General features: G+C 34.4%; 3 protein-coding genes across 3 annotated transcripts in view; 1 reads left to right on the top strand and 2 right to left on the bottom strand.

Moving 5' to 3' along the window:
• LOC102804963 (inositol hexakisphosphate and diphosphoinositol-pentakisphosphate kinase 2-like) overlaps window positions 1-11,666 on the bottom strand; it is a 62,988-nt gene extending 51,322 nt beyond the window's left edge. The window contains exons 1-7 of the mRNA XM_085495148.1: window positions 11,561-11,666; window positions 9,051-9,207; window positions 5,167-5,501; window positions 3,964-4,049; window positions 3,198-3,352; window positions 1,462-1,563; window positions 553-714 (exon numbers count right to left, since the gene is read on the bottom strand). Coding sequence (XP_085351274.1) covers window positions 553-714; window positions 1,462-1,563; window positions 3,198-3,352; window positions 3,964-4,049; window positions 5,167-5,501; window positions 9,051-9,116 — 906 coding nt within the window. The 5' untranslated portion in view covers window positions 9,117-9,207; window positions 11,561-11,666. The remainder of the gene's footprint in view (window positions 1-552; window positions 715-1,461; window positions 1,564-3,197; window positions 3,353-3,963; window positions 4,050-5,166; window positions 5,502-9,050; window positions 9,208-11,560) is intronic.
• Window positions 11,667-17,192: 5,526 nt separating this feature from the next.
• LOC144350687 (uncharacterized) lies at window positions 17,193-23,941 on the top strand. The gene is made up of 2 exons (XM_085495143.1): window positions 17,193-17,307; window positions 19,630-23,941. Exon 2 carries the CDS (start codon window positions 19,826-19,828, stop codon window positions 22,214-22,216), a length of 2,391 nt encoding a protein of 796 aa, XP_085351269.1. The 5' UTR covers window positions 17,193-17,307; window positions 19,630-19,825; the 3' UTR covers window positions 22,217-23,941.
• Window positions 23,942-24,579: 638 nt separating this feature from the next.
• LOC100374726 (inositol hexakisphosphate and diphosphoinositol-pentakisphosphate kinase 2-like) lies at window positions 24,580-67,378 on the bottom strand. Its single transcript, XM_078008787.2, has 22 exons — window positions 67,239-67,378; window positions 64,394-64,518; window positions 57,665-58,011; window positions 56,724-56,809; window positions 56,107-56,261; window positions 55,108-55,209; window positions 51,329-51,490; window positions 50,256-50,377; window positions 49,244-49,342; window positions 42,257-42,343; window positions 41,623-41,698; window positions 39,912-40,110; window positions 39,422-39,547; window positions 39,151-39,272; window positions 38,021-38,133; window positions 36,955-37,021; window positions 35,975-36,116; window positions 34,892-35,115; window positions 34,097-34,342; window positions 31,826-32,047; window positions 29,416-29,632; window positions 24,580-25,773 (listed from the first exon to the last, which is right to left on the bottom strand). Exons 2-22 carry the CDS (start codon window positions 64,502-64,504, stop codon window positions 25,652-25,654), a joined length of 3,147 nt encoding a protein of 1,048 aa, XP_077864913.2. The 5' UTR covers window positions 64,505-64,518; window positions 67,239-67,378; the 3' UTR covers window positions 24,580-25,651.
• Window positions 67,379-72,089: the final 4,711 nt, after the last annotated feature.

The raw sequence follows: 72,089 nt of genomic DNA, 5'->3' as shown, positions 1-72,089 counted from the left end.
TAATAAAATCTAGCAAATATAACTTTTTTCCTATATTTCACATTCAACTCATCAAAAATCAGTGAAAATAAATTCCATACTAAACATTCAAAAAGCCTTTTCAGCTAAAATTAATTCCAGCTAAAATAAAGTATTTTACAGTATGTGAATGCAGGCAAATCAAAGAATTTAACAAAACAAAACTAAATACATTTTTTTAATATAGTATGGCTCCTAAGTCTATACAACTTTGACGCAAAATCTTTTCAAAATCAGTCACACCCAATCAAAATCAATATCATTACAAGTGAAAACAACAGCCAAAAACTTTCAGAAAACTGTACTTTGAACTAGTTGCTGAACTTCCCACAAACAGTGTAAACAAGATTACCCTTACATGTGCAACATACATGTATATATAAATGTTGTTGTTCAGGGTTACCTCAAGTGCTGTTTTCTCAACTTTTGTTTCATGCAGCTAGCACAGAGCCTATAAAAATACATGCAACATGTCTGAGCAACATAGAAGTTTCTGTGGCATAGCACTGCCCCCGAGAATTAAAGCTTACTTACACTAAATGCAAGAGATACTTTTCTTGCAATCAACTTTTCTAGATTGGTAAGTATAACTGGATAGCGTACTTCTTTTCCTTCACTGTCTCTTTCAACTTTACCATCTAATGCTGGTGATTTCCTGGCTTCAGCATGGGCATAGTCTGGACCCACTGTGTAAACCTGTGTCCAATTAATATATACTTGAGAACTATTTCATGCACTACATTTCATAAAGCAATGAATGTGTTATCATGTAAAATAGATATAATTTACAATGCCTTAGCACATAAATGCTGTCCATATAGAATCCCACAACAATTACCGTTGTTTTTCACCCTACAGCAATTTCCCTGCATGCTAATCTGATAATGAGTTTTACAATTCAAGCATTTTGTGCCAAACTGTAGTGACATAAAACTTGTACATGTAGTATTCAAAATATATATCTGCAAATGAACATTTTAAAGTATTTCAAATCAATTCTACGGGATCTTTCTTTCAAGTAAATCGGTCGTGATTGAGAGAAAGGCACAGAGGCTCATGGGTAATGGACTTTACTAAATTTTAGGGCTTCTCTAGTCAATGGAAATTTCTTCTTAAGATTCTTGAAGAAAAAATGTTTTATAAATTTCTGTGAAAAAAAAAATAGAATATCGCATCTGTTTCATGTATGTTGCTGGTTTGGAGCTAATGTCATATGTTTCATAGGAATTACTGCGAAAGGCAACACAGTTAGCACAGACACAACAAACAAGGCGTGCATACTTGGAGTATGTGTATGACAAACTATTCTGTCCTTGGTTGTATCAACCCATTGTTGAAGTGCTGTTGTTACTCATGCAACGATGGATTTTCTATAGTAATAGGGCATTGGCTGGAAACAAAACAAAACAAAATTTCAATTTTTTATAAGAAATCTAATCTCACCTTTACATCTGTGCCATCTGTTGGCATAAACTCTTCATAAATATAAGAACCTTTCTTTCTTACTTTACTCTCTGGTGAATATACACTACTACGACTACCAATCTGAAAATTAAACAAATTTCAAATTAATGCAATAACATCCCATATTTTCCCAGTAAAAGGAATTATTGGTAGTGTTTCACAGTAGTAATAGACAAACGACTGATATAGCAAGTTACTCAGCTCTGCTTTGTGATATACTCATGTTTGTTTAATTACTATAATATTCACATGGTTGTACTGTCTAATTGGCAGTTTACATGTCTGAGAAATCATGCATATTCAGTGAATCTCTGATCTGTGGCCAATAACAGCCATCTGGGGGATGATACAATGTACTTTAAAATACTTTATTTTCGCTTGGAACTAATTTTCGCTATAAGAATGATTTAGTGAAAATAAAATCCAGCAAATATACTTTTTTTCCTATATATTACATTCAACTCATCAAAAATCAGTGAAAATAAATTCCATACAAAACACCAAAAAAGTATTTTCAGCGAAAATTAATTCCAGCTAAAATAAAGTATTTCACAGTAATTCATGATATCAGCCTCACATAGGGGCAATAACTGTATTATTTTTCTACTGCCTGGGTGGGTTTAAGAATCTTCAACTTCTTTACACTTTAATTTTCAATTCAATTTGAGATGCTTGTGTGCTTTTCAAGTTTTTACATTTGCTACGTTCACACGACAGCATTTTATCGGAGCCCAACGGCTCGAGCCAGCAAAAATGATCGTGTGAACGCGTTCTGCTCGAGCCAAGTTCGGCTCCACTAAACCCTCGGGGTTGAACTCCGATAGGGTTGAGTCCTGACATGGCTCCGATCGTGTAAACGCATCGGGCCCAACTATAGGAGCCGATATCACGCCCTCAATCGTCTTCTTCGAGTAAACTCTCATTTCAATTATGGCGGAGACAACATCTTTCATAATTTCACGCAATTTCCGGCTTGAATAAGAGGTACGCGTCCTAATATATAGTAACGAATTATTGCGATAGATTGATAGCTCAACGGGAAACAAAAAATGGCGTACGAAATTATGCGACAAAAACTTGAAAGAACGACTGAATGGAAAATTTTTAACAAAAGATAAAAATCGTAGAAGCGATCGCGGTACGGTGATGTGTTCCTGGTAGGTTTAGATTCTTCCATAGTTTCTCTTTGATAGATAGAGAGAATCTGTGATTCTTCCTAGTAGTTTAGATATCACTACAGTTGAATAGTTACAAAATGGTAATTTTGCATGATAATAACTTGAGCGAATAGGCTGTATTAAACGCATTTTAGCTGCCGTGTTTCCTGTTTATTCGAGATACTAGTACCTAAATCATAACACCAGTCATTGTCTTTTCTACCTCCATGCTCAGGCTTTTTTTTCTCCTAGCTCAACAACATCATGCCATGTAAAGAAAAAACACAAGCACGACACTAAAATTGTTTCCAGTCACTAATTATTCAAGGGCACTGTTCCGTTCGACTCTGATCGAACTGAATCGAACTCTGGCAGATCTCGGCTCTCGTTCGGCTCCCGATCGTATGAACGCATTGGAGATAATCTCCTGTTAATCCGTGGGAGGAGAAGTAGTTCGGCTCTGATAGAATGCTGCCGTGTGAACATAGCAATTGTCATCTAGGGGAGCATGATACTTATAGGATAATCCAGCCAACAATAAATGAAATGGTTACTTACTTTTCTAAATAAACGTTGACTACCTCCACCTGCTGATATAGGATAGTAAATGTAAATATTATGATCTTCGGCGGAAACAGGTTTCTCAACAAATGGTTTGTGGAATATCTGTCCATTAACTTCAACAGAATCGTCTGTCTCTATTAATTCACACTCTGTGAAATACAAATTTAAGACAAAAATGAATGGGTTTCATTCACAACTTCCCATCTATAAAAGTATGATTTATCAATGTTTGTTTTTTGCTTTGAATAACCTTAATGCGAGAGGGTCGTCACCTGCGCACATGCGGGAATTAAGTTCCAAGTGACTATAACAACACACGCTAAAAACGCAAAGGTTCATGGGTAGGCGCTTGTTTGTAAACAATGACACACTATGGCCATCTGACGCATGCGCAGGTGACGACTCCCCCACTTTAACTAATGCCAAAAACAACGACTTGAACTTGAAGCTATGTGTTCTGGTGGGTTCCCGGGGTCTGTTATTATTAGTGCAGGAATGCTGGTGTGGGTGGATCCCTGCTTATGCAATCATTGATATGAAATGAATAATACAAAATTTAATATCATAATAGTACAAATGCAAGATACAATTCAGGGCTTATTAATTATTCATGAGTTTTATTTTCATTATTTTGCTGATCAGTTAAATTTGCTAAATTAAAACTCAGTGAATTTAAAACCTAGTAAATATCCCTACAGTAAACACTAATATTATAACTAGTGAATATTTCTACTGTTAAATGGGAGCAGCATGTACTTACCATTAGGATTGTTTGAATCTCTATCCAAAACAGCATATGTAGGTAACCCAATTCCTTCTTCTTTGAGCACCCTATACACATACCTCCTACATGTAACAAAAAGCAAGTTACTGTACATGCAATCACGCAATCATTTCTAGTTGGTTTAGTGTAATATCTGGATTTTTGAACAGTCCTTTATGTATACCGTACTCATTACTGTCATCTGCAGCTAAGTTCAACTACTTGTAGTCAAAATAGTTCCAGTGTGCATTTCCAGATACTGTAAAATGACTTTCAGGCATATTCAGTGGGTTTTAAATTCACGGTTTTATCATTTAGATAATGTGTTCCATGCTAAATTTTACATATTCACTGGGTTTTAATTTAGCACATTTTCCATTCAGCGAAATAAGCAAAATTAAAACTCAGTGAATAATTAACCCCTTTTCAGTATATCAGAATATTGCTGAATATGAAATATAAAATAGCACAGTGTTTACAAAAAATGTGGATGACAAAACAAACAAACTGCATCCCTTGGGAAGTTTTAGTTACTGTTAACATTCTTTAAGTCAACACCCCACCTTTTTTGTGGGTCTAGCAAACCTGGCAAGAAAGCAGTTGCTGTTAGTCCTAAATAGTCTCATCTTTCTAATCCAAACTCAACAACAGTCATCCCAGGACAGCACACAAAGTGTGAATAGAAAATATAATTAACAAAAAGGACATTAGGTTTCTTTCTGTCAAATGACATCTGCATATTATGCAAAGATATTAGTTTATGATACTTGCAGTTACATCAACATCGGACATCCAGACCCTAACCTGTGACACTGAGGGTACATGCAAGGAATACAAAGCGTTTGATTTTTCACAATCATTGCATTACATGTATTCCTCCTTTTAGCTACCGGTACATGTATTTCCAGGGATTCATTTTCTTTAATTTTTGAATAAGACTTGCAAACAAGTCTATGACGCCTTCGACAACTACCCCTGATAACAATTATAATACAAATCAAGGAATCTTCCAAAAAGAAATAAATTCAAAATAGAAAATTGCACAACAATGCTTGATTGAGTATGACACCTGTTACAAGTGAAAAAAAGGATTTTCGCATTTGTTTCACAAGAGACTGTTGACATTTTCCTAGCCAATTTGCAACATATCAGTATATCTGTTTAAGACAAACAAAAACTAATAAAACAAACAATTCTTACCTATCTAATAAATCAAACTGCTTATGAAGATCATTTATAACAAAAGGTTTCCTGAGTTCAGCATATTGTACAGCTTTTTGTAAAGGAAATCCCTGTGAGAAAAATGATACTAAGCAGTCACACAAAGGCCAGTCTTCCACTGCTTTGTTCAGTATAACATCTTCACTGAAAATATTAGTTACAATGTACTCAAAGCGTTCAAGACGAAGTAATATTTCCTTCATTGGCTTGGACATTGATTTTTTAGACATGGCACAAATTCCAACAATAATCGTTTTTCGACCTTCATCTTCCATTCTTTGTTTCTTAGACTTTTGAGGAGAATCCACCATGTCCTGTGATAAGAGACAACTCAGTTATTTGTGTATTCAGGTAGTGTGGAAATGTAGAATTGTGTTCTTTATCAAATGAGTGGTTTAGTCAGACTCTTGTATAGACTAGTGTCAACAATGACTTCATGATCATGGAATTACAACACAAAAAAGGTGGAATTATTCATTTCCATTTGGAGAGACCAGAGCATTTTGACTTTGATAATACAGAATGTTACAAGGCAACAAGATTGACCACAAGACAACCATGTTGTCTGCAGTGGCATTTACGACAGTTAGGTCCATTTCTATCTCAAATTACAAATCCATGTAACCAAAGAGTGGTTATGGATACGCTCAACTCATATCTTCATGAAAACTGAGACGCTCGGTCACCACGCTCAACTACCACATAGAGACTCATTTACATACATGTAAATGATAAAAAAAAATATATATAACAAAGACACATTGTTTTGGTTTGTCATTAAACGTAAAAGTAACTGCAAAGCACATGAATGGTAGTTGTGAACGGCAAGTTAAATATAAACTTCTGCTCCAATGTATGAACAGAAGGCAGGTTTAGCCCACTGATAAAGATTATTTACAAAACGCTCAAACATTTGACACCTGTGAACAAGACTATAGTCAATTATTTTCAGAGCCGAATCCTGAATATAGGATTTTTTGTAATCTATTATAAACAGTTTGCTCATTCATGTACATTATGCCTTGGGACTGCCTAAAGTAGCCGCTATACATGTAAGCAGATGGTCTTTATATTTTATATTAAAGCGAACCTAAATGCGACCTTAATTTATAGTTGTGTATATTCTAAACTGTATTCGAAATAATATTGCAGTGGTTTAATTTTGTTTTAATTATAACTGTAGCTTGGATAGGCATTTGAAGTGCTTGCCATGGAGGCCATTCATGGAGGGGAATAATTAACGAACGAACATATTTATAATCCGGGTACTTTTCAAAGCTATGACGTTTTAGTATCTGATCGCATTCGTATACGCCATTGTACATAGCCGTTCATGCTGCCAAGCATTGTGTACTATTAGTATAAACTCAACTTTTATATGCACAATGTGCTTTTTAAAACTTGGGTTAGAGCAATATGCGTTTGAACCACAGTATTCTGAGAGTGAAAGCCCAATTGCGTTAAAGTACCGTACTTCCCCGTTCGTAAGCCCCTCCCGAGTATGAAGCCCATCCCTATGTTTTTACTTGGTATTTATCGAGTTGAGGGCATTCACGATTATAAGCCCAGAGTGTTTTTACTGGGCGTCGACGATATTCTTTAAAATATGCGTGTAAAAGGTGTGTTTCATTTCATAATAATCGTGATTGGCATGTTAGTTTGGTTCATGCTTTTAGTTTTATGAGAAAACTCGCATTAATTTCAGGTTCAGAGTGCATGGCGAACGTACACAACGTGATTCGCATCGTTTCTATTCTGTCATTTACTCAGGATGAACATCGATGTTGCAATTCTGGAGTAATCCATATTTCTTTGAGTAGTAGCCTTCGAAAAGCCAAAAATGTAATCGTTAAGTCGTGTACCTGGTTATTGGGCATGGTTTACTTTGAGACTATCATGAAAAGCCTAGGGTTAGAACGATGAGACATGTTGGCGACCGAGAAAGGTGTTTAAATTCTTCCTCCACACTCAGTTTACCCACGGTTACTATTAACAGTCGTTTATATTTCGGAAATTGCGAATCGCCAGTTTTTTGGGGAAAAAAATCATCGTTTTTTCGTTGCAATCAGTGCTACAGATCGCATTTTAACATTGCGGTAATTCACTTCCGCATTGCGCTAAAAAATCATTGTCAATAATCGGAAAATTTCATCATTACGACACATCATTTTGATTGGTTAATGAAAGACATGACCTGTTATGTCAAAGGAAGTTGTTCCAGGTCAAATCATGCTGAAAAACCTAATGGTGGAAAATTGTTTTGCGTTGAGAGTTTGCGTACGATCGAAAACAAACCAAAACGAAGATAATGATAAATGCCTTCGTCCACTGTTTCCTCACAGACCCTACCCATTATTTCACCGTAAATTCAGACGGTATGTAAATCGTATTGTAATAAAATGTGTGTGTTTTTTATGAACATGTTTGTTTCTTCATTGTAAGTATCGTTCAAATCAATGACGCATTTTTTTTCAAAAATAAGTATTATTTTCCAGAGCCCGGCGTGGTGAACGAATATTTTTTTTGGATAATTTTTCGTTGTTTGCAAGATGGCTACAGTGTTTAACCCCAAAACAAAATCATTTTTTCTGAGTTGGTCCACGAGTAAAAGCTCATCCCTTACTTTTCCTTTACGTGTTCATGCCTCCGGGCTTATGATCAGGGAAGTACGGTATACTGTGACGATTCAGATCAGTCCAGTGTGAGTGATGAGAGTATATCGTCGACGATGCCCCTTGTTCGGATGAAAGTTTTATTTCAAATTACACGGAAGTCTGTGAACAATCTGCTTGGTGTTCCTGTGACACTTGTCCCATGATTTGCCAGTGCAGCCCCCGTGAATACATGGACGAAAATGTTTCCACCACCACACTACGAACTCAAGATTGCATACTCCAGCATCCATACTTTGAATAATTTGCACGCCGCACAGTGCAGTACTGGAAATAGCATTTATTAGACAGTTAGACAAAAAACAAAACAAAATGCCTGTCTCGATCAATCGCACATCCATAATGTTTGTATGTTGGTAGCTTGTAAATAACGTTAACGTAAAAGTCGAAACAACCTAGACTAGAAGTCAATTCACCAGTCCAGCCAGCTATGGCTCCCTAAGTTGCTTATATTTAATCAGATACTATTTCGTCATCATGCTTTGTTACCTTACTTGTTTATACCTCATGAGGGCGTTTTTTTATGACAAGATGGCGCAAACGGAAGTCCTTCGCAGGTTTATGGTTTCTCATATTTAAATCATCATAACTCTGAAGATAATCATTTTTTTAAATTTTGTTTTTCAAATTTATAATCAATATACATAACTTGATAAATACAAACACCAAAATAGGCTCTATTTAGTTCCCCTTTAATGTAATCAATAAGACAGACTTGGCTTTGTAACCATAGACACACACCTGTTAATTACGTAAGCGTATAAGGTACTAATATGAGGATATTACGAGGATACTATCTGAGTGCATACTTTGAGGTGTTCTCGTAATAACATTATTATTATACATCTTTTCATTCCAAGGATACATTGCGGGAATGCCGAAATTCAAAATGTTTAGAACAGAAACTTCTTTGTGTTGAGTCCGGTCAAACCCTGGTGGCAGCCATGTTTGTTTTTATTATTAGAGGACGCTTACGTGCGTAATCATTCCATATTTGGAATTCACATTTCCTTATATGGTAGGATGAAAATACCCTGTAAAATACAGCAAAATTACGGCACGCTGTAACTTATGGCGTAACGATGACAGATGTATAATAATAGAAATTATAACAGTCCATACAAGAGTGCATAAAGAGTCAGTTATTTGTGAATATGTGCCAGGCTGAATCACAATAAAATAAAGACAAACCTTATTAAAGGAGGCTGGTGCCATCTCATCTCCCACATAAAACATAGGAGGGGGAGATTCCGACATTGTAATGCTACATGTACCGGGGTAAGTCTAACTGTGAGTTCTTTTGCATCAGAAACAGCTACTTAATCTTCATGACATTTAATTTTCACTCCTGTAAATAAAATACATGCTTTAAAAATGTCATATATTTTGAAAAATGAAAAATACTGAAGTTAGGCTAACATGCACATGAAGCCGATACAACTATTACTAAGCAATAAACAGCATTGGCTGTTTTAGCATTTTACAAAAAGTATAATCGCAGGCTCAATTTTTTCTTGGAAGCTTGCTTGGCTACCAACAAATAAATGTGCCTTTTGCCATTTGCTCATGGATAATTCAACATAACCATGTAATAATAATGTTGTTAAACTGTAGTTATTACTGTGGGTTAGAACCCTATGCTCGGCCAACTTTTTCAATAGTTGAGTAAGAACTCTATCTCGTCATCAACTCCAGATGGTGCACCTTGCCTACAGCTGCACACAGTCCTAGCTATTGTATTAGCTAGGGTACAAGGTTTGATTAACAATAGCTGTTCACAAGATATGTACAGTTATGTAGCTTATACACACTGCATATGAATACAAGTGTTGTCAGTTTACAATTAGCATAAACACAATGCATTTACAGAAATCCAAGTAGTGGTTGAACAATGGGTAACGCAACCAAAAATGGTAGAAAGGCAATTCCCTTGACGGAGACACAGGGCTCTGACTTCACGAAAGTATCAAAGAAACCTGCCTAGGTGTCCTTAGAAAAATACAGATTTTCTCAATACTACTTCTACATGCCAAAACAATTTTATGAAATTATACCTTTAAAATGTACAAATTTTATGAAAATAACAATGTTGTTTACATATGTTATATAAATTGCATGGGAGCCTATATCAAACACGATGTGGTGCTTTGATTTGTACAATTATGATCAATGATGCAATCATGATTACAGTTTACAAGGACTTATAGAATGAGCGGCATGAGTGTATGAGATCTCACAACAATTACAAAATCTCATAAGAATTGCGGAAGTATCACAAAATTGTACATACATTTCTACATTGTAGAAATAATAATGCGAATGATTATGTGGAAAAACTGGTTCATGTTCATGTCAGATCGTCAGTGTCATTGCTTATTCACTAAGTGATACATGCATTTTGTGTTTACGCATTAATGGAGAGATAATCTCTCATAATTTTATATTAGTTAGTAATTTAGAGATTTTGTATTATTTAGTAATTTAGTGATTGTGTTTTTGTTTTGTTTTTATATATATTTTTTTACTTGTACTTTGTACCGGGGATTGTGTAAGAGTCAATAAGTAAATAAACATGTTCATGCAATCAAACTTTTTCAAACGTCCACTGTATTCTGTGATGCTATTATTTAAAAAAAATACATTTGATACATATGGAATTGGGATTGCTTTCGGACGCTCATGAAGTGAAAGAGCTTCTTGTGAGATCTTCATTGCATAACATTGTACTTTGATATGAAAAACGCATATCTTATGATAAACCATTGTGTGTATTATTACAAAACTATCAAATGCTCAAATAAAAAAATCTGGTCAACACTTTAATGTAAAAGGCAACACAATATTCTAAAGACAAGTGTAACATAATATGTACAGCGTAAGGAGTGCAGAAACAGCTCAGAGGATCACTCTCTGGTACCCTGAATTTACAAATACTGGAGTCCAAACTGCATTGTGATGATTAATAATTAATAGTAGTTAACGCTAGCTAAGCTGACATTGAAACAAAAATAGCACTACACCACCGTGCACATTGCTGGGCTTGAATTTCAGAGTTGGGAGAAACCCAAATTCCAGGGCCAAAATTTGTAAAATGGCTTTAGCACACAGGAACAATATAAGGAATATCAAAAGGCACCAAGACAAACTCATGCCTCCGTGACGTTCAAGCCCTGGCAGCCATTGAATTGGTCGGTTAAAGTGCTGACCCTCTATCGATAGATGGAGACTGTGGTAAAGTTTCGTTTTACCATATTAGTTGTATTTTTTTTTATAATTTGCCCACAAGGAATTACTAAAGTGAGTCAAAACGATTTCCAGTGATATACGGTAAAGCTACTGCACACCCACAGTGACGTACTTCCCGTGAAGTTCGAACTCGATCCGGGATTCAACACTTAATTATTAGGGTTACACTCGGACGACAGACGACCGACAATGTGTGCTTATATCACCGTGTCTGACTAATACATATACCTGGATCCATACATAATCCCAGTGATAGAGGGAATGTGCTCCATGCTTAAATTACAGTATTTACATTCATCATGTCAAGGCTATGGACGGTATATAGAAATCAGCTGATCGACGACTTAGGTCTGGCGCCCACACAAATTTGTGTTTTTTTGTAAATTTTCGTCAAAAATAAACAACAAAATAAAACAGAGCATAATGGCATTCAAATATCAACCGTGGAAACATACCCGTGTAACAGACGATCACATTATGTTGTCAGTAACGGAATCAGAACTCACTACATATATAACAGCCATATTTGTTGATGATAAAGTCTCGCGATTTCTCGCCTGTCTGCTCAGTGTTAGATTCGTAGCTTGTGACACAGTACTTATGGGACAAGGTATGAGTCGAGGTCACAAGTAGCATGTCGTCACGTGGGTTGATAATCCTAAAAACGTTTACTGAAAAACGTGCCTTATATTACCACTTTCGTGAAAATAATTGTAAACAGAGTTAACCGGGAGTTCTGGGGAATTTTGAGAAAACAAAGAGTGTTGTAACTAAACAAATATATCTGATATATTGTAACACGAACGAATTTGTTTAATGGATTTACATAATTGCAAGAATATGAATAAAAACAATAATTATAATAATAATAATTTTATTAACACTTACACATTCCCCGGAGGGATTGGCAATGGTTACAAAAGTTTAAAAAGGAATAAAAGGTTACAAAACAGAAAATAGATAATAAAAAAAACAAAAAAAAAACAATCTAAGCTAATACATTACAGATAATAGCTAGTATAAAATTATGATACTACGATAGATAGAAAACAAAATGCAAAACTCAAATAGTGAGAGAAGGTTGTCACTGGGGTTGCTGTCTTATTTCAAAACACTTCTTTAGGTACCTTGCTACGGGGAGTGTTAGGCCACTGTTGTTTAGCAAGGCTATGAATTGAGTCTTTAGCGGCAAATTTTTAAAGTTTTGGATTTTGGTTTTTGCTATTTCGAATAGGACATTTCTTTCGGGGGTATACATTAATGTCTTTTACATGACATCATGAGGTGATACTCATCTTCTACTTCATTTTTATCACAAAGGTTGCATAATCTATTAGCAAGGGGTATTCTTTTGTGTCTGCCAGTCTCAATTTTCAAGTTATGGTCACTGAGGCGGAATTTAGTTAAATTTTCGCGCATATCAATGTTTTTCAGGGTAGCAAGGTATGTTTCGAAAGCAAAATTGTTTTTTAATTCTCTGTATGTTCTTAATTTATTTTTTTCATTTTGTTTTGATCGATTGTCATTATGTAATTCACTTTTCCAAGTTGATATGAATGATGTTTGTATATTTTTGTTGATTTGTCCTAATTGCCTTGCAGTTAGAGTTTCATCGCTGTCGATCAGGTAAGAATGGTTGATGTTATTTAAAAGGGAATCTATATTGGTGTACCATTTACTATTAATTTCTTTATTTTCTTGGAAAGCTAGTTTTAGTAATGGATTTGACGAGTTCTTTATACGATTAAAATATTTTATCATTTGTTTTTTGATAAAAGTCTCCAAGGGGTAACGTCCAAGTTCGCCGTATAAACCCATTGTTGTAGTGTTTTTGGATGTACCCAAAAGAAAACGAAGATAATTTATATGTACATCTTCAATTGGTGATTTTAGTGAAATTTCATCTCCCCATACATCACTACCATATGTGAGAATTGGTCTGATTAGTTTATCAAACAGAGAGAGTGACAGTGGTATACTTAGATTTTTGCCTGTTTTTCCCTTTAAGGAAAATAAGGCCTTTAAAGCTTTTCTTTTTATGCTTTTTAGGCCTTCCTTGAATTTTCCATTAGCGCTTACTATTAATCCTAGGTAATTGGTTGATTTTACAGTAATTAACTCACAACCTTCAAAGAAGAAAATATCATTCTCTAGAAGTCTGTTTGATCTGTTAAAGATCATAGTTTTTGTCTTTTCCGTGTTAACAGTTAGATGCCATTTTTTAGTGTATATCGATAAATTATCAAGGCAAGTTTGTAATCCTGTTTTTGATTCAGAAAGTATTACAAGATCGTCAGCATACATTATACAGTTAATAGGTGTGTTTTGTAGTTTGGGTGGGTCACATCTAGGTTTATTAAGGACATCAGGTAAATCGTTTATGAAGATGTTGAATAGGGTTGGGCTTAAATTACAGCCCTGTTTTAATCCCACCCTTGAAGTGAAGTGTTCAGTTAATCCTTCTTTGCTCTTAACTTTATATTTTACCTTACTATAAATATTTTTTATAATTTTATAGATTTTACCCGATATTCCAAGTTTTAACAATTTAATATACAACCCCTGATGCCAGACACTGTCGAAGGCCTTTTTTAGGTCAACAAAGCACGCATATATTTTATTTGTATTTTTACTATTATTTTTTTGTATTTTAATATTTTCTTTGTTATTGGCAGTGCTGCTATTATAAAGATATTTGTTAATAATTGTCTTAAGAATGAAGATATTGTCTGTTGTGCGGCGATCTTTTCGGAATCCGAATTGCTTGTTTGAAAGTATGTTCTTTTTTTCTAAGAATGTGGTTAGTCTAATGTTTAGAATGCTTGTAAATAATTTGCCAAGGCAACTAGAAATGGCAATGCCTCTATAGTTAGATGGGTTAGATTTGGAGCCGGATTTGTGGATTGGTATAAAAAAACTGAGGTTCCAAGAATCTGGAAAGTGGTTTGAATTAAAAATTATATTAAAAAGCTTATGTATGGCTTTCAGTAAGTTGGCTTGGCTGTGTTTTAGCATTTCATTGCAAATTTTATCTTGACTCGAAGCTTCATTATTTTTCAATAGGTTAATTCCTTTTAAAATTTCATCTTTTAGAATTGGACCGTTCAAGTCAGAATTAAGAGCCATGTGTTCTTCTTTGTTCTTTAATTCAGTAGTTAAATCGTCACTGTGGGATGTGGAATTTGCATTAAATAACTTTTTAAAATATGATAGCCATTCAACTGGTTTTATATTGTTATTACACTCATTGTGCGATTCTTCATTATTCATTTCACGCAATGTTTTCCAGAATTCAGAAGGGTTTTCTTTTGAGGTTTCAAGTTGGCTTAGTAGTAGAGCTTTTTTTTGTTTTTTCTTCTCTTTGATGGTTTTTCTTGTTTGGAAGAAACGACCACGTATATTTGGGTTTTGGGGAAATTTTTCCAGCAAATTTGAAAGGCTTCTCAGCTCTTTTCTGATGGACCAACAATCTTGATCAAACCAATTTTTCTTTTTTTTCTTTATTTTGGGGGTGATTTTTTTTAGACTTCTGTCGGCAATGGAGGTGATTAAATTTTCAAAGTCAATAATTGCCTTGTCTGTATTATTGTCACTATAGGATCTGTTAAGATAATATTCGATATCACTGTTATGTAATAGCTGTGATGTTTCAAAATGATGTTTTGCTTGGTTATCCCATATATATTTAGATGGCAGGGGGTCTAATATATTTGTTTTTGGTGTTTTATTTATTTTGAGAAGACTATCTTTTATTGCGTGTATGGACAATGCTATTAAACAATGGTCTGAGATTAATGAGAGACCATGTACTTTAAAGTAATTAATTTTATCAAATAATGGTTTAGAAGTAATAGCAAAGTCAATGGCACTGCTACCTCTTGGTGTGTGGCATGTGTATTTACCTATTGAATCACCCACACTTCTACCGTTTAAAATGATTAGGTTGCAGTCAATGCATAATTGAATTAAAACAATGATAGTCAAGTTTATGTGAACAAGCCCACTGCCCCTCACTTTCGTTTTAAACGGGTAGCCCATCATGACCTCTAACGTGATTTCAAAGATAGGTTTATTACACATATGCAAGCGACCCAGGGTCAACTTTAGATTTGTTCTCAATTAAAGGGTGGTGGTCATCTCGCCGCGCCCTGTTCGATATGGGACTCATAGCGACGTATACAACGCGTGTGAAATACATTGTTTATTTACATGAAAATCGAACACGCGCTGAGTGACATCCACTGCCCTTCAACATTAAATCTCGGTGGGCGATGTGCCATGGTTATTAAATCACCGAAAGGTGTTATGTGGTCATATGACACATACTAGTAAAATAAAACTCATGTATCATGCTGACGATCTTGTAATACTTTCTGAAACAAAATCAGGATTACAATCTTGCCTTGATAATGTATCAATATACACTAAAAGATGGCATCTAACTGTTAACACGGAAAAGACAAAAACTATGATCTTTAACAGATCAAACAGACTTCTAGAGAATGATATTTTCTTCTTTGAAGGTTGTGAGTTAATTACTGTAAAATCAACCAATTACCTAGGATTAATAGTAAGTGCTCATGGGAAATTCAAGGAAGGCCTAAAAGGCACTCTCTCTGTTTGATAAACTAATCAGACTAATTCTATATGGTAATGATCAGTGTATGGGGAGATGAAATTACACTAAAATCACCAATTGAAGATGTACATATAAATGATCTTCGTTTTCGTTTGGGTACATCCAAAAACACTACAACAATGTGTTTATACGGTGAGCTTAGACGTTACCCATTGGAGACTTTTATCGAAAAACAAATGATAAAATATTTTAATCGTGTAAAGAACTCGTCAAATCCATTATTAAAACTAGCTTTCCAAGAAAATAAAGAAATTAATAGTAAATGGTACACGAATATAGATTCCCTTTTGAATAACATTAACCAGTCTAACCTGGTCGACAGCAATTGGGACAAATTAACAAAAATACACAAACATCACTCATATCAACTTGGAAAAGTGAATTACACAACGACAATCGATCAAAACAAAATGAAAAAAAAAAATTAAGAACATACAGAGAATTAAAAAACAATTTAGCTTTTGAAACCTACCTTGTTACCCTGCAAAATATTGAGATGCGCGAAAATCAAGTTAAGTAAATTCCGCCTCAGTGACCATAACTTGAGAATTGAGACTGGCAGACACAAAGGAATGCCCCTTGCTAATAGATTATGCAACCTTTGTGATCAAAACGAAGTGGAAGATGAGTATCACCCAATGATAACATTCCAAAGATATACCCCGAAAGAAATGTCAGCAACCCCAGTGACAATCTTCTTTCACAGTTTAAGTTTTGCATTTTGTTTTCTATCTATCTATTGTAGTATTATAATTTAATCTTAATATTTTGTATTCTCTGTAATGTATTAGCTTAGTTTGTTTTATTTTATCTATTTACTTTTTTCAAGTTGTAACCTTGTATTCCTTCTTAAACTTTTGTAACCATTGCCAATCCCTCCGGGGAATGTGTAAGTGTTAATAAAAAACACAAAATTAATATTTACTAAACACATTATAATCAAAGCAATATAGCATAACGAAAACTAATTTAAAAACAAAATAAACTTAAAAGGAATGAAATAAATCACAATAAACTATATTGAGCATTTTTTAAAGCATCTTCAATGTAAAAAAAAAAATTGATTTGATTTCTGTTTTTGTGAAATTTAGTATGCAGGATTTAGGATATAACGAAATAATATTGTAAGTGGAGAGAAATCAGATGATAAAATTCGAACTACATGATTGACAAAAATAAAATGCGAATTTCGGCTCAACCCACGGAACGAGTCTGTCTTTGAACACAATTGTTTAGGGCGATACCATTTTCTAATTGTATCTGTAATTGGAACACAACAATGTGACTATACCACAAAACACCCAAAGAGATTACAAAATGACAGTGGCACGGCTAATAAAGTTTTCGCACTCTCCCCTTTATCAAATGATATCCAAAGTAAAAAAAAAACATGTTTAAATCGTCCCTTCTATCTCATACCCATAATCCCACAACCAAATGGTACGGTACAACATAACAAAATGGCCGTCTGCGTACGCGGGTTTGTGCTTGCTATTTCGTCCACTGAAGAACGAAAAATATAGTTAACTGGCGCCACCACGCCGTGGTTACGAACTATTGTTGGTAAGTCCTTCGTAGAATATCAGTTGTTTATACATGTACATCTGCAAATTACAATATTTATACGTGAAGTCTGTAGTCTACTGTTTAGTTTGTGACATTGCGGGTAGCCGATAACCATGTATTTTGATTATATTTCCCATTATACCATGATAAGACCTGATTTCATCTCTGAAAACCAATGTCTGTGTTCCAACGAAAAAACGACTAGGATATAGTATTTCGAAGGGCGTTTAGTATGGATTTAGTATTAAAATCAATGACATATGTATATACATGTATACTAGTACATGTATCCCATTTGAAGTCACGCGATTTGCGAGATTATCGCAAGAATAAACGCATAAGTCTAGAAATACCAGGGGGGGGGTGTCGCATGTGAGGGCGCTGTTCAAAAAGACTGCAGTCGGAGCTGGTCATTTCTGAATACTGTAGAATACTTTATTTTCGCTTGGAATTTATTTTCGCTATTTTCGCTGAAGGGATGATTCCGTGAAAATAAAATCCAGTGAATATACTTTTTTCCTATATTTCACATTAAACTCATTAAAAATCAGTGAAAATAAATTCCAAGCAAAACGCCCAAAAAGCCTTTTCAGCGAAAATTAATTCCAACGAAAATAAAGTATTCCACAGTAGATCTTTGTTCTGATAACTTCCGGTGTACGCGCATAGCATCGATCGGCGTTCTGAATGTATGATGAATATGTTGGCCAAATGTGGCTTCCCCTCTTCTCTGGAGTCTTCCCACTCGGCGAACTGCGGAGATTTTTAGACTTTTGACCCCCTTTTTTTACCGGTGTCATCGGTGTTGATAACATGATGTTTGTCAACATCGTCAGGGGGAAATTGACAGTCGGCCGGGCCGAATCGCTTCACTACTCGAAATTGCCTAAACACGCATCACTATATTGGCTAAAAACTACTATAAACAGACTACAAAACTATTGCTAAACTACATAACTAATTTTGAAAGTATCAGCAACGTCTACATTATGATCAAAACAGTAGCACGAGTTAATGTTTACATCGCCATATTTAAAGAGGTCTGACACGACCTACACCGGAAGACCACAATATGACCTCGGGTAAACAACTAACCACGTACTTTCTCGCGTGCATTCAGCACCGAATAAATAAAAATGCATACTAATTAGGCAACTTTGCCATGGCAAAAAAGTATGAAAACGGCTTGAGCAATCTTGAGCAATATTGCCAATAGTACGGTACAGTGCCCATCTACAATATATGAGAAATTTGTTCATTGCAACACCGCCGTAAACGAGAAAAGTGCCGAGTCTCGCCACGATGCCCGCCATAGTCGGCAATTATTCGTACCGGAAAAAGTGAGTTATCAAACACAGACCTGCATATTTTTTACATTTGCAACATTTATTGAGCATTTAAAATAAAACAGAACACGTTTTTGCCAGTATTAACAACTTTAAATACCGAAATTCGTGGGTTTTTTTTACCTGATGAATTATTCATGTATGTTAATGACGTCGGAAAAAGACCAATCACGTCATGTGACACCCCCCTGAGAAATACTGAATCTTGCACTGAATCTTGGTTAGTTTTTGCCTTTTTTAGTGTCTTTGCATACATGTATTATTCACAAAGTGCGTTTTTTGCTTTTGTGAATAAAGTGATGTCTCATTTCTGTATTCACAATCTAACCTTTGCAAGTGTTCATTGGGTTCCTCAATCCTAGTTTTGTGATACTCTCAAATTATTAATTATCGGTAGCCTGGAATCCAGTCATTCATTAGTTATCTCCATGACTTCAGTGCCATGGTATTACCATGGGAACTCGTATGCACAAACTGATCTGTACTTAATATCCGCTTTACAACCCTCCATACCAATTCACTAGTATAGCTATTATTCATAGATTAGTCTCACATTTCTTGAGAATCTCAATCAAGTGATTTTTTTGGCGCAAATAAAAACAAATTACCTGAGTTGATTTGGAAGGGCTGAGGTGAAAATATACTAAATGAACACAGACCAATTCATTCTAGCCTCCAGTATCAACTGTTTATATATAGTCCAATTTAGTGAGATATCATTTGTGTATATTTTTGTAATTGTCATACATTGTAGGCATGTCTGATAAAAAAATCTTGATGCACAGATCTATACTAGCTTGCGTTCTGCTAGAAGTGTGACATTGTCCAAATGTTTTTGTTAACCGAAACACAATCATGTAATTGTATATTGAATAAAAACAGCAATTCCTATGCAACATGGGCACAATGCAACAAAGTTAGTCCTCCTATTACAATTTCACTCACATGTGTACTTATGTTTTGTCTTTTTCAGGCACATCCAGCAACTGAATCTCCCAGCATCCAACTCATTCATCAAGTCTTCAGTATTCTGTAATGTATTGTAGCCTGAAAACAAGCTATCCATTATTCCATATTATCAACTGTACAGTCAGTAGCAAATTGACTGAAAATATTACATTATAGATTCCAAGCAGCTGAGGTTCTAAATGCATATTTAGTGTTGTAATATGGCAACTAACAATCAAGAGCACCAGTCGATCACATCTCTTACTTGCAAGTTGTGTAACAATGAATTTGGCACAAAATATGAGCTGAATAAACACATGGCGGGACATATTGTGCGATGGCAGATCTCGCGTTTAGGTACAACACAGGACAAAAGTTACTCTATGGATTACACGCAACCTGATGAAAGCAAAAGCACTCAATCTGATAAAAGAAAAATCATACGAGCTGATGAACACAATGACACACAACCTGTTGGATTAGATAGTGCAGAGTACAAACAACCTTTAAATGAAAGCCAAAAGGAAGTTCTTCCACAATGCGAAGTATGTCAGAGATTTTTCAAAACTAAACATGCGTTGAATATTCACATGCACACTGCCCACAAATATAAATCCAATATGGTTACTAATAACAAGGACATTTCAGTACTAAATACAAGTGGAACCAACCTACCACCTGAAGAGCCTGTCATTAAAAAGATGGTGGTTAAAAAGACTGAAGGAAGTGAACAAAAATGCCAGGCACAATTTGAGAATTGCTGGCTTAGCTATGAATGTAAAATTTGTGAGTCTACGTTCCCATCAAAGGAATACTTTGATTTTCATATGCTAAAGCACACTGGGGGTTTGTCGCGTTGTAGCCAGTGTGTACGTGTATTTACGTCCAAGGACGCCCTTGACCATCACATCACTTCAAGCCACCGAGTACATTTTTTCCGATGCTTAAAATGCAACGAACTAACCTTGATATGTAGTATGTTGCAGCATATCAATCAACATAGAGTGGAATTGTGCACAGGGAAACAGCAACCTGTTGTTGCCGAGTGTGCCGGAATGCAGCAACCTGTCATCGGAGTGTGTCCTGAGACGCAGAAACCTGTCATTAACACAAGGTGTGCATCTTTTCATGATGTCTGCACGCTTTGTGATGTGCAGTTCTACTCTCAAAGCAGGGCAGAAGAGCATTTCATGATCTACCACAATCCAAAGAAGGAACCATTTCCAAAGTGTCGCATTTGTAATAAGATGTTTTACGATGTTGTTAGTCTGAATTATCACTTGACTTCAGGCATGGGACTTAACTGTAAACATTGTAGTCGGTATTTTTGCTCTGATATTGGTTTTAAGGCACATTTGATGTCCTGTCCAAAAGCACAGGTTAACTGCATTGAGTTCGGTGACGGAAAGCTATCGGTAGATACTACTCTCCAGGGTATGAAAGCAGATACTACTTCCCATGTTAAAAAAAGCAATAAAAAGCATGGAAAATTTAATAGTTCAATTCGCAAATGTAGTCTTTGTAAGTGCAAGTTTAAATCTAGTATAGCACTGAAGTATCATGCCCTATCATGTAAATCTGTGATAGACACCAAATGTCAGTACTGTAACCGTCATTTAAAGTCTAACGTAGCACTTACACATCATATAAAATTGTGTAAAATTAGAATAGGCACAGTTGAATGTAAGCACTGCAGATGTCTCTTCAAACCAAGTCAAATCATGCGTCAACATGTGAACAATTGTAAACGAAAGGTTGCTTTGTCCAGTTACATCAAGAGATGCAAAACAAGGAACAGATGTAAATCTTGCAATAATGGATTTATGTCTGGTTTTCTGTTAAAAAGTCATGTGATATCATGCAATGCAACTATGATCGCTCAATCTGTGAAACGTGCAAGTCATAAACGCAAACGTGCAAGCAAGAAATCTGATCCTGCGTGCACCAATAAGCGGCCAGTTGTGGCTGTATACATATGTGTGAACTGTCAATGTAGTTTCACATCAAAATTTCTTCTGGATTCACATGTAGAATCCTGTAGTGTTGCTTACCGTTGTGAATGTCGATACAAACTTGAATCGGTAAACAGCTTACAAGAACATATGAAATGTCACGTGGATATAGAGTTTGCAGATTTTGAAATTTATAAATGTAGGTTTTGTTTTGAATCATTCTCAACAACTGTGGCTGTCCGTGATCATTTAGTTAGAAAACATAGTGTGAAAATGCCCATTTCTATTAAGGGTAGCAGCTGGAGACCTGAAAGCAAGCATATAGTTGAACAGAACCCTGACATGCCTTTGCAGAAACGCAGTGTCGCTCAGATGCAGAAGCCATGTCTGCATATGTGTGGTAAATGTGGAGATACTTTCAGTGAAAAGGTCTACCTTGAAATCCACATGGATGCACATAAAACGGAATACTACTGGATTCCTGAATTCACTGGACTGTATGCTGATGTCTACAGAGAACGTTTTGAATCTCATAAATGGAAGATTCAAAACAGAACAGAAGATATAATCAATGTGGATCCATATAAGAATTTGAAAATAATTTGTGATGATAATAACACAAGTTCTGCAGTTGGAATTTTCAGATTGAAATTTGTTTAGTTTGTGTGTTGTATGCTTACACTATAACACTTCATGAACAGTATCATTCATTGTGAACAATGGCACTGGTACTGTAAAACGTGTTGAAAAAGTGACATGCTATTTTATCGAATTGTGGTAAAATGACGAGTGAAATGTTGATTTAGTGAATCTCTCCTGTCTTTGTTGATTTCCTGTTTTCACAATATTTGTCTGTTCCCTACCAAAACAAATGCGCAGTTATCACCTCCATAAAAACAAAGAAAAACTGTCAAGTGTAATAATGAAGCGCTCCTGATCATTACGTTTTCTGTGTTTACAAAGTGTGTGTGTGTGGAGAAAAAGACGTATGGCTGCCATTTTGAATTTATAATGAAGTCATTAGCGACATCTTGAATTAGCAAATTAGTTCACTCGCTAAAAAGACATGTTTTGCAGTAAACTTTAACAGTTGTAGAGGTCTGAAGCTTTATGAAATGTGACAATTGCAGAAAAGAATAGAGGACTTAAATTAAATTAAAACGATGTAGAATAGGTTTATAATATACATACAAGAATAGGGGGTTATATAGTATCTACAGCTGATTTGATTTGGCCCGAGATTGGCCTTCAAAAGTGCTACATTCTGATACTTAAATGTGTCCGGCATCGTACCTCGGAGATGAACAGTTGGATTCCTCAATGTATTACCTGATTAGTTGAAAGTTTGCACACATGTACTATACTATGAGGTTATTACAAGGATACCGCAAAATATGCACTCAGACAGTACAGCAGGGTATCGACCAACGCACAGTGAAGCTCGATGTGACTGCGTACTGTCAGAGTGCATATTTGTGGTATCCTCTCATTATCCTTATTGTTATACATCTTTTCCTCTCAAGTATGCCGAAATCCAAAACGTTTAGAACAGATTTAGTGAACTTCAAACCATGGGGGCTGCCATGTTTGCTTTTATTATTAAATTATGTGCATAATCATTCCATATTCGGAATTGAGATTTCCTAATATATTAATATGCAAATACCCAGTGCAATACCACACAATTATGGCACGCTGTAACAAATGGCATTACAGTGACTTTTGTATAATAACGATAGGTATTAAATACCATAGATTGTGTTATTTTGTGATTTGATCAAATTGACTGCTTTTTTGTCAAATATTCTAATCTGTGAATGTGTCTGCAATCATTTTTCTAAACTGGGCTACATGTTCACGTCATTTATTTTCGAAAAAAAATATAGTCGACTGGCAATTGTTTTTTTTTCCTATGGTTACAGTTGTATGCATGAAACTTATTCTGTTTGTTCAATTTTGTCAGTCTATGCACTTTCAGTAATATTGTATTGACAAAGAGATGGTGCATGAAGTCCTTCGGTAGACGTGTATATCTGAACTAAATACTGTAATTGCTTACCGACACTGTTATTGCCAGAGAATGAAGTAAAAAAAATACCTGTCCAACATCTACCGGTATATTGAAATGCTAGATAGTAGTTGCTAAAATGTATCCATAAACTTGGTCTATTTTTTGTTGATTGTCTAATAGCTATTTAAATCAAAGTTGACAGTTTGTAGAAATTCAACTTAATTCTAAGAATATTTGTAAAGTTCTGTTTTTATGTTTTCTTGTGTGATAACAAGTTAAACTGATTCCATGCACACAAACCATACTTTTTTGCGCACATGTGTATACTTTAATGTAAAAAATTCATGAATAAAAATATTAATAAGTAGAAAAAATGGCTCTTGTAAATCTTATCAAAATTCTTGTAACTTACTATGGTGTTACATTATATGTTGATCTAAAAAGTCATAAATTTGAATGATCCATTCTATTGTGTAGAAACTTTCTGGTCAAACCCATCAATTCAGACCCCACTCTAAGTTGGCCGCTGTCTTCAACAGTTGAAGAATTTATTCAATTTCAATTTCAACCTTGGCTGTGTTTCAAAGTGCAAGTTAATTACTGTAGAGTACTTTATTTTCGCTATTTTCACTGAAAGGATGATTCCGTGAAAATAAATTTCAGCGAATATACTTTTCCCCTATATTTCACATTCAACTCATCAAAAATCAGTGAAAATAAATTCCATACAAAACGCCCAAAAAGCCTTTTCAGCGAAAATTATTTCCAGCGAAAATAAAATATTCCACAGTATTAAACAATTTACTCAAAAATAATGTAGATTTACTAATTTTGAAAACCATGTCAGAAATGCAAATGGCAACCACTGCAGACATGTTTCTTTTAGTAAAGCAAGTCAGTGGCTGAGGTTGATAATATCAAAGTGAATGCTCACTTTGCTTATCCAATACAGATGGGACAGCATTGGTGGGGACACTTACCAATCAATCAATCAATCAATCAAAACAATAAATTCATGTTTTATTTAAAACAGCTTTATTATCTACACCACAATTGAAAACATGATTTACATATTAACATATTAAAATTTAAATATTGTTTTTTAATTCTCATGATCTTTTTAATTTTATTCACAATAAGGCAAGTTAATATAGCAATCTGGTGTTCTTGGGAATTCTCAACTTTGTAATATACCAGTGTGCCCTCCAACCTTTTCACCAACAGTTCTTTCTTTTCATAACATCTGGTGCCATTTATTTACAATTAAATCACTAAAATCATGCATTTATTTGGATACTTTTTGATGTTACCAAACCTTTTTTTTTTAGAGAAAGTGAATAACATTTATTGATTGCGCCTATGATAAATATCACCATTTCTGATTACGTCATTCAGAATTCCCTTGCTTTAGTGATGTGTCAAAATGGCTTAAAGGGCACAATGTTCAGTTCTTTTTCACACACCCACATATTTGTGAGAACAAATGACATGTCACCTCCTGTGTATATTTGCTATAAAACTTCAAATTGATATTAATGGTATTTTAAGCATAGTTACTCACAGATTACACGATAGGTATAAGCACGCATAATTCAGCCTGAAAATAGTCAAATGGCAATGAAATTCAATACAATCTAGAAAATACACTTCACTGGAAAGGGGTACATGTAATTCCTAAAACTTGTATTAATGAAGAAGAGACTCAATTGTATCAGTTCCAAAAAGTATGTAAATTGTATGTTAATTCAGTGACCAAATATGGATGAGCATCTGACTGAATTGCAGTAGATCATTTGCCCAACATTGTGAGGGTACAAGCACCCATATTTGGGGCAGTAATATTTCTATCACAAGCCTCTCTGTCTATATATATATATATAAAGTTTAATCTCTAAAACATCCCCTGCCATCACTAGTTGACAGTTGAATTTTGGCGATGACTCAATTCTTGAACAATTCGCTACGTAGTAATGGTTCACACAAACCGCAACGAGCAATCTACGATTCACTAGACCTTAAAAAATCCTGCATGTTCCTGTTTTAAACCATGAATCACATTTGCAGAGAGTGAAGGCATGTGTTGTTTATTGGCTCGCACCATCCTCTTTCGCAGTGAGTTGGACAAGGAAATCTTCTACCTGTTTCAAGGATAGGGAATTGTGGAGGGTTTCCAGTGGATGAATGGAAGGCACCATGACATCCATTCCTAGGAGAGTCCAAAATATACAATTATAATAAAGATTTGTAAGATAAGGGTAAGAAATTTTCATAACCATGTATATGCAATGAAGATCTTATGAGAAGCAAACTTTGCGCTTTGCAAGTAACGGATTTCGTACATGTCAATCAAATGTAGTTCTAACCAATAGTGCTGCAGATCGAAATTAGCGACATTCATCGCAGCAAAAATGCAAAACAGACATATCGCACACTTTTCATAACCACAATATGTGGTGGTATACAAGATAAACAAGCAGCCTGTTGGCTGAGATAGCTCCGCTGTTAGCAATGCACATGGCAATTAAAGAACAGAAGATATCATTAGAAAATGAACAAATCTGAGAGAGGTCCACATGTAGTACCTATATGTATAATATATCAAAGCAATTGGACTTGCGGTTTTCAACAAGAAGTCGAAAATATCACTTTTTACCAAAAATGACAAAAATATTCACCAAAATTAGAGAATTGAAGATATCATCATGAAATGAACAAATCTGAGAGAGGTCTACCCAAGGTACATATACACCAAGTATCAAAGCATTCAGGCTTGTAGTTTTCAAGAAGAAGTCGAAAAAGTAAAACATTGACAAGGACGATGACGGAAAATCACTCATATGATAAGCTCCGCTCGACAAAGTCGACAGCGGAGCTAAAAAAAATGATTTCAAGAAAAGTGAACTCTCTTGCTTTGCAAGCATTTAAAAGTGATTCTATTTGGTACAAGACAATCAAATGTAGTTCTAACCAATAGCATCACAGAATGCAGATAAACACGAACCAGCATTTGATTGTTTTGAAATGTAGATTTATTCAGTGATTTTGTGATCATCTTGCAATTAGAGCAACTTCTTCAATTCGTATGAAATCTTCATCCCATATCATACCCCTTGCATACCCTCATCTTGTATATACTGTAAAACATGTCTTTTTAGCGATTTAGCGAGAAAACTGATTCGCTAATTCAAGATGTCGCTTATGACTTCAATATAAATTAAAAATGGCCACGGCAGTAATACTGCCAAGTATACAGTAATCTGGAACATAAAAATCTGGGGCGCTTCCTAATTACACTTGACAGTTTTCCTTTGTTTTTATTGAGGTGATAATTCCTAATTTTCGAGTTGCCAGTTTTCCTCGGAATTCCGCTAGAGGGCGCATCCAAAATACCCGGATGACGAGCCTGAGTGGGGTTGTTTGACGTTATCCTTGGGGGGCGGACATCCAGGCATTTTCAGAGCTTGGCAACCCTGGCGGTGAAAACAAAGGCTCAAAACTCGCAGAAAACAATACTTTGTGATGGTTGTTGAGACTCCTCTGAACAGTGTAACAAGATTAGCCCTACGTGTGTAACATATATAAATTTGGTTGTTCAGGATTACTTCAAAGTTGAGTTTGTGTTGTTTTCTCGAATTTTCACTGGCTCGATCGGCGTTCCACAGCAGCGCGAAAAGAGCCCATAGAAATACATGTACAGTGGTGCGCGTCTTAGCACAGGGAGTTGGACAAACTTATGTATTTTAATAAATTATTAAATAATAAATTGTTATATACTTTTTCTTTTACCCCCCCTTCCTGGTATCGATTTCAAGTAATCACTGATCCTTGTTCATACCACTCTTTCCTTTATCACAACTTTGTTACGCGCTAATGTTATATGCAAATTTTAACGCGCGATGTAGACACGACCTATTATAGTAAAATATCCCAAGGGTTGAAACGCGCCAGGATTGTGGCATCAAATCACGAATTCAAACCTTTTAGGATTTCTTCAGGATCGTGGTATAACTTGCAGCAATGTTCGTAAAGCTAAACTTTTTGAACTTGTTGAGTTTGCAAACGAGTTAAATGTTAGCCTTTTGGAGACCGACGATCGCGAAGAGTCAAACAGTCGTCGTCCTACTGTAAAACACGGCGAGTCGAGGATAACTTTGGTAGCTCCGTATAACGTAAAACCTTGGCAAAGAAACCTTCATACTTTGCCTTTGTTTGAAATTATAGCTGATATATTCTCATATTTGTTGCATCGAAGTGACTGGACAACAGCCAGACTGAAAGAATATCGACTTGATAATGGTTATTTATTGCATCATTTCCGTAAAACTTCATCATGTGCAGAATACAGAATTTATTTTCATTATGGCAGAGTGTATTCGGAAATGATCCATGAAGGAAAATCCTTACAAGCCATGGTTTATTATTAAATCAAACTCGAAAATAGTTTCTGGTGTTTGTAACTGTGTAGTGTATATTTGATTTAATATTTTATTCACCAGGCGATCAGCAGATGCAGTTAATATATAAATGGATGCACGTTTTTCCTTCCGTAGTAATTTTAATTTCAACTTCGCAACAAATGCCATCATAAGGATTATGAACAAGAAGAACAATGTGGGGATAGGCAACAAGCGACAAGCAACAAATTTTCCATCAAATCCGGCTCAATGTTATCGTTTGCGCTCGTCTCGGGAAGCTGACAGTCTTCGTTTTTCAATCTATGTATAACTGCGGTTGAAAGACGGCTGTCTCCAGTTATTGAATTCAAAAAATACTGGTACAGGATGGAAAATGCTGTGAAAAAACCTGAGAATATAGTTTGACGTCCACTCAGGGTCCGACGAAGCATTCGAATCCACTGGCGTCGAAGTGTTGATTTCTTGGACGAAAGAAATGTATGAAAAGTTACGCCATTCATGTCAGGATATTTCGCTGTTTTTTTTCTTTTTAAACGAACTCGAGGAATAGCCTGGGGCATTACAATACCAGTTAATCAGTTTGACCAATTCTTGCAAAACGTTTGTAAAAAAAAAAATAAGACTTCGGCAACAGTAACTACTAGTATATTGCTTGCAGCAGACGCCGCTCAAATTTCAACCCCACCACGAACGTTGAACGGGCTGTCATCCGGGTACTTTGGGAACGCCCTCTATCGAATTTCGTGAGAAAAATAGTAACTCGGAAATTAGGAATTGCACATTTGTTTTGGAATGTGACAGACAAGTATTGTGAAAACAAGAAATCAACAATGATAAGAGAGATTCGCTAAATCAACATTTCGCTATTACTACATTTTACCACAATTCGCTAAAATTGCATGTCCCTTTTTCAACATGTTTTACAGTACATAACTACCGGGGTATATAAATGCAAACACACACACACACACACATTATGATTTCTGTAGTTGACCTGTGTAGAGATTTACCTTTGAGTGTCATAACGTTTCTGGCCAAAATTTTATGTAACATTTGTTTTTGATAATTTTGAATCCAATGAACATAATTTCCTTATCGGCTACAGATCTTGATCAACATTTTGAAAAAAAATTGAATTTTTTTTTGTAAAAGACAAGATAGCTATCTTCAGCTGATGTCTCTCTGTGATATCTAGCAATATCTGTATCTGATGCCTGACTTTGTGTGTGTGTGTTTGAAAGAAAAATAAGTTTTTCATATTTTATGAATATTTTGTAACCTATCAAACTATAAAAAATAAAAAAACAAACAATATGCTCTGTTATAGCAAAATATCTGCTCATACAATGTAATTGCATATTCCCGAAAACTGGAAAGTGCATTCCTGATAGTAAGATTATATAGCAAGTAGGAAAATAAAAAAAAAGACTAACCAGTAAGTGCTGCTGTAATGTTTGCTGGTGCAGACAATAAACAGTGCTTCAATTTAGGAGGGGTTTCATGCTCTGCCACCATCTTGTCTGGTAAGGAATCAGCGCGCTGTGATCGGACTTCCCATGAATTATCAAGCTGTGACAGATTTTCTTCACTCCTTCTTTGTCTTGGCAATGGAGATATCACATCATTTAACGATTCAGTTATTTTTGGATTCTAATGGTAAAACATTGAATAATATAGTATCAGGGATTTTTTTTTAAACAAGGGATCAGGGGTGCACTGCCCTCATGCCATGGCCATGCGACCCCTTACCCTGGGGAGCAGATCCTCGATCTGACAACCATAAAATTCTGATTGACCAGGGATCACATGTGCCCACAATTTTCAACTGTGACCTGTCTGATAGTAATTTTGGCCCCAAAGAAGCCATAGAATGCTCCATCAAAATTATCAAAAACTCCACACCCTGGTAGGGAGAACCCTATCTCCCACACTTGGTGGCGCCGCTGTATTGCAGTGCTCCCTCTTGCAGTTATTTTCTAGAAAATGAGAGATGCTGATCAAAATTTAAGCAAGAAAAATACTACCAGTAAGTCAACTTTTAGGCGGGGAAAAATACTGACCAACATGGAGGTCGGAAAAATATTTATACTACACAATCTACTGTTAGTAGTGAACTTGAACTTCTTTTTTATAGTTCAATGGAGATATGCCAAGCTTCCAGAAAGAAATTGATCAAATGTGTATAACAGGGAATCAACCATGGAAATTCCCAAATTTTGTAGTTACAATTGTTGTTCTTATGTTTGATTTCACACCTAACATAGGATCTTTTATACTGTAAAATACTTTATTCTCGATTGTAATTAATTTTCGCTTACGGAATGATTCAGTGAAAATACTTTTTTCCCCAAAAAGTCTTTTCAGCGAAAATTAATTTCAGCTAAAATAAAGTAATTTACAGTACTACACAATATAATAACATCTGTAAAAGATGAAAGCAAGTCAAATTTACTAGACTGATAAATATATCGGTAATATATGTATAGAAAGTGCAAAGTAGACATTTTGAGGATACTATGCAAGACAACCAACTATTAAATAAGATAACTATCTTTATCTGGTTTTGTCATATTTAATTCAACGGAACATAGGGTTTCAGATGTATCCATTGAAGAGCCTTGTGATGTTGATACCTAAAATCAAAATTATAGTTAAACTGAGCATTTAAAGAATAATTTAACATTGTTTACTGTGATAACAGCTCATTTGAAACAGAACATTTTTATGTGGTTTTAATTTGGTGTTTACGAACTTAATGCAAAATTCGCTAAACTAAAAATCACGCAAATATTTTCTACTTCTACAGTAGACATAAGCAGTTTGAATAAAAGCCCATCATACAGTAGCAGTGAGGACATCTGCGATCGCGTCTATCGCTACTAGCCAGTAGTCGATCCGCCGGTGCCCAATTCACGATCATTATGTGCCAAAATTTCAACTGTCTGGCGCTTAATTGGGGTGTCAAATATGATGTTTTTGTGGCACTGGTGCCTAATTGAAGATGGCTGGCGCTTAACTGAAGACAAATACGGTAGACTTTCGCATGTTTAAGATGCAATATGGACATACATGATGAAACAACACAACTCTGTAATATGCACATGTGCACTGGTTGTTTCTGTACGTACAATAACAAACACTATATACTTGTATATTGATGGTTTCGATATCTCATCTAACGAATACCTATTTTTAGAAGATAATAAATCATAGTCAGATTTTATCTATAGTATGGAATATCAAACAACAATATTAAAAAATATATGTTTTCATTCATATTGCATCTTAAAACTGCCTGTGATGAACACACACCAGGTTCTTTCACAGATTCACTAATTTGGATCCAGATTTTGCAGTTAATGTGATTTCATCAATTCACGTGAGATCTCAAGCGATCTCAAGGGATGACGTCAAAAGATCGATGTCGGATAAAAAACTTATTTGCTTTAGTTTGGGGGTAGGGGTTTTGACCTCAAAAAGTTTCCATCCTACAAAAACGATTTTATTTTTTTTCCTATTTATAAGTCAAAAAAATCTCGGAGTATTTGTAGTTCGTTTTTTTCCATCCAATCATGAACAAAAATAACAGAAAATGAAAAAACACACATCCAAGATGAGAAAATGGTTTGGTCAGAGTGTAAATATGTGCGTCAAATGAGGTCAATTTCATGGCATGGACCTAGAGCATGTGCAGAACCCAGCAAAGTAGTTTGCGCATGCGTATATTCCCCTTCATTATTTCTTCATTATTCCCACCTGAAAAAAATAAAGGAATTAAGTTTTTTATCCTACATTGAACTTTTGATGTTGTCCTTAATCTTATAAATCATTGAAGAGACTTACACTGCTAGTAGTTGGCCTGTCCCCAGACCCGGATACAAAGCTATCATCATCTTCATAGAGCCCCTTAGCACCAGGACTGAAATGTAATTCCACGTGAAATCTCTCGTCCGATGCAGGGTCCTTATTTGGATCTTCATACAACATGATAACAATCTGAGCCATGTAGTTGAGTTCTTTGACTCCACCAAGGTACTCCACTGCACGTTTCCACTGCTCATCATTCTACATAGATAAAAAAGTTACATCCCGTTCATTATATAATTATACAAGTCTACAGACAAAATGAACTTCCTCACTATGAACTTTTATTTTCAAACACGCTGTCACCTTGGAAATATCATGTAATTGTTCCATATTTGGAATTTGTGTTAGCAATAAAACATCATGGAGAATATTGTTCACAAAATTATTTAAAGCGGGAGAGTCGCCATCTGTGCATGCATCAGATGGCCATAACGTGTCATTGTTTACTAATAAACGTCTACCCATGAGCCTTTACGTTTTATCACACGTTTTTATCGTTGATCGGGACTCAATTCTCGCGTGTGCGCAGGTGACGACCCTCCCGCTTTAAAGTCAGTGCATTTTATGCAACATTATATTCAAATACATTCGTCACCATATTTCTAGTGTGTCAAATTTTGAAGTACTGCTCAGGGTTTCTGCATACTATCGGTAATTTATAAAGAAATGAATTTATTGCTAAGATGATAAAAATAGGATCTTATTTTTGGAAATCCTGTGATATTCGATAAAAGTCATTATAATGAGCTGATTTGGTTTTTTTAGTATGTGTATGTAGATCCATTGTTTTGGAGAAATATTTAGTCTCCGGGCAACTCATTGTTAATTGAAAATTAAAAATTTGTTTTCCTCTAGAATATTTTCAGTTCAATCAGGATGAGCCCAACAATTCATCCATTTTTTGTTGTTGAAAAAATTGCTGTTGTAAAATTGTTCAGTAGCAAAAATTTGTTGTGACACCAATGTCAAGGTTACAAGATCTTACAGTAGAATGGACATAATCATAGAATGTGGTTAAATTCATGAAAATGATCAAATTATGACTATGTGCAAAGACGATAGTAAAATCCCATGTGACACCACAACAGTTCTAAATATGTCTGTCATGAGTTTACTTATTGTTTGTTCAAATTCAATACCTTAATGAATAATTGACCATTATATAATGTTCAGTGACATCATAATTCAAACGCTATTATTGTGCATGCTTTACACCAATTAGTACTGTAAAATCTGCATTAGAAGCCGCAGCTTCTATTAAGGATGTAGTAGACTTTGTTGGGCAAAACAGAAAAAGCTTGGTAAAAATGATAATCATGATTAATGACTACCGGTAACAATTTTCACATGTTATTGTAGCCCTTGCAACACTCTATTCAAAAATGTTGATAACACTAAAGTCAACGTTAATTACGTCCTGTGACTGCTAAATAAACAAAATCGATTGTTCTGATATTTTTACGAAAACAGTTAGCCAACACATTTTTATGACTACAACGTTCTCAAACATAATGTAAAATAGATAGTTTTTGAATTGTTGGGACAATGCAACAGAGGGGAGGTGGCCTCTATTAAAGGATCTACACATATAAAAAATGGTGAGTTTTGGGTTTTTGACTGTTCAAAAAAAGTGGGTACGATACAGATACCGATTTGATGGTGATAATTGAATCTATGAACTGTATAAAATTACTTCTTTTTAATATCAACTAATAGTTATGGACACTTGAAATAAAGTGACAACGGACCATATTTTCCCTTGTCATATGACCAGTGATTCACATATCCAATTTGATTGCATATAGAAATGCATGTTATTTTTCAGATCGGATTCAAAATGGCGAACTGGCAGCCATTTTGTTTAAATGAATAGACTTCTGGAGCCATATCTCTGACATGCTTTGACCGATTATGTTAAAATTTTACATATTCATTATACATCATGCTATAGATATATACATGTATTCAAAATGGCTGATTTTGTTTTAATTAATGCTGTTCCAGAGCAATATCTCTCAATATGGACAAGTACTCGTTTGATGATCAGATACAAATGTCAATCATTTTAATGTTAAACAGTCATCATAATCATATTCCTGACATGGTTATATTCCAGCTATATTACTATAAACAAAACTATATATCTCAAATTCGATAGCTAACAGGGACTGTGCCATGCATGGCTTGATTTCACACTTAATACAGGATCTCGCAGTGTCTCTTCAATACATATGTAAAGTTACTTACATCACAGAGTCCTCCATATCTAATGCAGTTTAGCAGTGAATGAATATGGCTCTCGCTAGTGAAATACAGTCTGGTTCTGACATGTCTACCTGGAGTGGCCACACCATCAGAATATTGAGGATTTAGTCGATTTACATTCTCTTCTTCAACATGGATTCTCTGCAGATCCCTGTAGAGTTTTTCCAGCAGTGGTAAACATATGCCATGTCCAATACCCAGCTTTTCTTCAGCAGATATTCCATATTCCTGAGATTACAGTAAAAAAAATTTAGCACCGAAAACAAAATAATTTACCATTTCATTTCGTATATGTATTCTGCATTCATTCCAAAATGTATCTCCACTCATTCAAATTTCCTTTATATGGGTGCTGACTGAACTACCAGTACTTTGTTAACATTGAATATATTATATTATAAAGTTGACATCCAATTAAAAAACTTCCTTTGTTCATGTTGAGCATAGAACAATGCATGATAGTAATAGAATTGCGTTACTGAACACAAACTTTTGCTCAGAGCAAAATAATTTTTGTTTTGGCTGTTATCTCTCATTAAACCATTACTACAAACGGGAAAAAATGTATAATAATAGGGCTGAGTATCCTGAGAATACTGAAAAAGAAGTCACTCAGGCTGTACTGGATTGCAATCTTTTCTACCTGTTGGTTGATAAATGTACTCAGTCTGACTTCATGCGTAACCTTGTATTCTTTGTACGCAAAATATGATACTACCATGAAAAGGATTCAAATTGGTGGCTATTTTGACGAAAAATGCTTATTGTACCACTCACCTGTGGAATTATAACATTAGCCAAATCCTGTGTCACTCTGAATAGCTCGTCCATGCCTTTAAGACGTAATGCCCGGTTATGAAGACAGTCATACTTTATGCAGTCGTATATGTCTGGTATTTTCGTAATGTCAAATAGTCCACTCTTTAATTTGAAATCTTTTTCCAGCTTGGCCCATCTTTTTAACATTAAATCTAACCCTTCTTTGTAATAAAGTTTAAAATCTGTAAGAAATAATTGGTAAATGATGAGTTTCAATACAGAGGTTGCCAGGGGCAATTCAGTTAATGCCAGAGACAATATAGAGGTTGCTAGAGACAATAAAGAACAGGAGACAATATATAATTTGTCAGAGCAACACATACCACACCTACAATCTCCCTAATTAACATTACACCACACACCTGATTATGTGATTGCAAAACAAAATTAGGAATGCATGTATCTGAAAATGCGTTTTCTATTTGCTATCAATTTTGAACATAATTGACCATTGCATACCGGAGAAATTAACATACGATCATACACAAATCTTATGATTTGATTTTTAATTTTATTTCATTGTTTTTTATGTTTTTGTTTGTTTGTTTCTTCTCATTTTGTTTTTATTACTACCCGGTATATACTGATAGAAAATGTGTACTGTAAAATATTTTATTTTAGCTGGAATTAATTTTCGCGGAAAAGACATTTTTGGTTCTTTTGTATGTTATTTATTTTCACTTATTTTTGAGAAGTTGAATGTACAATATAGGAATCATTCCTTCAGTGAAAATAGCGAAAATTAATTCCAAGCAAAAATAAAGTATTCTACAGTATTTCTAAAGATGCAATCAAGTTATTATTATTAGTAGTATTACGTGTGGTAAAACAAGAAGTACTGTAAAATCTGTATTAGAAGCTATGACTTCTATTAAAATGGTAGAATGCAACAGAGAAGATGCAGCTCTTTTTTTGTGCATCTATACATACGAGAAATGATGAAGTTTTGGTTCTCAATTGTTAAAAAAGAATAGGTGCAACTTATATTAGGGATGTGGCACTAATACAGATTTTATGGTAGATTCATATAATAATACGTACTTGAAAATTTACTATCCACAAGTTTACATTTAATCTGCTCAACCAGGTAGTTCACAAGCTTGGAGACTTTCTCACATTTCTCATATGGGTTAACAATCAGACCTAGGGAATCTAACTGCGCTTTTGGATTTGTCGGTGCTATCTATGAACGAATGATACAGCAATTTGAAAGTAAATGATAACATTTTGATAAATACTGTAAAATACTTTATTTTTATATTTATTTGTCGCTGAAAAGACTTTTTGGGTGTTTTGTATGGGATTTATTTTCACTGATTTTTGACAAGTTGAATGTAAAATATAGAAAAAAAAAAAATATTTACTAGATTTAATTTTTACTGAATCATCCCTTCAGCGAAAATAGCATAAATGAATTCCAAGTGAAAATAAAGTATTTTACAGTAACTGTTTATGACAACACCATGTGTGTATCATTGCTAATGCACTCCTTTCCCTCAAGGTTTGATAATTTGAGATAAATGGACAAATAATAGGATTTGAATAGGAAAGCAGCACAGACAATTTCTCAATATTCACAACAGCAGCCTTATAATCGGCCCATTGTCACATAATGAATAAAAATTTAAAATAAAGTTGCAACAAGGACACAGTAGTACCCTAGCAAAGCTGTGCGTAATACTGAAGTGATAGCAAATTTCAATCATTAATATCACTTGATTAATATCACCTAATACACAATTTTTTTCATTAAATGTAGTAGTTTAACCTTTTCACAACCTAACATTCTTCCCCAAATTTGTCTGCAATTTTCTCTTTATATTCTTCAATATTTCTGGATGAAATGAACCCTAATTTTGGAGCCAACAGACAAAATTTAAGTCAATTTTCAGTTTTTACTCAAAAAAATTTGGCTATCTTTGTCCCAATCTTCTGAAAGCAAGTTAAGACTATACAAACAAGACTATTTTGTGAATTTGTGATGAAAAGAGAGAATTAGTGGTGAAAATGTTAATAGTTACCTTTTGTATGTCTTCAGCTGTGAAGATTTTATTATCGTTCATTGACTCGTACAGTCTCTGTTTAACACTGAAAATATACAAAAGAAGACACATATATTTACAGTTTTTACAGTAGAATTTCAAAATGAAGTCTTGTTTAAAATGTTTAATATACTTCTAAAGATGGTTCACTATTAAAGTTACTAGTGAATTTATAAACATTGGTGTGATTGTTATCACAGAGGCGGCGGCAGCTTTTTTTGACTGTGGGGGCGGAGGATTTTAGGTGAATGTCAACAAATGAAGTGCCGAAGGACCTTTCTTGGGGGGGGGTATGCTTCCCGGGAGAAATTTTTAAATCTCGACCCTCTGAAACACTGTTTCCTGCATTTTGGGAGAAAATTCAAGTGCATAAGTTTTAGGGGCCTTTCGCGAAATTGCGGTGGATTTTAGTGACAAATATAGATGAGTGTTTCACCATATTTTATCGTGGGGGCGAGGCCCACACGACCTATTTGGCATGAGGGCGACTGCCCCCACTGCCCCCATGGCCACTGTATAAGTTTTGGAACATTGTAATTAAACGCACTCGCCAATAGAGTACACATCAATCTGGAGTTGAATAAAACCAAAGCATGCTGGTGTGTAATGTCTATTTCAGCAACACCAAACCTACAAGATTCATGTCAATAAATTCCCTAGTAACTTTAGTTGGTAAACTAACTTTAGAAGTAAATTGAACAAAATGAAAAATTTTGGTTGAAGTTTTACTGTAAGAATGTAAAATGTCAGGGTTTCAATATATCTAACAGGGAATATAAATTTAAAAAAAAGCAATTCTGAAATATAAATTGTAGTTCTGTTATTTCTGTATCGAGTACAACACAATGATCTACAGTTTGAAATAGAAATCTTATTGTTTGTAGGCCTCCATTTTGAAAGACATCGCAATTGCATTATGGTATATGATATTTAAAAAACTGAAAAAAAAAAATGAAATAAAACCGAAACAAAAATATGAACAACGAAAAAATGGAGCGGAATCTTACATCTGATGTTAATCATAAAGCATTATTTATTCTGTTACCTTGTATGCAATGTTAAGGAGTCTGAATCTTTATCAAAATCCAGTAAACCATGTGAGCTTTTAACCATTTGAACTAAAATTGGCGTCAATTCACCTTCCAGTGCTAGCATGCCCTGAATTTGACAGAATGAAAGGGAAAAATACATGTAGAAATATGGACGCAGCTAATGGGGGAAAACTTAAAGGGCAGTGGACGTCACGCAGCACGTGTTCGAATTTCATGTAAATAAACAATGTATTTTACACGTGTTGTATATGTCGCTATGAGTCCCATATCGAACATGGCGCGACGCGGCGACCACCACCCTATAACATGTCAATGTAAAAGTACATGGGGATGAAATGATAAGGGTTAAAATATGAACTAACTATGACATTAAAAAAATAAACAGAATGGGAGAGAACCTAAAGTTTGGGCACGTCTACCAAGTTTGAATGAAATCTGTTGATGCACAACCAAGATCCACTTACGAGATGGCAGAGTTGCCCCATTTTGATGCATATTTAATATTAAAATGACCACCATTATGTCATCGTGAATGAAATGGACAGCATATGATCACAAGATATATGATATATGTGTGAAGTTTGACTTTATTTATTCCTTGTTTCTCGAGTTTTTATAAAGCAATTATTATGACGAGAGCGAGAAAAAAATAAAATTAATTCTTTTTTTCCATTAGATTTGTGTGATTCTCATAGAATTGTAAGTGAGGTCATTGATCGGAAAGAGGAAATGAAATAAAATTTTATTCCATGTATAACCTTGTTTCTCATCTGCACGAGACTTCGGTACTTTGATCATGATACTCCCGCGAAAATGCAACTTGAGTTTGTTATGCGACGGGCAGAAAAAAAATGAAGATAAAAATAAGTTTTTTTTAGCCATTTTTTGCACTTACAAGTCGGCGGGCGCGAGAAATTACGCTGAAATAAAATTTTATTTTTATTTCATTTTCGGCTCCTGTTCATTCGGTGGGTTCGCGAAACAAGAGATAATAAATGTCTGGCCCAAATGATAATAAAATTACTTTCATGTACATTATGCATGGACCAACGTTGTAATGTAAAAGAGTAAATGGTAAATTAATGACTCAATGAGTCACAACATAATTGATCTGATATTGTACCTTGGTAAACGCAGCAGCCGTCATCTGTACTCTGCCTTCATCTGACGCATAAATTTTTAAATCATGTCTGTAAGTACTATGGAGACGTAGCAAACCACAACCAGGAAAACCTGCATATTCACCTTTAAAAGAAATGAGAAAGATAGATATAATGAGATGGACCTTAGAGCATTGAATGATCAACATGTTGTGTATAAATGTCTGATCAATTCTATAACATGCTAGATACAGAATCACAAAGAATTAATCATTCTGATATTTCCATACATACCTTGGCCTCCAGGGTATATACATCTAAATGCTCTTCCTAATTCTTCAGCTTGAACTCTGCCAGCAGGAGTTAACTCACCGCCCCATTTCAATATTAATAACAATGAAGGCTCTGGCTTCTGTCCATCTAAAAATAAAGGAAACCGATTTTTTTTCATAGCATTTAGATACCAGTCTCGTGAGTCAGCAAAGGGTATTTTCGTTAGCTGTAATCAATTGTTTTTATTTTCATAATAATGTAATTTAAGTAAACAAAAAACATAAATTAGTAGACATGGGCAAAGTGTGAAATGTAATCAGCTGTTTTATTTGACTGAAATGACTGTCTCTGTTGATTTTCTGTTTTCACAATACTTGTCTGTCGCCTGCCAATGTGTTTTTTAGTTTGTTATATTTCAAAATTATTATAAAAATGTTTTTTTTTGTTTTGTTCAAAATGTGATGAAACAAATGAATATTATTCCAGGCTTTTTTCTAAAATTGACACTTACCATCATCACTACTGGATTGTCTTGGTCTTCCATTCGGTTGATACTTCAGTTGCACTTTGCGATTTATTCCAGAAAACCTCCCATACATCTCTAAGACAGTCTTAAGCTGTTCTAGTTTACCCATCTTTTCTTCTATTTCAGATTCACTAGCTCTCGTTTCCAACTCAAGGAGGAGAAACCTGGCAACATCTAGGATTTCCTGTGGTCGATCAAGTAGATAAGGGGTCAACCATCTGAAATTATGGGGGGGGGGGGCTGAAAGAGTTTTTTTTTTGTGTTGTCTTATCTGTACATTTTTATTTTTCTTGAATGTGGTAACATTTTTTTCTGCAACACCTTGCATGCAATTTTTTCTTTCTTAGTGTCTAGCTACAATTTTTTTTTACACCCTCCCATGACACCCTCTCTTACTGCCGTTGGTGGCATTGTTTGTGTCATGCCAAATCAGGGCTCCACCACGGGCAAATCTGTGGGATATCAAGTATGCTTTATTTTTCATAGTTTGTTTTCTTTGGAACGATCAGTGTGCAAAATGTGACATTTTATGATCAAAACATATCATTAAAAATTGGTGGGCTGATTTGTTATTAGTCATACTGCATTTTGAAATGACAATGTGCGCTATTCAGTGCTACAAAAATCTATTAAGTATATGCAAAAATTGAAGCATTGTTATATACTGGTGTATAGAATAAAGTCATGAGTTGTTATATAGTTGGAGTTATGTAAGGGAGTCTAAAAACTAACTCTGCGACGCGATTGTGCGACTCGGCGAAGAGCACAATTCTAATTGGTTGGTTGGTCGCGTGAATCCCAATGGTCATTGATGCTCATATTACTTCTTTATTTACAGTATAAGGGTTACTCATGCTTTTTTTAGAAATGTTAAGTTTTAAATGATTATTTCGCCGACTGCTTGCGAACTACAGTAAACAAGTATGTACCATGCAGGGACATGCCGCACTGTTCGGTAATCGGCAAGCACATGGAAAACAAGTTTTGGAAACAAACAAATTTCACATAGTTTACGGTGATTAGACATGAAAAGTGAAATAGTGTAACGTGCACGTTGGTATTTACGGCATATTTACGGTGTAACGTTAACTGGATGTTTATGAGTTGGTAGGCTGGTATTGGTACGTATCAGGGTTCAATAATGCAAAATTTATGTTTTGTTTACGCTGTAGTTCCCTGTAATTTGAGGTCAAAGTGAACTCATACAACGAGGTATCGCTTTGCATGACAGTAAATTTGCCGATTAAATGAATATTCGGACGGTATTTAATCTGTCTGACTCCCTGACCCCAGGTGTGAACACAACACGGTATAAGACAAAAGAACGCTAGGATAAAGTTTACTATGGAATACTTTATTTTCGCTGGAATTAATTTTCGCTGAAAAGGCGTTTTGGGCGTTTTGTATAGAATTTATTTTCACTGATTTTTGATAAGTTTAATGTAAAATATAGGAAAAAAAGTATATTGACTGAATTTTATTTTCACGGAATCATCCCTTCTGTGAAAACAGCGAAAATAAAGTATTCTACTAACAGTAGTTTTAAATTTGCTACATCTTGAATTAGTGAAATTACGGATTGGCTGAATTAGCTAAAATAAAATACTAGATAAAAAGTCATGCTTTACAGTAAGTTGAGTGCAATGTTAAAAGCAACAAACTTACAGAAATGATAAAGAGCTTGATTTTTTTTTACCTGAAGCTGACTTGGTTTTTTTAGTTTGATCTTTCCTTTTTTGAAACCAGCATACTTCTCAAACAGATCAAAGAATCTATGATAAAGCGGGAATTAAATATATAAATAAGGTTGCGTATTTACCGACTTTTCTACAGTTCTCAAAATATATATATTCATGATACCATTTTATTACAGCGATCAACAGTAAAACAAACTGATCGTAAAAACTGCTATTAATTTCCCATGGAACATTGCAATATTTAATGGAAGATCGTTAGCGGCATTTGTTTTTAACTTTGCATCCACCCGCTGCAAAGTTGCCAATCAATAGTATCATCATATTTGAGTTGTTTAAATTTAAAATTCAATTGTACACTTGTCATCTATTAAGAAAAAATTATTCTGCAAGTGTAGAATGCTCAAAGAATTAAAAAAAAAAATTCACCATTTTAATATTTCATGAAATTCCTTGAATTGTTATCATCAACATAAGCCATGGATGATTAAAAAATGGTTTAAAAAAAAAAAAAAAACCTTGAAAAAAGTGTATAAATAATGTATGTAATTTTTATCACTTGGCACCCCTAATAAAAGAGTTGTGTCCAGGGGTGTCAGCGGTTGTTATCGTCAAAATTAATATACCGGTTCTCACTTTTGGTGCTTGACTTCCATTTTCATTTTCTGTTTAGGTGTTCTGTCTCCATGACGCATGACACCGATTACGCAGCGTAACTCCATCCTAGGGAGAAATAAATATGGTCAGAAATTGTGTGGCACACAGAGATAGCAGCACAGATAACAACAGACAGAGCAACATAGATTCCAGGGTTATTATATATAAGTTAGTTGGTACATATTCACAAATTGTCACTTAGATAGTGGGTACATATTACTTACATTATCACTGAGGTACATGTAGTTGGTACATATTACTTACATTGTCTTTGAGGTAGTGGGTACACATTACTTACATTGTCTTTGAGGTAGTGGGTACATATTACTTACATTTTTTTTTTTTTTTTTTTTTTTTTTTTTTTTTTCTTTTAAATTTTTTTTTTTTATTCACATATTTTCCCAAAAAAGTACATTACTTCAAAATAATCCTACATGTCAAAAAGATATACATAAAGGTAATTAACAACATAAAATGAAGCAATATTAGAAAAAGAAAAAGAGAAGGGGGAAAAGTGGGGAAAAAAAATGGTTGGGGGAGGGGCTGTTGTTGTTAGTGTGTGTATGAGGGAGGGGTTCATTTGTTTTCTTTTATTAACTGTTGAATTTCATTAATTTACAATGACTACATGTTAAATAAACTTATAAAATTAACTTACAAATATCCTTCAATCACTTGCAGCACTTTGCTCCATTTCGTTTCAAACTTTTTTTCAGTTAAAACACATTTTTCAATGTTAATTTGGTTTCTAATTTTACTTATAAAATAGGCTATTGTTGGGCTATAACCAGTAAACCTGCTACAATACAAGACATATTTACCAATTAGTAACAACAAATTTAAAAGGGATCTGTTTTCCAGTACTCCGAAGATAATACTTGAACATGTGATTAATTTTGTGTTATCATCAGAAATCTTTTTCCAGAACTCGTCAAACGAATTCCAAAATCTTTGTGCAGTTGAACAATACCAGAACAAATGTTCTAAATTTTCCTCATTTTGACAATATTTACACATACTATCTGTTCTTAAGTTATTTTTGTATAAGAATAAATTTGTTGTTACAATTCTATGCAAAATTTTGAACTGAAAAATTCTCATTTTTTCTTCACCTGTTACCTTATAAGGTAACTCCCAAATTGCCTTCCATTTTCCTGCTATGTTCCGCCCATAAATCATTGACCCATATTTAGTTTCTGAGCTTGGGGGTTCAAATTTACTTTTTATCAGTATTTTATAGAAATCTTTTGTTTTACCCTTTCCATAATCAATTGTATTTTGAACATTTTGTCCAGTTACATGCACATGGTCATTAGATTTCAAAAGCTTTTTCCATTTTGATGGAATTGCCGAAATAATACCTGTATATGTTATAAAATTCACAGCAATATTATATTTTTCAGTAAACTGATGGCACTTTAGAAATTTACCGTTATTATCTAACAAATTACCGATGTACCTTACTCCACTGATGTGCCATTTACTGTAATATACAGAGCTCCCATTTATCAAAATATATTTATTATTCCAAATTGTTTGCGTTATAACTTCCTGTACACAACTTGGTTCCTTCTGTTTATTTATCTCACTCCAATATCTTATAATATCCATGTAAAAGGGAGGTATTCTACCATTTATTTGGCCCCAATCATAATTGCACTGGAGTAAAAATCGCAAACCCCCATAATTTCTAAAATAATAATGACTGAATACAGCTATAGTTGATTCTGTATCTATAATTTTAACAGCCCAGGAAAGTTTTATTGCTTTGTTCAAAATTTCAATATCCACCATACGAAGGCCTCCTTGATCATAGTTACCAATTAGGGTATTACGCTTTATATGATGTTTTTTACCCCTCCACAAGAAATTGAATAGCAAGGACCTAGCCTCATTAATAACATTACTTGGGGTTGAAATCGCAGTCATTGAATACACCAGATTTGATGCACCAAATACCTTAACTAAAATAACCTTTCCTTTGAGAGTTAAATTACGTGATTTCCAGACTGACAGAATATTTGAAATTTTAGTTATCTTATCATCAAAATTTAATTTCTTATTACACCTTTTATTGTGGCCCAGGTAAATGCCTAAATATCTAATTGGCTTATCAGTGGGTGAAATCTCATCTATTTCCCTCCATTGCCTTTTCATAGTACCTACTAGTAAAAGCTGTGTTTTTTGCAAGTTAATTCTAAGTCCAGAACACTTATGAAAGTACTTTAACAAAATAAGAATGTGCTTAACTGACACCTGATCCCCCAAAAAGAGCGTGGTATCATCTGCATACCCTAAAAATCGAATTTCATTGTCATAAGGCAAATGTACTCCTTCAATTTCTTTACTGGCACGTATAGAAATGGCAAGGAGTTCGATAGCAATTACAAACAGTGCAGTCGATAAAGGACAGCCCTGTCTTATACCCCGTGATAGTCCAAACCAACCTGTGGAAAACCCATTGTTTACAACACAACTCTTAATATCATTATAAAATACATTTACCCAACGTATAAATGAATCACCAAAATTAAACAATTTCAATGCCTTATTTATAAAGTTCCATTCCAAAGTATCGTAAGCTTTAGAGAAGTCCACAAACATCACTGCCCCTGGGTGCTCATACTCCTCACAATAATCGATAACATCAGAGATAAGCCTTATATTATCCATAATTTTCCTCCCCGAAATAAAAGCTGATTGATCTTCGTTGATAATCTTAGGCAAAATATTCTCAAGACGTTTTACAATACACCTACTTGCTAGCTTATAATCACTATTTAATAAAGAAACTGGTCTCCAATTTCCTAGATGAAGTTGGTCTTTATCTGGCTTTGGTAATAAGGTAATGACTGCCTGTTTTTGTGTGTTTGACATCATGCCTTCTCTATAACCATGATTGAGTGAAGCAACTAGTGCATCTCCAATATATTCCCAAAAAAATAAATAAAACTCGGGGGGTAGACCATCGCTACCTGGAGTCTTATTCTGAGGGGCTTTTTTAAGCACATCAAAAACTTCCTCCTTAGTAAGTGGGCCCTCACACTGTAGTGCAATCTCATTTGGTAAAATAGGAATATTTTCTTTTATGAAAAATAAATTATCATTCTCACTAAATTCCAAATTGTTTTTTTCTGATGTATAGAGCTCCTTATAATACCTATTAATTTCCTTTAAAATGTCCCTTTCACTCGTCAAATATTCATTCCCTTTTTTCAACTCAACAATGGTCTTTTTTGAATAATTACGTTTCTCTAAATTCAAAAAGAATTTTGTACTTTTCTCACCATTTTCAAACCATTGAACCCTTGACCTTACAATTGAACCTCTAATATTATTATCAATAATATCATCTAATTCTTGTTTTTTAATTTCGTATTGGGCTAATACCATCTCATCTAAATTTTCATCTATTTGTTCTTCCAATTTCTGTAGTTCAAGCATTAGTTCCTTTTCTTTACTTCGTCTCTCTTGTGCTTTCTTTTTTGAAAATTCAACTGTCGCCTCTCGAATTTTATATTTTAAAAACTCAAACAAAGCTTGATCATCCATATGTTTGTTTTCACCCACGACACTAGAGATCTGTATTTTAATCATTTTAGAATATGAATCATCATTTAATAAATCACAATTAAATTTCCAAAAACCTGGTCCTCTAACCTGCTTTTTACCAATTTCATAAGTTATTGAAATTGCATCATGGTCTGATTTAGTACAAGGCATGATGTCAAACTTCCTAATATTTCTAAATACAGATGGCGATGTCAAAAAATAATCTAGACGAGACGCAGCATTAGCTCTTCGCCAAGTAAACCTATACTGTGCTGGGTTTAGTTTACGGTAAACATCAATAAGTGATAAGGAATTAATAAATGTATACATGTCGCGCCTGAAAGTATTCCTCAGCTCTGGCCTATCACCTCTTTTATCCATTACTGGATCAAGAGGGATGTTTAGATCACCTCCAATTATTAAATTACAATTTGGAAAGTTATAATCAATTAAACCTCTTACAGTGGCTAAGAATTCAATTTGTTCGTTTTCCTTATTGGGTACATATAGATTTGCTATGACTAAAACCAGATCATTAATTTCCACTTCAACAAAAATATACCTCCCATCATTATCAATCATCTTGTTTCTAATATTAACATTTAAATTCTTATTAAAAAATATTGCTACCCCACAACTATTTTGTGTGCCATGCGAATAAATGACACTGCCACCCCACTCCCTCTTCCACACACTCTCCGAATTAGAACAACTATGAGTTTCTTGAACCAAAATAATGTCACCCCTTTGCTGTCTAAAAAATCTAAAAACAGCTTTTCGTTTACTATACGAATGTCTCATTCCCCTAACATTCAAACTTAAAATTTTAAATGAAGTCATTAAAAATTATACCCAAAAAAAAAAAAAAAAAAGAAATATTATTGGCACTTAAATATTGCTGACAAAATATGTAATAATGCAATAGTGCTGCAGCTCCGTGAATCATAATTCACATCCCAATAACACACTCAGTGCCATATTATTGTATCAACAACCCCAACTAAAATTATGATACCAGTTTAAAAATTTTTACACTTAATCAGATGATACATTCAACACGAGAATGAAACTGTAAATTAATTACCACTGACTTAGTCATTAAGCAAAAAGTTATGTTGCCAGTCTGGCACAACCCTAAAAAAAGACCATAAACAGTTTGCTAAATAAACCATATATAAATGCATAATTAAATAAAACTCAACAGTGTTTTTTTTCTTACCTCATGTCGGATATATAGCTATAACTAGTTTGTCTGGAGTCACTTACACTTAATATTACATCCCACATGGGAAAGAAACTGTAAGTAATTACCACTTATTTCGTCATAATTGATAATTAAATCATATATAAAGACATACCTCAATAAAATTCAAAAGCTTTTTTTTTTTTTATAACTTTATAACTTTACACCACATCATCTTTATTAGGCGAATACTTCTTTCCATCAATGTACAGCACGCCTCTTCGAAAAATAGGTCGTTTCCCCTCATCGTAAGCACGTTTAATAACAGCGTTCAATGTTTTCTTCAATTGAAAGTCTTCAATAATCATATCCCGTTTTACATATATTCCTGTATCCTTTAACGCAATTCGTTGTTTTCGTATGATTTCTTCTTTCTTTAGACGACTGAAGAACTTCACCAATACTTGTCTTGGGTAGGGCCGGTTCTCTGTTTTGGCTACTTCACCAATATTTACCCGGTGGGCATTTTCCACTAAACCTGCTTGCATACCAAATTTATCCACTAGTATTTTCTCGATAACTTCAACGCACTTCTCGTTGTCACCTTCCTGTATACCGTGGAATCGCAAGTTATATTCACGTGAATACCTTTCTTGATTCTTTTGTTTTTCATTTGATTCACATAGCTGTTTTTTCAAAACTTGATTTTCATTCTCCAGTTCAGTAACACGTGTCATAAGTTCATTGACCCTCTTATTCACATTCTCAAACGACAACGTAAATTCTTGTTGATGCTCCTCAAACTTCTCCTTGTTCTTCGTTAAATCACTCTCAACTGCATCTACTCTGCTGTTAATAGTTATATTTTCTGATACTAACTTCTCCATATTTTGATCAATGCGTGTTATTGTACTTATCATGAACTCCTTGAAGTCAGCTTCGCTGTCGTCACCTGCCATTACTGTATTGTCTTTATTCATGAAGTGTGTAATTTTACCTCGAGTTTCCAATGGCGTCGTCTTCGAAGATACAGCTTGGCTTTCTACCAGTTTTTTCCTTTCTGCTCTCGTTCGACCATTTGGCATCTTTGTAATAAGTATCAATTCCACCTTCCTGACATGCCATCAGCTATTCTAAGACGGGTTGTACAACCAATATAGCAAATTTTACTCAACTTTCTACGGAGCCACGTGCATTGCGCTTATCTGTTCATGGCAGCGCCCTCAACGTCATTATCACTGAGGTAGTTGGTACATATTACTTACATTGTCTTTGAGGTAGTGGGTACATATTACTTACATTATCACTGAGGTAGTTGGTACATATTACATTGTACTTACAATGTCACTGAGGTAGTTGGTACATATTACTTACATTGTCACTGAGGTAGTGGGTACATATTACTTACATTATCACTGAGGTAGTTGGTACATATTACTTACAATGTCACCGAGGTAGTTGGTACATATTACTTACATTGTCACTGAGGTAGTGGGTACATATTACTTACATTATCACTGAGGTAGTTGGTACATATTACTTACATTGTCACTGAGGTAGTTGGTACATATTACTTACATTGTCTTTGAGGTAGTGGGTACATATTACTTTCATTATCACTGAGGTAGTTGGTACATATTACATTGTACTTACAATGTCACTGAGGTAGTTGGTACATATTACTTACATTGTCACTGAGGTAGTGGGTACATATTACTTACATTATCACTGAGGTAGTGGGTACATATTACTTACATTATCACTGAGGTAGTTGGTACATATTACTTACATTGTCACTGAGGTAGTTGGTACATATTACTTACATTGTTCCTGAGGTAGTTGGTACATATTACTTACATTGTCACTGAGGTAGTTGGTACATATTACTTACATTATCACTGAGGTAGTAGGTACATATTACTTACATTGTTCCTGAGGTAGTAGGTACATATTACTTACATTGTTCCTGAGGTAGTAGGTACATATTGCTTACATTATCACTGAGGTAGTTGGTACATATTACTTACATTGTCACTGAGGTAGTTGGTACATATTACTTACATTATCACTGAGGTAGTGGGTACATATTACTTACATTGTTCCTGAGGTAGTGGGTACATATTACTTACATTATCACTGAGGTAGTGGGTACATATTACTTACATAATCACTGAGGTAGTTGGTAAATATTACTTACATTGTTCCTGAGGTAGTGGGTACATATTACTTACATTGTTCCTGAGGTAGTAGGTACATATTCTTCTTCTTCTTCAATAGTAATATCCCACGGAATGTTATACTGGGGAGCTAACTCTCGCATGACGAGATTTCTAGAGAAAAAAAAATAGTAGAATCAAAATGTTAGAATAAAGGACAGTATTTGATCTAGCATTCCTGTATTGCTATTGAAACTATTGCATAGTCAACTATGCTTGAACCACCAGTAAAATTGTAGCATGTAAATTTTCCCGATAGGTCCCCAGGCGTATGGCCATTAAGAATGACAAGATTGCTATTTGTACACAATTCTAACAAATGAATTTATCTTTTTATCCCTGTTTTCTAAACTTAAAATTATCATCTATATAATGATCAGGTACTGGTATATGGTTACTGTTGTCATTAACCATAAAATCTGGCATTTCACCAGTGTGGGCATTGCAATCTCCAAGTAAAATAACTTAATTAATAAAATCCTCCGATAACTTATCAAATATATCAATATATTGTCTGGAATGAATTACTGAGCTTTCTGGTGGAATGTATACTGAACATAGGTAATGGTCTAATCCAGAATCAAACAACTGCCTATCAATTTTACACCACAAGTATTCGCTCGATTTTATTTCTAATTTTGTAATGAATTTTTGTAATGTATTTTTAAACAGGATAGCAACTCCACCAAACTTGCTACTATTCTTTCTGTCACTTCTAAAATAACTATAACTATCTACATTTATGTTACTATTTTTGCTTAGCCAGGTTTCTTGTAGGCATACAATGTCAAATTTAGAAATTAAAGAAGAAAAATCTACGTCACTACATTTATTTACACGCCATGGATATTCCAGCTAATGCATACAAGTCAGAAACATGTGATATTATAAAATCAACATACTGTCTTTGCTTAATTCTGAATAAATAAATACTGAAATAGGTTGTAATCAAGTGCATTTGTACTATTCATGTACAGTTACAACGAGTTTGAAATGCAGAATACAGGAAAGAGATAACTGTACATACCCTAATATTTTGGCACAATCATCGTAGTACTTCTTGGAATTTTTCACAAAACTGAACCCATTAACGTCACAGACATATGATGTTCCATTTGCACGTAACAAATCAAAACCACAAACTGTTTGCTGTAAAAAAAGTCAATAACAAAAAATATAATAACCTATGTTTTGTTTTTGAACAGATATAAAATATGGTTATGCTGCATGGGATGCAACTTTTTTTTGGCTTTCTTAAGCTGTATATACTTGATCAGTATATTTATACAAGAGTTTGGGAAAAACTAGTATCTATTCAACGATTTACAGGTAAAGACTCAAAATAGATAGAAGATTTTAAAAAATAAGAAAGAAGTTAAATGTGCATGTCTGTCAAACGACTATCATTTTTGTCCAATGACAGCCTTGAACATGGTGGACTGACCAATGAAAACACAGAACACATTGGACTGAGCAATGGCAATACAGAACACAGTGCAGTGAACAATGACAACAGAGAACACAGTGCACTGACCAATAGCAGCACAGAACACAGTGTACTGACCAATGACATTCCAGAACAAATTGCACTGACCAATGGCATCACAGAATGCAATGAACTGACCAGTGACATCCCAGAGCAGAGTGGACTGACCAATGGCATTTCAGAACACATTGAACTGAAAAATGACAGCACAGAAAACATAGGACTGACCAATGACAGCACAGAACACATAGGACTGACCAATGACTGCACAGAACAAAGTGGACTGACCAATGGCAACACAGAACACAGTGAACTGACCAATGACATCACAGAACACATAAAAAAAGATTTGGTTTCAGAAACAGAAATGAACAAGGCTAAGTTCAGGACAGAACATGCATACACACTTATTTTGCAAGTATACAGTAGAAAGATCAATCTAAGAGAACACCAAACTTATCCTTCTGAGACTCATTTACATTTTAAATTAGTATTTCTAGGAGTGTACATGGATATGTTGCAATTTTGAGATGGGATTATCATTGCATATCACATCAATTCAATGCCCTTATCTAATAAATTTTAAATGGTATAAATAAACACAATGGTCATACCTTGAAAGCCTGTGAAACTTTCCTTGCTATAAGTTTTTCATTAGTACTGAGTATGACTGGATAGCGTACTTCTTTTCCTTCACTGTCTCTTTCAACTTTACCATCTAATGCTGGTGATTTCCTGGCTTCAGCATGGGCATAGTCTGGACCCACTGTGTAAACCTGTGTGGAAATATGTATTAGTATCCCTGATTGCTGAGCCAGTTGGATTAATTGGTCGGAATGCTGTCTCATTTTATTCATAAAAAACAAGTCAATAAAGTCGTAACATTTTTGAAGTTTCTCTTTGTGCTCGTCATATTAAAGCGGAGGGGTTGTCGCAAGCGTGTCCTTGAAACTTAAGTTCCAAGTGTCGTATACAACAGATTGTTTATTTACATCAAAACACGTGTTCCATGTAGTAGTAATATGGCCAAAAATAAATTGTCATGGACATGCATCCTAACATGTATAAATTACATGTATGTGCCAAATTTGAATGAAAACTGACAGAGCACGTCCAAGATACCGCATAAAAAACAAACAAGATGCCTGCCAGTCGACCATCTTTGATCCAATTGTGAAATAAATCGTCATGGACATGTATCCTAACATGTATAATCTATGTACCAAGTTTGAATGACAACTGACAAAGCATGTCCAAAATATAACATTTTCAAAAAACAAGATGGCTGCCAGTCGGCCATTTTTAATTGAACCACTGCATGTGCATATGTCCCACATAAAGTAATAGGCACATGCAAAGAATGAACGGAATCGGTCTAAGGGATTCTGAGATACGACTCCGGACGGACGCACGGACGGAGACCGAATTATAAGTCCCCGTTATAATTATAATTACACCCGTGAGCGTCCTCTAATAATAAAAACAAACATGGCTACCCCAATGGTTCGACCACACCCCACACAAAGAAGTTTACTAAATCTGTTCTAAACTTTCTGGATTTTGGCATTCCTATGCTTGTTAATCCTACCGTTGTTCATTAATGGTTCACCATCAATTGATATTTTTAATAGGTATAATATTTTTAAGAGTAGTATATTGAAGTTATTTAACAAGTAATTTTGTTGGTTTTCTTTATTTGTGCGTAATGTAAGGTTTGTTTAACCCATTTTTGTGTATTTCTGTATTTTGCAGATCCTGTAACTTGGAATTTTGTCCGGCAGGTCATCCAATTGAATAAAATGAAAATAAAAAATACTGAACAAAGTAGAATGACCAATGACAGCACTGAAGACAGTAGAATAACCAATGACAGCACTGAACACAATAGACTGACCAATGACAGCATTGAACAATGTAGACTGACTAATGACAGCACTGAACACAGTAGATTGACCAAAGACAGCACTGAACACAATGGACTGACCAATGACAGCAGTGAACACAGTATATTGACCAATGACAGCACTGAACACAGTAGACTGACCAATGACAGCAATGACAGCATTGAACAAAGTAGACTGACCAATAACAGCACTGAACAAAGTAGACTGACCAATGACAGCACTGAACAAAGTAGACTAACCAATGACAGCACTGAACAAAGTAGACTGACCAATGAAAGCACTAAACAAAGTAGACTGGCCAATGACAGCACTGAACAAAGTAGACTGACCAATGACAGCACTGAACAAAGTAGACTGACCAATGACAGCACTGAACAAAGTAGACTGACTAATGACAGCACTGAACAAAGTAGACTGACCAATGACAGCACTGAACAAAGTAGACTGACCAATGACAGCACTGAACAAAGTAGACTGACCAATGACAGCACTGAACAAAGTAGACTGGCCAATGACAGCACTGAACAAATTAGACTGACCAATGACAGCACTGAACAAAGTAGACTGACCAATGACAGCACTGAACAAAGTAGACTAACCAATGACAACACTGAACAAAGTAGACTGGCCAATGACAGCACTGAACAAAGTAGACTGACCAATGACAGCACTGAACAAAGTAGACTGGCCAATGACAGCACTGAACAAAGTAGACTGGCCAATGACAGCACTGAACAAAGTAGACTGACCAATGACAGCACTGAACAAAGTAGACTGACTAATGACAGCACTGAACAAAGTAGACTGACCAATGACAGCACTGAACAAAGTAGACTGACTAATGACAGCACTGAACAAAGTAGACTGACTAATGACAACACTGAACAAAGTGGACTGACTAATGACAACACTGAACACAGTAGACTGACCAATGACAGCACTGAACAAAGTAGACTGACTAATGACAACACTGAACACAGTAGACTGACCAATGACAGCACTGAACAAAGTAGACTGACCAATGACAGCACTAAACAAAGTAGACTGGCCAATGACAGCACTGAACAAAGTAGACTGACCAATGACAGCACTGAACAAAGTAGACTAACCAATGACAGCACTGAACAAAGTAGACTGACCAATGACAGCACTGAACAAAGTAGACTGACTAATGACAACACTGAACACAGTAGACTGACCAATGACAGCACTGAACACAGTAGACTGACTAATGACAACACTGAACAAAGTAGACTGACTAATGACAACACTGAACACAGTAGACTGACCAATGACAGCACTGAACAAAGTAGACTGACCAATGACAACACTGAACACAGTAGACTGACCAATGACAGCACTGAACAAAGTAGACTGACTAATGACAACACTGAACACAGTAGACTGACCAATGAAAAAACATAACACAGTGCTCTGACCAACTGCATCACAAATCTTTATGTTCAATACTGTAAAACCATTTATTTTCACTGGCATTTAACTTCACTATTTTGATATTTTGCGCAATTTCACTGGGTTTTAAGTTCACAAACTTGGCATTTTACATGTTCATATGGATTTAAATTTAGCAGATTTTACTTATTGTTGAAAACAGTGAAATTAAAAACCTGTGAATAATAGTTACAGTAGCAGATTAATTTCCATTGCTAAGTGAGAATTCTTCTCACCAATAGTTTAAAAATGATCAATTCTAGTAGAATTCTTACATTCCTCCACTGCATAACACATATATGTAGGAATTTGGGAAAAGTCAAGTTGTATCATGTGACTTAATTAGTTCTGCATAAATGTGTGACTTAATTTGTTATGCATAAATTCAATTCACAGAGATATATTAACGAGTAGAAATGCTGCATAATAATATATCAGGCAAAAAAAAAATGTTTTTTTGTTTTTTTTCCTGGTCAGTGTGCACTGCAATTTGAAAAAAAGCCAGCTCATGACTTGTTTACGCGGGGGATTTAAACCCAAGTGACGATTACAATGCACGTTAAAAATGAAAAGGCTCATTGTAGACGCTTGTTTGTAAATTACAACTACATGCTATGACTGTTTGCCACATGTGCAGATGACAACTCCTCCGCTTTAAACTGGTTTCTGTCAAAATACTGACAAAATAACTGAAAAATAAACAATATCATCTGTACATTTTGTAATATCTGAGGAAAACAAACATATTAGTATATAGTGAGTAATAATTAGCTAGACAATTGAGGTAGACACTCAGGTAATTGAATATGATTAATCACAATTTGAAATCGAGATTACATCAAAACTACATCAAAAAAACAATTAGACAAAATAATAATTAATTATATAGCAAAGTAGCTGATTAGCTACTAATTAAATTTAAGAATATAAGGACATCAGTTCATTTTTGTTTAAGGCTTTAATTTCTGCTTGCTGTTATGCATATATTTTTTATTAATTTGTTTCATCTGTTTGAATGCTGTAATAATTGAACTTACCTTAACATCTGTGCCATCTGTTGGCATAAACTCTTCATAAATATAGGATCCTTCTTTACGAACGCGACTTTCCTCTGAGTAAACACTGCTGCGACTGGCAACCTTGACATGATTGCGAAAATACAATTAACAAATTTGAACTGCTTTCATGAATCTAGCGCCTTCAACATTTCCTGTTATCCCCTTGAACTCAGAATGAGGCCCATGAGGATAGATGACGCACTAACTACGTAGACAGTTCACCCGTGTGTACTTGATTAGGATTTCAATAGAACAGCATAATTTTGCTTAACTTTATTTTGATTTGACCTGACCAAGACATTTTGTCCATCTGAACATACCATAGCCCCAATATTATGATAGGTCAATACTCGGATCACAATATGCAAATAAATACTGACTGAGGCTAATGGGTTGGTGGTACACCAGCAATTAAAATTCAAGAACTTTTTTGTTTTCGTTTTCCAGGGCTATTAGGTTATTTACCCATAGTAACTACTAATATAATACAACAGTAGTAAGTTTTTACATTGATGGTTCAAAAAATTCATTTTTTTACATTTTAATAGTGATTTCAATACACTCTTTTACATGAAAAATGGCTTTTTAGGCTAATTATTCATTTTCAGGAATTTCCCAGGACTCAAAGGCATTTTTCCAAGACTTTTAAAGACACCTTTCAAATTCTGTGATTTTCTAGCAATATTTCAAGACTTTATAAACTCTGTTTGGTGTAAATTTCTATTGAAACAACTTAGCTGTCTTAGGAGTTAATAACTCAGTAATTTGAAATTGACATTTGAGACTGCCACTAAAAAACAGTGACAGTGCTTCTTCAAGCATATTCATATAAGAATCTTGATGTCCGATATGCTTATGAAAGAATGGCTGTCAATCAGCCATATTGAATCAGATCACAGAAAACAATATATCAGCCAGGTTATTTCTGAGAAATATTATATCATAATCCAATATGGTCTAAAATCCTGATACACTTACTTTTCGAAATAATCTTTGGCTTCCACCACCAGCTGAGGATGGGTAGTAAATATAAATGTTATGATCTTCGCCGGAAATTGGTTTTTCCACAAATGGCTTATGAAATATTTGGCCATTTACCTCTATGTAGTCATCTGCTTCAAATAACTGACAGTCTGTAAAAATAAACAAAATCAAAACATTCCAAGAAACATAGTGATGATACTTAATATTATCAAAATTTGTACATATAATATTTGCACACAGAATCAATTGGATAATATATTTACATTTACATACAATAGAATATGTGAACCAAATTCTCTCATGTTTGAAGAATTTTACCCCAAGATAGAAACATAAAAGCTAAAATTTATAAATAATGTAAATGAGCTGCTTAAATCTGCCTGAAACCTGTTCAGTTTTTGTAATTACCCCCATATAACTCTTGAATCAAATTTGAATTGATTTGACCCAGCAATTGTTGAGAATAAAATTGTAAATATATACAGACATGTAAATTGCAATTGTACATGCAAACAATGATGAAACAATACTTTCCATTTGTATTTTGTTGGAGAGAAATATAACAAACAAAAACAGTAAGGAATTGGATGAGACTAGCAAGAGACCTTTACCTTCTGGATTACCAGAATCTCTGTCTAATATTGCATATACAGGGAGTCCAATTGCTTCCTGTTTAAGAATTTCATAGACGTACCTTCTACAAAAACAAAAAACAAAAAAATATGAGGAGAATAAGAATAAAGTGCTAGAAATAAACAAATGAAAAACAAGTCATTTTATGACATAACAAAGTTCCTGTAGTGAACAACACTGAAATTGATACAAACACAACTTTGTGAGTATAACATAATGTATGATTGCAATTGATCAATCATTCGTTCGTTCGTTCGTTTTTTTCGCTCGTCCATCCATCATCCACCCATCAATTCATCCATCCATCCATCCATCCATCAATCAAGACATATCAGAGTCATGGCTCTAGAATAGCAATAAAAAATGTCTGTCGAATGACTGAATTCAAATAATTTGACCTTACAAACATAATGGTTCCATTGAGTTCAATGTATGTACAAAATTAGTCAGAACATTAGATGTCAATGAATTTAAATATGATTCTTAGATGAATACATGAGAATTTTATGTTCAATGTTTGTACTAATTTTGAACAAAATCCATTCGTACACAACCGTTTGTCAGAAATGCCTGATTTTGATGAATTTTAGGCATAATAATGGCCATAATACGACAACCTTGAATCAGGTCATGAAACAAAATGTACAGGCATATGTCTCTTATAATGTATGTGTCAAGTTTAAATGTTGACAAATTGGATAAATGAATGCACATGCAGATATAGAGGTCAAACAATAAGTTCCTAAAACGTTAAGACAAACATAAACCAGTTCTTTATTATAACACACTCACTCATTTGCATAAATTAGTATTTTAAGTAATTAACACTTTTATGATCATCTCGAAAATTGTGTTAGCGGTACTAAGTTCAAATTGAAAACTATGCCCTCATCTCAGAAATTAGTCGTAATTAACTTACCGATCTTGCAAACCAAACTGTTGATAAAGATCATTAATGACAAGCGGTTTCCGAAATTCCGCATACTCTATCGCTTTTTCAAGTGGAAATCCTTTTGAAAAGAACGACATAAGACAGTCGCAAAGCGGCCATTTTTCAATTGGTTCATTAACGATCATGGCTTCATCAAAAATGTCAGTCACTATATATTCAAATTTTTCAAGTCTTTGTAATACTTCTGTCATTGGTTTGGATGATGATTTCTTTGCCATTGCACATATTCCAACTTTTACCATTGTCTTTCCTTCTTCCTCCATTAACTGTTTCTTTGTCTTACTAAGTTCCTTCAGCTGTAATGATGGACGTTCCTAAACATGAAAAAAAAAATATATACAATTAAAATGAGTTTTGGTTTCTTTGTTTGCTACGTTATTGAGGCCGCAATGTAGGGGTGGGGTTTAAAGGGCAGAGGTAGCTGCACCCAGCATGTGCGACATTTGTGTTGATAAACATTGATTTTCCCACAATCCAATGCACTCTTCTGATTAAATCATGAGTGCGAGTTTTGATCTGGCGTGACTTGCACTAATTACCGCTGATGACTCTTTCGATACCTTCCAATCACCAAGATTCCAGGAAGTTACCCAGTTAAAGGTTGGTAACGTTTCAGTTTGTACTCAATTATCTGCGCAACAATCCCATATTTCATGCATGCGTGGTGCGACAACCACTGCCCTTTAAAGTGGTGACATAGTTACCAAAAACCTCCGCAGAGAAGTTAAAAATACTTGAATTTAAAAAATACATGTTAAAAATACCTCATTATCAATTTATATTATCAGAGGTACATTACTTGGGGTTTGCAACTCGCATAGTACTGTATGGTGACATCATGTCAAGATCCCATTCAAGTCTCTTCTCGTAGATAGCGAGACTGAGGCTACGACCTTCTGACATGACGCATATCAATGTTCAAGGTTTGTAATGAAAAAAATAAACTTTTCTTGTCACTATCATAGTGAAAAATGTAATACATCGAAAATGTACAGAAAATATAGTTCTCGTAATCCGTCATGTCGTGGGCAGCTATTTTGATCCACCTGGACATCCCAGTATCCTAGTTACCTCGGGCATGCGCATTCACATTTTTTCTGAGTTGGAACGCTTATGCGAGAGCGAGATTGTGACGGGATCTTGGTATCATGTCACCGTAGTTACAAACCCCAAGTAATATGTATCTCTGATATTATATACCGGCAGAGGTACATTACTTGGGGTTTGCAACTTGCATAGTACTGTACGGTGACATCATGTCAAGATCCCATTCAAGTCTCATCTCGTAGATAGCGAGACTAATGCTACGACCTTCTGACATGACATAGGCTGTTTGTAATAAAACAATAAAACATGTATTACCACATTCATAGTGAAAAAATGTAATACATCGAAAATGTACAGAAAATTTAGTTACCGGTATCGTAATCCGTCATATCGTGAGCAGCTATTTTGATCCACCTGGACATCCCAGTATCCGAGTTACCTCGGGCATGCGCATTCACATTTTTCTGAGTTTGAACGCTTGTGCAAGAGCGAGATTGAAACGGGATCTTGGTATCATGTCACCGTAGTTGCAAACCCCAAGTAATGTACCTCTGATACCGGTAATTTATGAATTATGCTATATACTTCATGATATTCAGATATTAAGTAGTTATTGTGAAGAATAAAATACAAATCAAATAAGCTACATTAGATTTCAGTTGGCTAACATGGCTAATACACAACTCTATTACAGTTAAACAGTCACAGAATGGAAAAAAAAAATATATGTACAATTGTTTCAGTTTCTTTGGTTGCTATGTAAATGAACATAAACTGACAACAGAAAATAATAGTGTTATTTATAACAAGAGATAAATATGACATTGTCTTGTCGACTCCTTTTTCTCACTGATTTAACTATGTTTATGGAGGGTTTTAGCAGGCAATAATTTACAAAATACCGATACCAAAAGGTGATAGATTATTTTTCCAAATTTTCACACATTTCATAAATTCTAAAGTTATTTATAAAACATTAACAAAAAACTATTATAATATAAATTTCCAGAGACGAAATATAAAAAGAGAAAATCCAAAGTAGAGAACGTATGCAGAATTCAAAAACAACTATAGTTTCAAATCTCACCTTGCTTTTTTAATACCAAAGAAAGAATTATTATGTCTAAATTTAGAGGTAACCACAATCCAACAATTGAGGAAGGAAGGAATACACAGCCAAAGACACCCTTAGAAAATAGAATTTGTAAACAATGCTCGCTAAATAAGATTCAAGATGAAATATACTTTTACTACTTTGCCCTAAATATCATTTAGATTGCCAACAAATCCTGACATATTGAATTTCCAGATAAGATCACCAATTTAATATCGATTAGATATTATACTGTGGAATACTTTATTTTCGCTGGAATTAATTTTCACTGAAAAGGCTTTTTGGGCGTTTTGTGTGGAACTTATTTTCACTGATTTTTGATGAATTTAATGTGAAATATAGGAAAAAAAGTATATTCGCTGGATTTTATTTTCACGGAATCATCCATTCAGCGAAAATAGCGAAAATAAATTCCAAGCGAAAATAAAGTATTCTACAGTATATCAACTTAAGAATAGAGATGAGAAATTACATAATTTTCTTTTTATGCTGCATGTACTTGTATTACTTTTAGTTTTTGTTATACATATGTTTATTACAACTGATAGAACTGTTCTACTTCAAAATAAAAACTTTTACCTATAACTTTCAAAGGTAAATTTGTATGTACAATTACAGAATTGACTGACCATATAATAATAATAATAATAATAATAATAATAATAATAATAATAATAATAATAATAATAATAATACATCTATCATCGTAATGCCATAAGTTACAGCGTGCCACAATTTTGCGGATTTTACGTGGTATTTTCATCCTACCATATTAGGAAATGCGAATTCCAAATGTGGAATGATTAAGCTAGTAAGCGTCCTCTAATAATAAAAACAAACATGGCTGCCACTAAGGTTTGACCGAACTTCACACAAAGAAGTTCGCTGATTCTGTTCTAAACTTTTTGGATTTCGGCATTACCATGATTTATCTTTGGAAGGAAAAGATGTATAATAATAAGGCTATTCAGAGGATACATCAAAGTATGCACTCAGACAGTATGCCATCGAATCGACACATGGAGGTATATACTCCCGCACATTAGTCGCTAGACTAATCTAAAAATCCAAACTCACTTGCAAAAATACTGAGGTTACTGTCTCCTGAGGCACCATCTTTCATTATATTTCATTACTCTAGTGGTGACTGAGTACTTGTATCATCTTCAGAGGGACCTAGACAGAATACCTGGGACCATATATAACGTACGCTTATCATTAAATCTATTACTTCAGGTTTCCATAGGCAAACATCTAAATAACTCAGAATAAAATCATCTCCAGGTTGTATGACTCAAGTTTATAAAAATCAATATAAGTGGGTAGTCTTACTTACAGCACATCTTACCTCCTTAACCATTTTTTCAACCCGTATGGTGTGCAATAAATTTTGAGTCATTGACAACTCATGGCTTTGGATGGAGACTTGTCATCCTTGGATCACTAATTTTCTTAAAACATTGAATCTGGTCAAGTATCCATGCATCTATTTCAATATCTCTAAAATACCTCCAGCTGTCAAATACTTGTGACATCATAGTACAGTAATATAAAGCATCTAACTATAGATATACATGTTATAAATGTCTGGTAGAACAATTCTGATTGGGTATGCCAGATTTCAAGTGACCTGGTCAAGGTCATATCAATATTATATATCTCAACTTGTACTTTACACTTTGTATTGTTTCAGTGTGAACTTGAGATTTGAAAGGGCACCAATTGTCAATTGCATTTAATAGCTTTATATGACGCACTGCAGGGCACTAAGGCAAACTTGTTGGGTATCAAGATAACTGCCTTTGATGTCTCTGTCATGATTTTAAGCCCTGTAGTCTACAGAGAGACAATGAAATGAACTACACAAATATATACAATTATTTCATAAATATATGATATCATAATTACAAATTTTTATAAAATGCTTTTTATGTACATATAATGTTATATTCATGTAAGATTATGATATATGGACGATTAAAGAACCAGACTTCAATTGACATATATGTATAAGGCGTAAGGGTTCAAGAGAACCCTGCAGGATTAGGTGTGCCTAGGTCAAGCCAAGGTCATTGCTATTGCTTATTAGAATGAAATAGAAGATGAACTGCACTTTGTTATGATATGCTCAATATAAAGTAATACCAGTACGCCAACAAATCATACAAGACATTATATCTCCACAAGAAACACATGATGATCTCCAGAAATTTTTGATGACTTCAAAAGATGATGTAATAATAAAAAAGAAATGAAAATACCATTTGATATGTAACACTTGCTTCATCCCATTAACAACTTTCTTTTTGTAGTAGTAGTTATCACAACTAATCTTTATTGCTTTATTGCTATATCTATTGCTATATTGCTAACTAATAGAAACATTGTATTTCTAAGAATGCAATAAATTATTAATGCTAGTTTATTATTCACTATGTTTCAATTTTGCTTATTTCGCTGACTGGAAAATGCGCTAAATTAAAACCGAGTAAAAGTTTAGCATAGAATACATTATTTACCGTGAATTTAAAACCTGCTGAATATGCCTGAAATGGTAAATCAGCAAAATTTAAACCCCGCAAAAATTAGTCATTTTAAAGTATTTCTTTTATCTTAATACAATGTTATAATATACTAACACTATATCTCAACTAGTCTTGTACTTCACAAATCTTTGTAGTCCACAGAGAGCTAATTAGATGAACTATGCACAAGAAATATGACTCGATGTCATCATGAAAATTAAAGTTCCAAGTTTTATTTTCAGATTTCTGTTTCATATAAACTGCTCTTTTGCATACTTTTTATTTATTCTCGAATGTGAGCACTGTGAAAATCATGTTTATATTTAATATTATAAAATTATGATATGTGCAGTTATTCATACAACAGTATTATTAACAGTCACATGTTATTATTAAATACATGTGTACATAATTTTAAAATTATGATACAGGTTAAAAAAAACAATCATAGTTGAAGAAATCATGGTGAAAATATTATTCAAAATTTAACATTTAGATTCAGCGTCATATGTTATTTCAATCTTATGGTGGATTTTCGCAGCCATTAAAAAAAACATTCAGTTACACATGTTTCATGTAGAAAGCTGAAGGTTAATAAGGTTTATGCTTTTAATATTTTAATTAAAAATAATAAATTCAATATGGAGAAGGTAACACAATTTGTGGCGCTTGAGTAATTGAGAATTTTGAATAAAACCTATTGCCAGTTATTTTATTAAAGGGGTTGAATGATTTGGCTCGAAGTATAGCCACTGTACACTAAGGGACGGAACAATAAACGTAGTCGGAACGTTTCATGTCAGGATTGACATTTATTGAACTATAAAATGGAAACATCGACATCAGCTTGAAACAACAACAAAAAATAATAATAACGATAATAATATCGCGAGGACCTCAAGTGTCACATGACACAAAACTCAAGTACTGATCACGGTAATAACATCATAGGTCAAATACAATGTATGATATAATAGGAGTACGAATAATCTAAACTAAACATCAAAGCTATTGCTGCACAGAAATAATACAGCAAATGGAATAATAATTATAGAAAACATTTTGATGTCTAACTAGATAATTCAACTTAATTAACAAACACACCTATGATTTGCATCTCGCCCTGACAATGGGTTAAATCTTCAGTGAGAAAATCGTAAAAAGCTATTTATATTAAACTCATAATCATGTACATATTAAAGACATTATATCTGTCACTGGGTGCAATCAATTCCCATTCCAGGTGAACAATTGAAAATATCAGAATTAATGGAAGTTTCAATAGCAATTAGCTACTACCAGGTACATAAAAAGTTAAAATAATAATCGAATAATATTCGAATAATAAATATCATTATTATACATCTGTTACCTTTATTCCATCAGTTACAGCGTGCCGGAATTTTGCGGTATTTTACAGGGTATTTTCATCCTACCATATTAGGAAACGCAAATTCCAACAATTACGTGTATAAGCGTCCTCTAATTATTAAAAAAACAAACATGGCTGCCCCCAAGGTTTGACCGGACCCCACACAAAGAAGTTCGCTAAATCTGTTCTAAATATTTTGGATTTTGGAATTCCCATGATGTATTCCTGGGAGGAAAAGTATGCACTCAGGCAGTACAGCAGGAGTATGGGCTGTACCGTCTTGGTGCATACCTTGCAGTATCCTCGTAATAACCGCATAGTACTACATGAAAATGAATTTTTATGTCAAAACATAGCATTGGATTTATTTAGACTTATAAGAAAATAAAAGGCAGCACTGATGTATCATAATAGCATCCCACAAAATAGAATAACTGCTCTTGTGTTTCTATTTTAAATGGAACACAAAGTAACCTCTAAAGCTAAGTTATGATAGAAGACAACAACATCAGTTTAAATTTAAAATTGACGTGAGCTGTTGTTACACTAACATTGATTGCTGGATCCATCTCTTTGACACAGCTTTTCATAACACGAATAGGTTTGTAGCAAAACCATGTGTATTGGATGATGCTTACCTTGTCATTTTCATCATTCAAGGTCAAAACTTCTTCACCCAAGTAGAAAGTTGGCGATATACATGCACTTGTATAACATGAACCATTGTCATTCCACTCGTAGTCGGACATACTATAAGCAGGGCCTGAAAAATAATAATCATATTCTATCAACTACCTTAAGATGATGCAAATACAACCAAATATTTTCCATTCCCTTGGAGATCCAGTGTTAAGCGTGAAATCAACTACCTTAAGATGATGCAAATACAACCAAATATTTTCCATTCCCTTGGAAATCCAGTGTTAAGCGTGAAATCAACTACATTAAGATGATGCAAATACAACCAAATATTTTCCATTCCCTTGGAGATCCAGTGTTAAGCGTGAAATCAACTACCTTAAGATGATGCAAATAAACCAAATATTTTCCATTCCCTTGGAGATCCAGCATTAAGCATGAAATCAACTACATTAAGATGATGCAAATACAACCAAATATTTTCCATTCCCTTGGAAATCCAGTGTTAAGCGTGAAATCAACTACCTTAAGATGATGCAAATACAACCAAATATTTTCCATTCTCTTGAAGATCCAGTGTTAAGCGTGAAATCAACTACCTTAAGATGATGCAAATACAACCAAATATTTTCCATTCCCTTGGAGATCCAGTGTTAAGCGTGAAATCAACTACCTTAAGATGATGCAAATACAACCAAATATTTTCCATTCCCTTGGAGATCCAGTGTTACCGGTAAGCGTGAAATCAACTACCTTAAGATGATGCAAATACAACCAAATATTTTCCATTCCCTTGGAGATCCAGTGTTAAGCGTGAAATCAACTACCTTAAGATGATGCAAATACAACCAAATATTTTCCATTCCCTTGGAGATCCAGTGTTAAGCGTGAAATCAACTACCTTAAGATGATGCAAATACAACCAAATATTTTCCATTCCCTTGGAGATCCAGTGTTAAGCGTGAAATCAACTACCTTAAGATGATGCAAATAAACCAAATATTTTCCATTCCCTTGGAGATCCAGCGTTAAGCGTGAAATCAACTACATTAAGATGATGCAAATACAACCAAATATTTTCCATTCCCTTGGAGATCCAGTGTTAAGCGTGAAATCAACTACCTTAAGATGATGCAAATACAACCAAATATTTTCCATTCTCTTGAAGATCCAGTGTTAAGCGTGAAATCAACTACCTTAAGATGATGCAAATACAACCAAATATTTTCCATTCCCTTGGAGATCCAGTGTTAAGCGTGAAATCAACTACCTTAAGATGATGCAAATACAACCAAATATTTTCCATTCTCTTGAAGATCCAGTGTTAAGCGTGAAATCAACTACCTTAAGATGATGCAAATACAACCAAATATTTTCCATTCCCTTGGAGATCCAGTGTTAAGCGTGAAATCAACTACCTTAAGATGATGCAAATACAACCAAGCGTTAAGCTTGAAATCAAACGTAAAAACAGGACAAACTAAGGTTGTAGTGGCATTTTTTGAGTATTTCTAGCTTAATAATGTGCAAATGTGTTAATTTTGATAAAGTAAGGGTATTTTAACGCAATATTCCTTCTGAAAGATAGGCATTTTGACATTGAGTTTTAAAAAAAAAAGAAAAAATTCAAGTTTTAAATCAGATTATTTTTGCCTTTCATGCAATACACAAGATCTTGCAGTGAATAGAAAATCACCTACAGTTACCATTATATGCATTCTAACTGATTCTCATTAAATTTTTTCCCCTGAGGTCAAATATGTGTTTTTCTAGAAAAAAACTGCAAGAGGGAACACTGCAATTCAACGGCGCTTCCAAGTGGGGGAGATAGTGTTCTTCCTACCAGGGTGTGGAGTTTTTGATAATTCTAAGTTAAAATGGAGCATTCTATGGCTTCCTTGGGGCCAAAATTACTATAAGACAGGTCAAAGTTGAAGACTGGCCACATGTGATCTCTGGTCAATCAGAATGTTATGGTTGCCAGAGGATCTTCTCCACAGGATAAGGGGGTGCATGGCAAAAGCATGAGGGTGCTGCACCCCTGTTCCCTTGTTTAAAAATAAATCCCTGGGGAAAACACAGTAAGTAGTCACTTTTTTATCTGACCAATCCAAGACCAAAACAGACAATATTGTATATCATTCTTTTATGTGCATTTTACAAATATTACATAAATACTTCATGCATATTAAATTATCTATAGAACATCAAACTTCGTATTTGTTATAAATGTAGGGTGTAAGCATGGGTTATTAAAATGTTACTTTACACATGTATACCAGTGTGTTTTCTGAAACTTCACATCTAATTATCTACTTATCGAACTAAGTACAGACTTGTTTCCTTCATTAAATGTCATGCTCTTTATTTACAAAATCTGATGAAATATTGTTTTCCTATTCCCTTTATACTCTCAACACAACAAAAACATTCCTTTGAAATATTCATGAAAATTAAAGGAATACCTTTGTTGTGCAGAGTGTATATTAGTTATTGCTATGTTCCCAGGAAAACATAAAAAATGATAGTTGATTTCATTAGCCCACTGTAAGGATCTATTGGGCGTTCCCTGTGTGTACGGGCTATATTATCAGAATTGGTGCAGTTAATAGCAGCTCCGATGATCTGTACAACACAGGCTAATCGGATCTGCTAGAAAAATGTCAGAAGTGCATCCGGCAACAACACAGCACTGCATTAATCATATATTGTCCGTACAGAATGTATAGCACTGTCCAGCCCCCCCCCCCCCCCCCCCACCCAGGCGTTAATAGTTATGTTACACTGTATATAAGTTTATCTCTATACCGAATGAAACATTACGACAAAAATAAAGTAACTTACCGATACAGGTATCAGTCTAATCACTGACCGGTGATATCGCCTGCTTACAAGGATAATTTTGAGGTTTTTACGCTGCGAGACGTGCGTACTGGTATAACATACACATTCAATACCATACTGCCCTCTATCGGTGACCCATCAACCTTATGGGCATAGCTGTACTGTTTTGCGGCATATAAGAAGTTTGCTATTCAGGTCTCACACCACTAATCAACCGATGACCATTCGTAGCCACTCCATTTAAACTTAATTAGACTTAATATTTTATATGTTGTTGGCAAGTTTCTGTGCAAATTTGTAACAAAAGAAACAGTTTTATTCGCCCAACTGCGTACAGTGCTGTGTGTACGGGGACGCGTTCGGTAGTGCTTTTACTAGTATTTTGGCTAAGCTTCCCACCTACAAGAGACTACAGGCGTAGACATTGTTTGAATATGTATCAATATACGTTCCCACGCAACTTTGAACTTTGATTGACATGTAAATGCTGCGTTCGATTAACAACAGCACCATACCGCGGAAATATGGTAAGGTAACTAAAGAAAAAATATAGTTTCATTGTTTGTTTGTTTTATTTGACACTTTTGGCGACATGTGTATGAAGGAAACTACTATTTTTATGAAGGTGATACCATTTTTGAGTTATGTCACGAATTTGTAATGTAAAATCGGTGTCTCTGTTTTAAATACGCTCGTAATAATAAAATAACAGCTGATTGGGGTAGTATTTGATTGGAACATTGTAGTTCGACATCAACATATATTACACACGAGTGAAATACAACGAACGACACGTGATATACAATTATTAATATATAGTTTTTTGTGTTGATTGTTTGACCGAGCAACAAAACTAGTTATTGTAACTATGGGAACACTGTGATCAGATTCCATTACAACAAAGAAACTAGTTATTGTAACTAGGGGAACACTGTGATCAGATTCCATTACAACAAAGAAACTAGTTATTGTAACTAGGGGAACACTGTGATCAGATTCCATTACAACAAAGGAACTAGTTATTGTAACTAGGGGAACACTGTGATCAGATTCCATTACAACAAAGGAACTAGTTATTGTAACTAGGGGAACACTGTGATCAGATTCCATTACAACAAAGAAACTAGTTATTGTAACTATGGGAACACTGTGATCAGATTCCAATACAACAAAGAAACTAGTTATTGTAACTATGGGAACACTGTGATCAGATTCCATTACAACAAAGAAACTAGTTATTGTAACTATGGGAACACTGTGATCAGATTCCATTACAACAAAGAAACTAGTTATTGTAACTATGGGAACACTGTGATCAGATTCCATTACAACAAAGAAACTAGTTATTGTAACTATGGGAACACTGTGATCAGATTCCATTACAACAAAGAAACTAGTTATTGTAACTATGGGAACACTGTGATCAGATTCCATTACAACAAAGAAACTAGTTATTGTAACTATGGGAACACTGTGATCATATTCCATTACAACAAAGAAACTAGTTATTGTAACTATGGGAACACTGTGATCATATTCCATTACAACAAAGAAACTAGTTATTGTAACTATGGGAACACTGTGATCATATTCCATTACAACAAAGAAACTAGTTATTGTAACTATGGGAACACTGTGATCAGATTCCATTACAACAAAGAAACTAGTTATTGTAACTATGGGAACACTGTGATCAGATTCCATTACAACAAAGAAACTAGTTATTGTAACTAGGGGAACACTGTGATCAGATTCCATTACAACAAAGAAACTAGTTATTGTAACTATGGGAACACTGTGATCAGATTCCAATACAACAAAGAAACTAGTTATTGTAACTATGGGAACACTGTGATCAGATTCCATTACAACAAAGAAACTAGTTATTGTAACTATGGGAACACTGTGATCAGATTCCAATACAACAAAGAAACTAGTTATTGTAACTATGGGAACACTGTGATCAGATTCCATTACAACAAAGAAACTAGTTATTGTAACTATGGGAACACTGTGATCAGATTCCATTACAACAAAGAAACTAGTTATTGTAACTATGGGAACACTGTGATCAGATTCCATTACAACAAAGAAACTAGTTATTGTAACTATGGGAACACTGTGATCAGATTCCATTACAACAAAGAAACTAGTTATTGTAACTATGGGAACACTGTGATCAGATTCCAATACAACAATGAAACTAGTTATTGTAACTATGGGAACACTGTGATCAGATTCCATTACAACAAAGAAACTAGTTATTGTAACTATGGGAACACTGTGATCAGATTCCATTACAACAAAGAAACTAGTTATTGTAACTATGGGAACACTGTGATCAGATTCCATTACAACAAAGAAACTAGTTATTGTAACTAGGGGAACACTGTGATCAGATTCCATTACAACAAAGAAACTAGTTATTGTAACTATGGGAACACTGTGATCAGATTCCATTACAACAAAGAAACTAGTTATTGTAACTAGGGGAACACTGTGATCAGATTCCATTACAACAAAGAAACTAGTTATTGTAACTATGGGAACACTGTGATCAGATTCCATTACAACAAAGAAACTAGTTATTGTAACTATGGGAACACTGTGATCAGATTCCATTACAACAAAGAAACTAGTTATTGTAACTAGGGGAACACTGTGATCAGATTCCATTACAACAAAGAAACTAGTTATTGTAACTATGGGAACACTGTGATCAGATTCCATTACAACAAAGAAACTAGTTATTGTAACTATGGGAACACTGTGATCAGATTCCATTACAACAAAGGAACTAGTTATTGTAACTATGGGAACACTGTGATCAGATTCCATTACAACAAAGAAACTAGTTATTGTAACTATGGGAACACTGTGATCAGATTCCATTACAACAAAGGAACTAGTTATTGTAACTAGGGGAACACTGTGATCAGATTCCATTACAACAAAGAAACTAGTTATTGTAACTATGGGAACACTGTGATCTGATTCCATTACAACAAAGGAACTAGTTATTGTAACTAGGGGAACACTGTGATCAGATTCCATTACAACAAAGAAACTAGTTATTGTAACTAGGGGAACACTGTGATCAGATTCCATTACAACAAAGAAACTAGTTATTGTAACTATGGGAACACTGTGATCAGATTCCATTACAACAAAGGAACTAGTTATTGTAACTAGGGGAACACTGTGATCAGATTCCATTACAACAAAGAAACTAGTTATTGTAACTATGGGAACACTGTGATCAGATTCCATTACAACAAAGAAACTAGTTATTGTAACTATGGGAACACTGTGATCAGATTCCATTACAACAAAGGAACTAGTTATTGTAACTAGGGGAACACTGTGATCAGATTCCATTACAACAAAGAAACTAGTTATTGTAACTATGGGAACACTGTGATCAGATTCCATTACAACAAAGAAACTAGTTATTGTAACTATGGGAACACTGTGATCAGATTCCATTACAACAAAGGAACTAGTTATTGTAACTAGGGGAACACTGTGATCAGATTCCATTACAACAAAGGAACTAGTTATTGTAACTATGGGAACACTGTGATCAGATTCCATTACAACAAAGGAACTAGTTATTGTAACTATGGGAACACTGTGATCAGATTCCATTACAACAAAGAAACTAGTTATTGTAACTAGGGGAACACTGTGATCAGATTCCATTACAACAAAGGAACTAGTTATTGTAACTATGGGAACACTGTGATCAGATTCCATTACAACAAAGAAACTAGTTATTGTAACTAGGGGAACACTGTGATCAGATTCCATTACAACAAAGAAACTAGTTATTGTAACTATGGGAACACTGTGATCAGATTCCATTACAACAAAGAAACTAGTTATTGTAACTAGGGGAACACTGTGATCCGATTCCATTACAACAAAGGAACTAGTTATTGTAACTATGGGAACACTGTGATCAGATTCCATTACAACAAAGAAACTAGTTATTGTAACTAGGGGAACACTGTGATCAGATTCCATTACAACAAAGAAACTAGTTATTGTAACTATGGGAACACTGTGATCAGATTCCATTACAACAAAGAAACTAGTTATTGTAACTATGGGAACACTGTGATCAGATTCCATTACAACAAAGAAACTAGTTATTGTAACTATGGGAACACTGTGATCAGATTCCATTACAACAAAGAAACTAGTTATTGTAACTAGGGGAACACTGTGATCAGATTCCATTACAACAAAGAAACTAGTTATTGTAACTATGGGAACACTGTGATCAGATTCCATTACAACAAAGAAACTAGTTATTGTAACTATGGGAACACTGTGATCAGATTCCATTACAACAAAGAAACTAGTTATTGTAACTATGGGAACACTGTGATCAGATTCCATTACAACAAAGGAACTAGTTATTGTAACTAGGGGAACACTGTGATCAGATTCCATTACAACAAAGAAACTAGTTATTGTAACTATGGGAACACTGTGATCAGATTCCATTACAACAAAGAAACTAGTTATTGTAACTATGGGAACACTGTGATCAGATTCCATTACAACAACGGAACTAGTTATTGTTACTAGGGGAACACTGTGATCAGATTCCATTACAACAAAGGAACTAGTTATTGTAACTATGGGAACACTGTGATCAGATTCCATTACAACAAAGGAACTAGTTATTGTAACTATGGGAACACTGTGATCAGATTCCATTACAACAAAGAAACTAGTTATTGTAACTATGGGAACACTGTGATCAGATTCCATTACAACAAAGAAACTAGTATATCCTATACACTAGTCAGTAAAATACAAGTGAGGAACTAAATTAAATAC

The sequence above is a fragment of the Saccoglossus kowalevskii genome, chromosome 21 (genome assembly GCF_978046115.1).
Source record: "Saccoglossus kowalevskii chromosome 21, keSacKowa6.1, whole genome shotgun sequence".
NCBI lineage: Eukaryota > Metazoa > Hemichordata > Enteropneusta > Harrimaniidae > Saccoglossus > Saccoglossus kowalevskii.
This window is presented reverse-complemented; position numbering and strand designations above follow the sequence as displayed.

What these genes read in the sequence shown, in the direction of transcription:
- LOC144350687 (XM_085495143.1), top strand. Translation starts at nt 19,826, where the DNA reads ATGGCAACTAACAATCAAGAGCACCAGTCGATCACATCTCTTACTTGC.
- LOC100374726 (XM_078008787.2), bottom strand. Translation starts at nt 64,504, where the DNA reads ATGTCCGACTACGAGTGGAATGACAATGGTTCATGTTATACAAGTGCA. An exon ending in TATATACCCTGGAGGCCAAG is followed by an intron (nt 39,273 to 39,421) that starts GTATGTATGGAA and finishes TTTCTTTTAAAG; the next exon opens with GTGAATATGCAGGTTTTCCT. An exon ending in TGTGGATAGTAAATTTTCAA is followed by an intron (nt 35,116 to 35,974) that starts GTACGTATTATT and finishes TATTTCTTACAG; the next exon opens with ATTTTAAACTTTATTACAAA.